Here is a 72,089-nt window from a genome sequence, read left to right on the forward strand (position 1 = left end):
GAGAAAAATGAAATAGCAAATAGAAGAGTAAAAAAGGAACCGATGAAAGAAAGAGTACATTATGTAACTTGGAATTCTTTTTCTTTGTGTTTGCACTCCTTTAGTTCTATTTCTACCCTAGGTTTAACAAAGCAAGCCAAGGATAGACTTCAAACAAGGTGGAAGATGGTGCCAAAACTGTAACAGGAAACCTGGTTTGTTAAGATAAGGGCAATTTGTTTAACATATGGGAGTTTCATCTTGTTCATATATGGTCTGTGAGCTGAACTGGTTACTAACAGATAAGCTATTAATTTCAAAAGGAAATTGAATCCATCTTATGGGATTTGCAGAGTAATGGTTTTTCTTTTATATTCCTTTTCAGATGTTCTTTTTATAATTACAGATGATGTTAATTTTCAAATATTCCAAATATATAATTAAAGTTACAGTTTCACCCCAACTTTAAAGTATTAAATCTTGTATAAACTTGGATAGACTTCTGCCTTGGCAAAATGAGAAATGTGCCTTGAATTCTTCTGATTCCGCCTGCAGCCATCCTGTCTGCCATCTGGACAGGAACCGTTCTTCACATCTCAAAACATACACACCTACTTCTTCCTCCCTGGTGCAAGCATGGCCCTGCTTTCAGAACATAACTTCTCTTATATAATAGTGTCAAGGGCAGAAAGAGTTTGTGCTTCATTTTCCCTTTTGCAATATCAAAAAATATGTATCCCCTTGGACTTGAGCTTATACATTTCTTGTTGTTCATTTCTTTAGTTAAGTCAATATACTTTTTTGTACCATAAGACCCTGCCAAACTGAAGAATCCTGCTTGGGATGGAACCAGTGTTTCAGGGCCATTTTTCCATCACATAGGAAAACATAAAGTTATAAAAATATAACATCTTTATGTCTTAAAATATAACATTATCTTTGGATTGGCTACAACAAATTTACCTAACGAATTTTTGAAGCAAGACATTCTTTAAAATGCTTGGCACATATGTTTTCTATTAACCTGCTACTTCTTATCTCTTGTTCCCTACTTCCAATTTTTGCATTTTCAAAAGATTGTTTACTGCACATTAAAAAAAATAGAAACAGCAGTGGGATTGAAGCTGATGTGGTGGCAGGGAGAAAGATGTTATGGCAGGTTCCTTAGCCTTGAGGAACAGTTTATCACCAGACTCTGTGCAGGTCACTTAATCTTTCTGAACCTCAATAATATATATTTAGATTTACATATTAAGTATAAAAGTATTTATCAGACAGTCTTTTGTTGTGGTCATTTTGTGAAGCACACAACATTACATTCTTAGAGGGTTATAAAGATATGAATTGGGTATTCAGAGATTTGACAGGTTGACTCTGGTCTTGGCTGGCCTTAGCGGGCCTAGGCTGGACTCCTGGGTTTAGATTGGCTCAGTCCTACCACAACTAACGGAGCCACAGCCACCAAAAAAGCCCCTCTCATGACAGAAGGCAGAAGCTTCAAGGAGTGGGTGAAAATTTTCAAATCACAAAAAGTCTAAGCTTCACCTACATTCTATTGAACAAAGCAAGTCACACGGCCAAGGCCAAAGTCAATAATGAGAGAGAGATTTGTTGACAAACAATTCAGTCTAAGACCAGTTACAATATTCTTGATTTTCAGTGAATGCTTAAAAAAATTAAAAACCACTTCCTTTAAAAATGTCACATTTTTAGACCTACAACTTTAAACTGTATACCTAGCTTCTAGCAAGTACATATTAAATTTAATTTTGTTTGTTATACGTTTATTAGAGGTTTAGATTGGTAAGTATTTCTTTTATGTAATAGAGTTTGTATTTTAAAGATCCTAATGTCTGGACCACCAGTGTAAAGAACTCTTCCACTTAAAGACCAAGGTCTATTCAAATCTAAGAACATGTCTTACTCTTAACCTTGGCCTGTCCACAAAGTTTCAGGGTCTATGGAAATTTTAGAGTATAGATAAAATACTTCTATATGAGGACTATCAGGATGAGTTCTTGGAAAATTTAGGATTTGAGACAAAACCTTGAAATGAAGCAGCAGAGAGAGAGATACTGAGATACTGATGTAGCAACTGAGAACCATGCTATAGTCTGGGGAAGAACTAAGGCAAAGGGCACAAAGAGAGGACTATTTAAACGTCAGTGAGATGCCAAGAACAGGTACCTGAGTTAAGGGAACAACATGAAGCAAGACAGAGTAGAAGCAAAGGGCATTTTCTGTGGGCATCACAGTTACACAATGTTCAGGTGATGAATGTTTCAGATCTTTTTGTAAAAGCTGTTTACTTAAACATATTTCTCATTTGTCCATGTGCTCTATGTTTATTATTTATAAAGTCATTATTTACTAAAGCCATTATTTTTTAATTATTTCATTTTTTTCAGACCAAAGTATTTCTAAAACCTCTGTTAATTCCTGGGCTTATTCTCAGGAGAATAGCTAGAGGTAACATCTGGCAAATGAAAAGTTCCACGTTTTCTTCCAAATTTGCAGTGTCTTCCCCTATAACTTATCTAATTAAAAGGAAATGTTCTTACCCTCTCCTGTTAGCGAGGTAAATGATGTGTTTAATATTGAGATATTGCCTGCATATATACATATAAATACTCTTCATATGTATATAATTTTTAATTTTTATACTATATGAAATTGTTTAATTATGAGAGTATGTATTTGTAGGAAAACAGCAGGAATTGTAATTGTTTCACTTTTGTTAAATATAATTCTTTTTTTTTAAAATATTTTATTTACTTATTTTTAGAGAGGGAAGAGAGAGAGAGAGAGAGAGAGAGAGAGAGAGAGAGAGAGATCAATGTGTGGTTGCTGGGGGCCATGGCCTGCAACCCAGGCATGTGCCCTGACTGGGAATCGAACCTGCAACACTTTGGTTTGCAGCCCAGGCTCAATCCACTGAGCTATGCCAGCCAGGGCTAAATATAATTCTTTAGAAGTATCATTGAAGATGGATTGCAGGTGTTTTGCCAACTATTTCTGCATAGGTTAGCTAATGGTAGTTGAGAAGGTTTTCCTCCTCCTTACATTAGGATAAAAAGCATTAATTCTGTAGATGAAAGAATAAATACTTTTCCTTTGATAGTGCTTGCCTTTCAGCAACCCTTCCCAGTAAACCTGAAAGGTGCCCTCTAACCCGGGCACATGGTGCAGCTCTTCTGCACATCCAGAGACAAAGTCACCATTAAAGCCTGAAGCTGCAGGCAGAGTTCTCATGCCACCCTGGATGCACTTCAGAGATGCTTCTTTAATTCTAAAAACTTTAAGCATTGCTTACTGCTGATTTAGGTACATTCTGATTTAAAAAAAATTAAACACAGTGTTTCAACCATGATGAACAGTATGTATCAAGGAATGCCCCTTTTCAATTTTACAGCTATAGTTCCTGCTATGACAGACAATTCTGCTGAGCTAACACCACACACCTGCCAGACATTCATCTGTTCTATAAACAAATTTTGGAAATATAAGCCACCAGGAGAATGTATATAGCAGGATATCACTCACGTAGAGCATCATTCTGAAATACAGTTTTTGATAAATATTTGACTTCTCGCTTTTACTTTAGAAAGAACCATTTTCCCTGACTAGTGTGGCTCAGTGGATTGGGCATTGTCTTGTGGACAGAAAGGTCACTAGTTCAACTCCTAATCAGGACACGTGCCTGGGTTGCGGGCCAGGTACCTGGTTGGGGGTGTAGGAGAGTCAACAGATCAATGTTTCTCTAGGACATTGATGTTTCTTTCCCTCTCTTTCTTCATCCTTTTCCTTCTCTCTAAAAATAAATAAATAAAATCTTTATAAAAATCCACTATTTTCCTATGTCTGTTTAGAAATAATATACTGAAAAGTATAGGAGTCATTAAGGAGTAAAGGAGTCATTAAGGACTAAATGGCATTCTTCTCTTTAAAAAGAATCTACACATATAAATTTTTGCAATAAATGGCATAGGGTAGTGCTACTCAAACTTTTCCAGTGAAGAACCATTACTGGTAGTGGGTGTGGAGAGAGTGTAGAGAACAGTTATTCCATGCCTGATTTTCATTTAAAATTAATGTGAATTGCTAGTGTGCTTTGTAGATCACTTATGACATAAGGGTTTGTTTCAATATAAGATACTGCCCCTCCCTGCCAAGAAAAAAAAAACACTCTCCAGGTGTTTGTCACCTATAGCAGGACATGCTTTAATTTGTGAATTGTAGTGCTCCTAACCCTGGGCTTATACATTCAGAGACATGCATGTACCTTTCTGAGAAGTATAGAATATTGCAAAAACCTAAATTCAGTGTATTAATTTAACATACACTGTGAATAATACAAAGGTCACATAAACATGATTTCTTTTCTCAAAGAGCTTTTAGCATTGTTGGAGAGATAAGACAGGTCACGAATAGCTATAATGCATATAATAAAAAACTAATGAGACTTAGAAAATGAAATAGAGATAATAGCTGGCTGGATCGGTGAAAATCTTTGTGGAGAAAAAGGGTTAGAGTGTGGGTACCCAGAAAGAAATTAGTGGAAGAGACCTCAAGCAGCGAAAACAGTACCAAGAAAGGGAGAAGAGCTTGTACAGAAATTGTTGCATTCTTTTTTTCAAATGCAGAGAAGGCAACATTGGTAGTAGAAGATAACTTTAAGGTAAAGCCTTGCATTTACTGACTGCAGATTATTCATACTTTTACAACAAAATAGGTCCTCTGCAAATTAAAAAATAAGCTTAAAATAATCATTTCTTTGTGCATCAGGGAACAGATTAAGGAGTTTGCAGGTTATGGCACCAACACAGATCCTATTTTTTTTCATGTATTTTAAATTTTATTTTTCAATATATTTATTGATTATGGTATTACAGTTGTCCCATTTCCCCCTTCACTCCCCTCCATCCTGCACACCCTCTCACACCTACATTCCCCCCCTTTAGTTTATGTCCATGTGTCACACTTGTAAGTTCTTTAGCTTCTACATTTCCCATACTATTCTTACGCTCCACTATTTTCTACCTACCATCTATGCTACTTATTTTCTGTACCTCTACCCCTATCTCCTCCTCCCACTCCCTATTGCTAACCCTCCATGTGATCTCCATTTCTGTGGTTCTGTTCCTGTTTTAGTTGTTTGCTTAGTTTGTTTTTGTTTTAGGTGTGGTTGTTAATAATTGTGAGTTTGCTGTCATTTTACTGCACATGTTTTTTATCTTCTTTTGCTTAGATAAGTCCCTTTAACTTTTCATATAATAGGAACTTGGTGATAATGAACTCCTTTAACTTGACCTTATCTGAGAAGTATTTTATCTGCCCTTCCATTCTAAATGAAAGCTTTTCTGGATACAGTAATCTTGGATGTAGGTCCTTGCCTTTCATGACTTGAAATACTTCTTTCTAGCCCCTTCTTGCCTGCAAGATTTCTTTTAAGAAATAAGCTGACAGTCTTATGGGCACTCCTTTGTAGGTAACTCTCTCCTTATCTCTTGCTGCTTCTGGGATTCTCTCCTTAACTTTAATCTTGGCTAATGTAATTATGATGTGCCTTTGTGTGTTTCTTCTTGGGTCCAACTTCTTTGGGACTCTCTGAGCTTCCTGGACTTCCTGGAAGTCTATTTCCTTTGCCCCTGAAATTGGGGAACTTCTCCTGTACTATTTATTCAAATAACTTTCCCACTTGTTGCTCTTCTTCTTCCCCTTCTGGCATGCTTATAATTCGGATGTTGGAACATTTAAAGTTGTCTTGGAGGTTCCTAAGCCTCTCCTCATTTTTTAAAATTCTTGTTTCTTCATTCTTTTATGTTTGGTTGTTTCTTTCTTCCCTCTGGTCCACTCCATTGATTTGAGCCCCAGTTTCCTTCTGATCACTATCAGTTCCCTGTACATTTTCCTTTATTTCACTTAGCATAGCCTTCATTTTTTTCATCTAATTTGCAACCAAATTCAACCAGTTTTGTGAGCATCCTGATCACCAGTGCTTTAAACTGTACATCTAGTAAGTTGGCTATCTCTTCATCACTTAGTTGTAATTTTTCTGGAGCTTTGATCTGTTCTTTCATTTGAGCCATTTTTTTTTGTCTTGATGCACCTGTTACATAGTGAGGGGTGGAGCTTAGGTGTTCACCAGGGTGGGGCCACTCAGGTGCTGCATTGTGACACTGTATGTGGGGCAAGGGTCCAAGAGGGAACAATGGAGCTTGCTCCACTCTCTGCCAGATTTTAGTCACTTCTGCCGCTTCCCCCAAACAAACTGGGTCCTTCTGGTGCTGATTCCCAGGTGGGTGGGTTTGTGTATGTTCTAGGACCCTGTGGGTCTCTCCAATGAACTCTCCTGTGAGGTTGTGAGTCTATCCCAGCACCTCAACACCCATAGGTGTTTTCAATTGGTGTTTTGAGTCTTTATTTCCCTGTGCTGGGACCCTGAGTTGTGTGGTCTGTCTTGCTCCCCAGTTTTGTCTGGTTTATCTGCACGCAAATGTGGGACCACCTGATCCACCAGCCACCCTGCGCGCCAAGCCCCTCCATAATCTTGCCGCCTCACTGGGTCCACCCACTGCCACTTTGCTTACCTGCCAGGGTCCAACAGCCACCATCTCCATGCCCAGGGTCCACCAGTTGCAGCTTTGCCCACCTGGGGTCCACCAGCCACCATTTTTTTTTGCCAGGACCCCTCTCTACCCAGTCACCAGGCTCCACCCCTCCTACCAATCTGGATGAAAGTTTTTTCTTTAACTCTTTGGTTGTCAGACTTCCATACAGTTCAATTTTCTGTCAGTACTGGTTGTTATTTTGTTTCTAAATTTTTGTTGTCCTTATTTTGGTTGTGTGAAGAAGCACAGTGTGTCTACCTATGCTCCATCTTGGTTGGAAGTCACAGTGTTCCTATTTTTTAAGTAGCCTGACTACAGCACCATAATAACTCCAGGTTAAAGAACAAAGGCGTGTCTCCATCTTTCAGTTCTGAAATTTATACTTTCTCCAAAAACACATTTATAGAGCTTTATAGTGATGACTACTAGAACTGCAGGCTCTGAATATAATCACTGCAATCTTTCTTTAAAAATTCATTCACTCCCTTGTCATAACATAACACAAAAATCCCTTCCAGATGAATGAAAAACCTGACTGTAGAATTTTAAAAAAAATAAGGCTAGAAGAGAACATGGAAGATTTTTCTTCATGACTATGGGATAGACAAATATTTCCCCCACAGGTCACACACCATTAACCATAAAGGAAAAGGCTATAAAGTTGGACTTCATTAAAATTAGGACAGTCTGCTAATCAAAAAACATGATTAAGAAAGTGAAAAGGCAAAGAAAGAAGAGAAATAAGGTATTTATAATGTACTTTATATCTAAAAAAAACTTGGTGCCAACCCTTAAAAAACATTCCTACAAATCAATAAATATGCCCATATATGTTAGGTCCCAGAGTGCTACTCCCAGATAAAAGTCAGCTTTAAAAAAGTATAAATATATTTATCTTTCACCATTTGGCTTATTTCACTTGGCATAACGCTCTCCAGATCCACCCATGCTATTGCAAAGGGTAGGAGTTACTACTTTTGTTTCTGCTGCATAGTATTCCATTATGTAAATGTACCATAGTTTCTTGATCCATTCATTTACTAATGGGTACTTAGGTTGCTTCCAGCACTTGGGTATTGTAAATTGTGCTTCTATCAACATTGGGGTGCATAGGTTCTTTTGAATTAGTGTTTCAGGATTCTTAGGGTATAATCCCAGCAGTGGAATTGCCAGGTCAAAAGGCAGTTTCATTTTTATTTTTCCAAGGAAATTCCATATTGATCTCACCTATAGGTGCAACCAAATCAACAAAGCAAGCAAGCAAGCAAAATATAACCAGAAGCATTGAAATTAAGAACAAACTGACAGTAACCAGATAGGACATGGGAGGGGATAATGGAGGGAAAAGGGGGAAGGGTTTTCAGGAACATGTATAAAGAACACATGAACAAAACCAAAGGAGGATTGGATCAGGGGAGGGAAGTGGGGATGGCTGGGGGGAATGGTGGAGGAAAAGTGGAGACAACTGTACTTGGACAACAATATAAAATATTCAAAAGAAAACAGTAGTCAAAAACATTATATAAATGAATGAGCATTGTTGTATTTCAATAAAATTTTATTTATAAAAAAAGTGTAAATATAGAGTATGGCAAAAGTAGGTTTTCAGTTGTTCCTGTGAAAAAGAATAATTAATCAATAATAATACAAGAATAAACTCTGGTTTACATACAGCTGTAAATTGACTTTTTGCCCTACCCTCTATATGCACACAAAGACACATTACATGAATGTTCTTAGCAGCATTACTTTACAGTCCTAAATGGGGAACAACTCTAACACTGAACAACAGAATGGGTAAATAAGTTGTGGTATGTTCATCAAAGAAATAGAACTAATCACTGTTATATACAACATTGATGGATATTGAATAAAAGAAACAAGGCACAAAGGAAGCCAAACAATACAGTTGTCCACTGTATGATTCCATTTTTGTAAAGATTAAAAACAGGCAAAACTAATTTTAGATAAGAAGTTGAAATATTACTTCCATTTGGAGAGCATGCAGCATGCAGGAGACACAAAGGAGGCTTCTCGGAGATAGTTCTCTCTCTGCATGCAAGTGGTTTTTACACAGATGTGTTAATTGTAAAATTTCATTGAGTTGTACACTCAAGAGAGACTATAGGTTCCCACTTGTACATTCCCACTTGCAAGTTAAAAACCGTATTTTCAAATTTTGAACCACAAATCACCAACCATGGAGTCTGACCTGAGTATTAAAAATACTGATTTCAAACCTCGGTTGGCTGAATTGGCAGGTGCACAGGGCAGTCTGTAGCTAAGTTCTGAGAGTCAAAAGTTACATGTGTATTTTTGACTATGTGGAGGTAGGCATTCCCAACCCCGCATTGCTCAAGGCTTAACTGTATTTTCAGGTCTTGAGGCAGAGACAAATGGCTGCTTTAGATAAAAATGGAAACTGTCCTATGGTAAGAAGAATTGGAAACTCTATCAGTTGTGAAAGGAAAAAATACTCTACATTGCCAGAATATTATAGATCATTTTCTATCATGTCTGTAGCCAGTTACTGCTATCTTGTGTTCAAACACTAAACTTTTAAACTGAATAGTACTTTGATTAAAGCCCACTAAAGTTATAAAATAGCAATTATAAAGCCTCTACTTGAGTGTTTATAATAATTATATTTAACTCATTGAGTACCTCTACTTAAGTATTTTTATGTATTAACTCACCTTAACTCACAAAGTCAAAGTGGCAAAGTCATATAGAAACCATTATCATTTCACTTAAAAGAGGAAGGGTTTAGGACTCATAGAGGCCAAATAGCACAATCAAGGTCCCATGACTAGCGATATATCATAAAATGAATTTAGGCATCTTAACTTAAAATTACATGCTTTAAAACATTTCACTACACTGATTCTCCCTCCCAAAACAACATAAATTCAATTTTTGTGTTCTCCAATGGAGGATGTACTCACTAGCAAAGTGGTCATAGAACAGTCATAGAACAGGCTTGAAGCTGAGATTTGGGGTCATGTGAATATACAGTGGATGAAATGCCTAAACATGAATACATACTCACTTTTGCAAGTACAGATAGAAAACATGTGAATATATTTAAAGATAACTGATAAGTGTGCACATGTGCAGAAAATGATAGCAGCAGTAGCATGGAAAAAATATATCTCCAGAGAAAAGTGGAGAAATATAAAAAATATACTTTGTAAAAATATACCAGACATTTTTGAGTTGCAGGTAACTGAATACCCAAGTCTTTGTGGCTTAAACAATAAATTTACTATCTCTGAAGACCAGAAAAATGGAGGCTGCTGTTCAATGATTTGTCAATGGCAGGAAGACTCAGACACTATCTCTCTTCCTGCTCAGCCAAGATGATAAGGTTTTTTACACAGTAAAATCTACATTTTTAAATTTCACAGACTTATACAACAGCACCTGAAGGGACATTTTCTCATTCTGAATCTCTTTTTATCACAAAAGAAAATGCTTGCCAACTTTCCTCCTCACCCTCAAGTTCATTGCTTCCTTTCAGTAGCCAGGGTTGCATGGCTTGTCCATGCTAAGTCAATCACTGGCAGAGGGTTGTGATGACTGCCTTTGACTAACCAACACTCACCTTCTACAGATGCCAGATTGAAGGCCTGTGCAAGGATGCACACCCCCAGTAAATTGGGGACTATGGGCTTAGAAGAAAACTGTGGAAGGCTGGTTTTGGTTAGGTAACCAACCAGTATGTGCCACAAGAAAGTAGTAATGCTAAAAACAACCATGACTTTACAACTAGCAGCCTCAGCCACAAACCAAAGTGCCATTTCACATTTCTGTGTGGAGGTGTTTTCTTCTGTCTACATACATATTTCTCAACAACACCTAAAAATCTGAACAGTGTCATCTTTGAGTATTTGAGAATATTGTCTGATTACTCTTTAAAATGACATTTCCTGAATACATATTAAATCAGATATACCAATGATTAATATGGTGAATGTTCAAATCATTTTTTTACTTAAAAGTATGAACTGCAGTACCATATTGGAAGCAAACAGGAACACTAAGGAATATAAGCTCTTTCTTTATTCTTGCCTAGGAAAAGGTTTAGGATTAACCAACACTTATTTTTGTTGACATACACCTGTATGTGTCTGATGTATAATGTGTATAAAATATATACTAAGTTGATAATGGAAACATTCAAGAGTCAATGCACTTAATTTCATTTATTAGTTGCTTTCTTCCTAAATTATATCCTCTTTGAAAATGTTTCAAGTAGTGTTACTACTTTTAATGGTTTTGATATTCAGTATACTTTAAAATAACCTCATTAAAACTGCAGTATAGAAGCATATTCTTCATCTTCTATGATAAATGATAGTTCTTATATCATTAACTTTGGGGTCTTCCATCACTTTTCAAGAGGGAAAGCCAGCTTCCTGAACCCTGTGCAGAAGGGCTTTTAATAATTATTTTTGAAGTACAAACAAAACAGTGTTCTTGTGCTTATGCTGCTATGAAATTTCAAAATTACACTTCCTATGAAAGTACTATGTCACCAAAACCTGTGCCCTTCTGTTAGGTGACATTACCCTTTTCTTGATTTTGAGAAGCAAGTTCTCATAGTCAGCAGATGCTTAGATCTGAATTTTTAGGTTTGATAAAAGTATAGTTGGATGGTGGAGACAAGCAGCAGTTTGGAATGGCTTTGGAGTTACTCTCACGGTGTATATTTGATCACACTCCAGCATTTAGAGATAAAGAAAATTCAGATCATGGCTCACTACAGAAGGGAAGCAAAGGCAAATTAATTAAATGTTTCTTAATTTTAAAAAATGTGCCTGTAGAAGCCATACCATACTCAGTAGGGTGAGTATTTGTAAATTTAAAATTAGTAATTATGCTACTTCAGATTATAGCATGAAAAAGAAGGAACTCACTTGCTCATTTTGCCATCAATTCTGGGTTTGGGTTTTGAATTCCGGTCCACATAGCTCTGAAAAATAAATTGAGGATACACTTTATTTCGACTCCATGAATGCCTACCATCGGAAAGAGAAAAAGTGCAGTGGTCACCTTGGGAAGCGAATGCCATGTATTTTATGGATGAAGTGGGGCCTTCAACTGCTAGACAATCCTGGGTCACAGATAAGCCCTCATTCTATGAAAACCCTTCCCCATCTGGTCACCATCAAGGTCTAAAGGAGCCAAAAACAACAACTTCTGAATTCTTCATAATAGCTCTTGGAAACAAAAGCGATCCCTTGGGGAAAATAAAAGGAAAAGTCATTCTCTCCCTACTCCCCTCTCCCTTTCACCATTCGCCTCTCTCACCCCTAAGCTCCCTTTCTGCCACTGCAAATGTGAAAGTGCTGGAACCATCCCTCTCCCTCAGCGGGAGCAGCTCCTTTCTGTAGCAGTTGTTAAAACCATTTTAGCATCTCATCTGGAAATAACTAGAAGGGGGTGAGTCGCGAGGGGCGGGAGAAGTTAGAGTTCTTCTTGCACACACCTCCCACAGGGTCCCCACAGAGGCCACGCATCCTGGCTTCCAGGGGCCCGGGCGAGGCTGGTGGCTGCTCCTCGCTCCCACAGAGCGTGCGAGTCCAGGAAAGGGAGAGGTGGGGGTGGGTTAGGAGGGCGTCCCAGTCACGTGCGCGCGAAGGGACCTTAATAAAGAGCCAGGGCAGGAGTAGCCGCGGAAGCTCTGGTCGCCAGGCTCTGCGCACAAGACACCGAACAGCCCGGGAGCTCCAGGTCGCCGCCTGCCTTCCCCGCCGGGTTTGATGCTGTCTCCGCCCCCAGCTCCAGCAGAAAGTGCTCAGAGAGGCTTTTCCGCTCACTGTCCAGCTAAGTAGGCGGCCTCCTCTGCTCTCCATCTTCAGGCTCCAACTTTGAAGCGCTTTGCCTGCCACTCCGTGCAGGTCCTAGGGAAGCGCAGAGGCCCAGGCTCGAATCTCGCTGCAGTCGGAGCCCTGGTCGCCCCGGACGCCGCGTTGTGGCGGATCCATCCAGAAAGGGGCTGCCTGTGTGCGGTGGCTTGTGGAGCCGGGACAGGAGGCCGGCAGGCTTAGCTCGTTGGGCTCCGCTCTCGAAGGGGAACTTCACACTGGAGAGGTAGACATTTCTAAAACTCATCGCGGAGTCGTCACGCATCCTCCTTTTCCTAGCTACCTTCTTTTTCTTAACCCCTGCTTTTAAATAAAACCAATTTGCAGAGCAGGGTCAGACGCGAAGGTGGGTGAGCTGCTTGGAAAGCAGCGGTGATGGAGACTACGGGGAGCTGGTTCTTGTAAGTGACTGAGTTTCACGCCCTTCTTTTGAACGCGCTTCTTTTTGGGTAAAGTGAACAGTGTGTGCGTTTGTGGCGTGTGGCCGGAAAAACTATGAAGTTGCGGGTGAATTGTCCATTCTGTCAGGTGCGGGCCACAAATTAGGCACACTTCACAGGAAAAATTATTGAGTTCTTTTTGGCTTGTGTCTGGGAAAGAGGAGACTTCCTCCAGTGACTGAACCATTCATTCGCATTCGTTCACTGGGCCCTCTGGTCTTACCAATGGGTGTACTTACGAATAACATTTTGTACTTTAAAATAGTCACCTGAATTTCAGAATGGTGCGGACATTCTGAATGTCTGTGACCTAGAGATAGGACGCTGGGATAAATATAATGCTTTAGAACACAGAGTAACATGGACCTCTGATTGATATAAAACGTTCTAGGTAGGTAATGCCCTTTGCAGGCTGTATGTAATTATAGCCATTTAAAGTCTTATAATTGAGGAATTATTTTCAAGCGTTGACACTTTTGGGCTACTTTTGCCATTTCTTTTTGATCTCATGCATATTATCTTAGAAACTATATTGTCCGTTTTGTGGGAACAGCACATTGTGTTCAGTCCTCTGGAGGAAAAGGGGATTAATTGTTTCAAAAATACATGTTTATTCGCTGGCATTATATATAGACAAATCAAACTAGCATATTCCCTTTGTACCTGTTTAACTTTTACTACCAGAAAATTAATATCTGCCTAGATTTTCACGTTAATTACACTGCATGTCATTATACCCAAAAGGAGTGGAAGAACCTGTCTTGGAGATTTTCCCAGGGAGATCCTGAGGTCATTCATTATGAAGCATACCACACGGGAGTGGCTCAGAGCGACCACAGTGCTGCTATTCATGGCTACAGCCGTTCCAGCCATGGTAGTTCCTAATGCCACTTTATTGGAAAAACTTTTGGAAAAGTACATGGACGAGGATGGCGAGTGGTGGACCGCCAAGCAAAGAGGGAAAAGGGCCATCACAGACAATGACATGCAGAGTATCTTGGACCTTCATAATAAATTACGAAGTCAGGTGTACCCAACAGCATCAAATATGGAGTACATGGTAAGGAAATCTTTCTAATGATAAGTAGAAAGAAATATTTTTTAATGCTTTCAGCCTACTTAGTTAAATTCCCTCATGCTATTATTTAATGTTTTGCCATTTGTCCTGTGTGAAATTAAAATAAAAGATTTTCTTTGATAGTATCTTCCTATTCATATTCTTTTATTAGTGTTCACTTTATTCTAAGCACTTTTTGAACTTAGGAGTAGAATTAAATACCTTTAGATGTTAATGCTCATACTAAGTGCTCTAAATTCTACCATTACCAAGAACATTCCAATTTTGAAAATGTGAACAGCTGGTGTATTTCCTTTTAAATGACTTAGTAGAACAATTGCTTTCTAATGCTTAACTAATGGAAACTTCTTATGAATAATGGATCTGAAAATTCAGGGGCCAGTAATTTGAAGAAGATTTCACAATGGCTGGTTATATAAAGTGGGGAAAAAGTAGGTTTATGGTTGTTCGTATGGAAAATAACACAATAATTAATAAATAATAATACAAGAATAAACTGCATTTTGCATACTCACAACTGTAAATGTACTTCTGCTCTACCCTATATGTATGTATGCATGTGTGCGTGTGTGGGCATATACATGTAATTTTTTCAAATGGGCCTTTGCTACAAAGGCCCATTTTTGTAAATGACATATTGTAAATTTGTAATGACATATTGTAAAGGGTGCATTTTTCTGGTGGATTTATGTTGAGTGCTTGGCAATGGCTTTTTTTCCTTCTGGATTTATTTGTGAACTTCAAAATGTGAAAATCAACCTAAGCAAAGGATTAAATAAAAATATGTGACATGTTCTTAATAACCTATTTACTTTTACAGTAAAATAGCAAGTTTGGGAAATAAATTATTTTTTAAGGTTACTAGCATATGACTCATTAATATACTACTTCATACCCTAAATATTTAGATAATTTTTTAAAAATCTGTTAACACTACTTGTATGAATTAGGAAAGTATTACCAAAGACTGATAAATAGTCATTGGTGATGGCAAACTTATTTAGTGAATATTGGGAATAACATTTCTTCTTGGATACATTGCAAGGTGCAGTTAATTTCAGTGCATCCTAGTGTTTCTTTTTTTCTGCATTTACATTCGTTCAGATGGGTTCTCTGTTTAGGTGACTTTCATTGAACATGGGAGTTTAAAGTTCGCATTACCCATTACAAAATATGGCATTATATTATATTAACTTTCACTGGAAAAATATTTTACCCTAAAGAAAGCAGGTAGCAATCAGGCTGGCTGGATTTAAATTCTGGCACTGATACCCATTAACTATGTGACTGTGGACAGTTTACTAGTTTTTCTCTCCTTTTGTTTCCTCATGTCAATCTAAAATAACGTGTATTCATCTCTAGGGTTTTGAGGGTTGAATGAGATAACTTGTGTAAAGTTTACCTCATTATCAGGCATATTGTAGAGTCTCATGGAATGTTAATAAGACATATAACTAATTTTATGTCTCCACATACAGTTTAAATAGAATATCTGAGGAAATCATTAGCTCTTTTCAAAATTCTGTGCAGGAAATGACATTGGTAATATCTCATATTTCTGCTTTTGGTGTATTTTAAAGTGTTTACCTAAGGTAAGAAAAATATTCTGTGACTTCATCCGTGAGCTTTCAAACAGAAAGAGCTAATTATGGACCCTTTCCAAGTCAGTCACTGTACACTCATTCCACATGGATAGGTATTCAGTTGCTGTTTACTTAAAGTAAGGAAGAACTTAGGAGTTCAAACCCACAAGAAAGAATCTCAGAATATTTATGTGTGTTGTAGTAATATGGAAATAATGGAAGAACAGTTCTGTGACTCGTTTTCATGTCTGACTTCCAAAGAAAATAACTGTCTATTGTCTGATGTCTGGTCTGGGCTGTTTATCTAACTTTCTTTTTAGTTTCACTAGTTTCCTTCTATCCTTGAAATGTAGGTTCAGAAAGCAGCCAGGGAACTGTGATTTGGCAATGGACTGGGCTGCAGAGCAGTTCAGTGCCCAGCTGTAACACTGGCACACGTTTTCTAGAATGCATATTTAAGGGAAAGTTAAAAGAACAATAATATTTTATTTAAAATACTGTTGTTATGTGAATTACATGGTAACATAAATGCAGATGTTTAACAACCTTGTAAAAACATAATTTATTCAAATAGTTATTTAAAGTGAATTTATTCTGAGAAAAATCAAAAACTGGCTGAAGAGCTGTTTCCTGTAAAATATGTTGGCCACTTTTACTCTATATGTCATATTACATTAAAAGTTTCAGTAGCCAGTAACCTTATTTACATTTGGTGCTTATTTTGGTCTATTCTTTGTCCTTGAACCTACTGTGTAGGCCAAGGCCTCAAACCTACTGTGAACCAAGCCACAATCACAGTTTTTAACATCACACATACCTCTACTCTTATATACTCTGGAAAGCCACATCCTCCTTTGAAGAGCTTACAGGTTGATTGAGAAGAAAGAATAGACACATTTGAAAATTTTCAAGTAAGCAAAGAAAACCAAATTATTTGTATCTGTATGAATAATGGCAAGAGAGCACAGAACAATGGAATATTTCTAATGGTCAGAATTAATCAGTGGGGAAATTACACACACACACACGCATTTGGTATATGTGCATGTGTATGTATATGTATATGTAGTTCCTGGAAGATGGTCAGGAACTCAAACTGTGGCAGAGGGTGGAGGGCATATCTCAGGTAGATGATGAGGAACAGACAGATTTGGGGTGACAGGCTGGTTGTCAAGAATTAGAAGCAGTTAGATTGTGATAGAATCAGAAAGGGACAAATGAGTTATTGATTACAGAAAGCAGTGATCCTAAGGGGAGGGATTACTTGCATTTCATTTAGGGTAAATTAGAAATTGAAGTTTTTAGGTCATCAAATGGAGTATTGCTGAAGAATCAATGGATTTAGAGGAAAAATACTATCTTAGGATAGCAGTCGGTTCATCTTTCTTCTGTGCCCCTTAATGGCATGTGAACTCTGACAGTCAGCGACCATTCTGGGCTCTGCTTTACTCATAGGTAAAATTGGTGTGAAGATATAAGCCCCACATGCTAACTGCTGACCATATTCTCTTTCTCCAAACCTTTCCTTTCCATGGGATTTAAGACCCCATCACTTGGTTCTTTTAGTTTTCTGGTTAATTTGTCAGCATATCCTTGTTTCTTGCTTATTTCTTAAAACTTTGTTCTCTAGGTCTTCTCTCTTGGCTTCTCCCTTCCTTTGGGACCTTATCTACTCCTTTGACTATAAATACCATTCATATATTAATGGCTATAGAGTCTGTATCTCCATTTAACAATCCTCTATGAGATTCATTTTCATGAGTTCTACTGCAGGGTCATCTCTGTGTAATACTACCCAATAGTTACTGTAAGCTTAAGATGTCTAAGAAGAAAATGAATTACTGTCCTACCCTTTTCCTCTGCCCCTGCTTGTCTTAATACTTCCCTTCATGGATTATCTCTCATCCACACCTACTCAGTCAGTCCCCTCTAAGCAAACAACAACAACAATTATAACAACTACAGCAACCCGGAAAATCAGGCACATCCTCAACTCATGCCTTCTCTCAACCCACTTTCACATAACATACACACACAAGCGTAAATACACAATTACTTGCCAATTCTTGTGGGGAAGCTTCCCCTGCAGGGCCCCCCCTGCCAGCTGCCACAAATGAGAATAAGTCTACCAAGACATGATCTGCTTGGGGAGGAAAGGTGGCTGATCTCTCAAAGGAGAAGGGCCAAGAGTCTTTTCCTCAATGGGCTTTTATTGGGTTCAGTTTGTACAGGCATACAGGTAAAGCTTGTCGATCATTGTCAGGCAGTAAGAATCAAACAATAGATGACATATGAAGAACTACAAGTGCTTATTCTGAGTCAGGGTCAGTTAGCGAAAGGGCTATAAAACTTTGGAGAACAAACTCATTTCCTGCTCAGACCATTATCAGAAAATTGAGAGCATTCTTAGCAAAGCAGGTTTCACAGGATTTTATGTATTCTTTCTTAGGCCTGATCACCCCAAGGAACTCACCCTTTCCAGCACAGGGCTGCACTGCCCTCTGCCATTGTTTCAGGCTTAAGTCAGGCAGGGGAAGTAAGGCCGCCAAGAGATTAGGAGACTTCTACTTCTTGCAGACAGAATGAGGATTCAAGCAATGTCAAAGACGAGGGGTGAGGGTCCATCACCTCCTTTTTCTATCGTTCCCCAAGTCCTTCCCTGAGGGCTCCCAGTGACTGTGCCAGTCTTAGGTCATCCCTCCCTTGAAGAATCTTACCCATCATTGGCTAACCAGTCATGCATTGGGGGCCAGGCAAGGTGAAGTAAAGGGGGTAGAGACAGTGCCCTTGCCAGGGAGATAAGCTTTGTCTCCTTAGTGGCTTATGGTCCCAAAGTCATTCTCTCAACCTTAGCCATGGGGGGAAGCTTCTGAAACCAGGCACAGTGGTTTCCAACAAATTCTGTAGATTCTGTCTCACAAATATCTTTTGAATCCATTTATTCTGTTTCATCCTAACTTTTGTTCACCCTGAGATTTGTGCCATGGCTCCCATCTGGCAGACCATACCCATCTATTCCTATTTTGTATTTACTTTAGTCCACTTTCCTCACTATTACTAAATCTTTGTTTTCCCTCAAACAAATCTGTGATGGTTACACAGATGCACAAAACTTGTGTTAGCTCCTTGCTGCTCACAAAGAAAGCCTATGCTGATTGGCTTAGAAAAAGAAGCGTGGCCAGTCCACTATGCCCTTATATCAGTGCCCTTGCATATATGTGAAACTGTGTTCACCCTGAACTACTCACTGTTCTTAGAGGTGGTGGTGCTCTTTATGCTCTGTGCCTCCTTGCTCAGTGTCCTCTGTGCCCAGAGTGCCTGTGCTTTGTGTCTCCTTCCAAACACTTCCTCAACACTAAGAACAAACATCTTTATGTAAGACTTTCTCTGATGCACCCATTCCCTTGCCCCACTCCTTCTGTGCTCCTAACGTATTATTCAAGCCTATTTAGTATTAAAATTTTGTTGCACTTAAATATTTACATGTCTGCTTTCCTTTCCAAGTGTTGTCTCTGAATTCCTAGAAAGGTAAGGATTGTGCCTTATTTATTCTTATAAACATATGCCTGATGCATAGAAGTGTGGCCAGCAGTATCCATCTCGGCTGCGGATGTTCGTCAGAACATGCTAAAAACATACACAGAGACAACCAGGTCCTGTAGGGGTATAGGAACAGCAGGGCCACTCCTCATGTGGAGAGCGCCTTGGCCACCCTCTCTCCTGGAGGGCACCGTGGCCACTCCTCCCGTGGGGGGCACCCCGTGTCCATACCCAAGCAGATTTTTATTGAGAAAACAGACTTAGTTTGTGGATTCACAGTCTGGCAGAAAAGATCAAAAGATGTAAACAACTTACAAAGGTGGGGCCAGGACTCCTGCTGAGATTCTGGGCAAGGTTTGTGGTCTTTAACATATGAAAGAGATGCAGGTTTCAAAAGTTTCCTGCCTGTGCTTTTAAATTCAAGTTAATAACATCCTCCAGCAAACAGATCTCACAGGATCTTGCATATTCTGTGTCCCAGGCCTGACTACCCTGAGGGTCTGCCGTTTCTGGTCTGGGCTGTTTTGCCCCTGCAGGCCTGAGTTAACAGAGAAGACAAAGGCAGCCAGGAGACTTGGATTTCTCACATCCAAGAGCAAAGACTCAGGCTTTGACAAAGCCAAAGGGGGCAGTGGTTGATATCAATCACCCCTTCATTTGCACAGCCCCGTGACTCTTGTCCCTGTCATTCCTTCGTGAACGCGTCTGTCTTAGATTCATTCTCTATCCAAGAGAATTGTTACCTGTCATTGACTGCTGTTCAAGCATGAAAAGGAATGAGGCATATGAACAGGTAGCGTTCATGCCAGGAAAATAAATTTTGTCTCCTTCAGTGGCTCCTGGTGTGGAGGTCTTTCACTCAGCCTAAGTCATGGGGGGTTACAGCTTCCTGAGACCAGGCAGGGCAGCCCCCAACATAGAAGAAGTACTCATTAAATATTTGTTGATTACATATTGTTAAATGCTCAATAAATGTGTTGAATGAAGTGGTGGATGAAACAATAGGTGAGGTTATATAAGAGATAAATATGGGGGACAGGTAAGAAAGAAGAATATAATAAAAGGTCTAAAAGGTAGGATATTACCAACACTAGAGATACAAAGAATTTGGAAACACTAGTGATGAAGGAATGAATGCTACATATAATTTAGAGTTTTTTCTTACTTTTTAAAATATTCATGGTATACTATGAATGCTATAGTACTGTAGAGCCACTGAGATAATAGTAAAAATATTCAAATGTCCTGGAATTTAAATAATAAAATGAATTAATGGGTATTTACCTCTTGCTACAGATTTTTAACATAGATGACTAGAATCCAAGATAGTTCACTGTGATATACAATGTACCTACGTCTAGAATGTGCTTTAGCAACCGGGACACCTAACTTAAAAATGACACATGGGCCAATTATATGAGCCATTTTCCACTGTTATAACTATTTCTATGTATTTCAGAGAACTGTTGATAGACTGTGAGGGAGGGTGGATGCCTGTGCTTGCTTGCTCTCCCCTCACATATGGGTGAGACTAGGGGAAACCTTGGCGTACATTTGTTCTACATTTCCAAATGCAGAACAAAATACAGCTGGGTACTTCTCCTTTTGCTTGGCAACTGGAGGCTCTGAGCCAACCAGAGGCCCTGAGCCAATCGACCAGTGGTCCTCTTGGCCCATGGTGCTTGTTGATGGCTTGGTTCCAGTTTGTCACATTCCTTCTAAGGCCATGCTTAACACTGGAAATCAAGTTTCTTCTTCTGGGCTTCAGCACAGCAGATAATTCCAGAAACTGAACATGGGACAACCTTGTTTGCTGAACAGGGTGATGCTAATCTGGGTTTTGTCTTATTTCCAACTCTCTCTAGCCTGAATCCAAGCCAAAAAAAAGTGTTCCTTTATCATACGAATTTCTCTGTTTACTCTTGTAAATCCATACCTTCTGATGATATTTGTCACTAATAACATATGTTCAGAATAAATGCAGATAATGAAATGATGATCTCATAACTCATTTAAAGTTCAGTGTTTACACATTTCTTATCTTGCTAAAAGTGACAGGAATTCACTGCAACTAAGGTTTTATTGCAATTTGATTTCTAAAATGATAGTTTTTTCTCTGTATACTGTCACATGCCTGGTAATTTTTAAAAAATTCAAAAATGTCGAAAATATCTGCATCTATCCATTGCTATCTAATATAATTTACCTGCACTGAAAGATATGTGAAATATCTTTCTGAGTCTAAAGAATATTATCATTATTTAAAATTATTAAGGCTTTTTAAATTCTCTGTTTAAAATAGCTTATCTCATTTTCCTAATGTAATTTCATTCTAATAATATTGTTTAAATAAAATAAAGTTATGTTTTAAGTATCTTGGTCTTCAGATTTAAAAGTTTACAATACCTTAATTGGAAGAGATAGTTATTTTTACAAGACACTAACACTTCAAATGAATGTATTTTTCCCTTTGAATGTTGCACTGTAGATGACAGTACCTATAAAAGAAGTGACATTATAGTCCAGTTCTATGGAATTTAGTAATTACCCTGGAGTTATGGGAGATTAAAAATTGCTCCCAAATGTAAACAGCAAACCTAGGATCTTAGAAAGGCAAGGAAAAAAAAGTAGTTTTAACAGGAGAATGGAACACTCAGAGCCAGAAAAATACTACAGAATTTTGAAATTGTTACTGTTACTTATTCCTTCCAGGCATTAGGAGTTTACCATACTCCAGATGCCAACTAGGGCCTAGTAGTATACAACAAAATACTATTTGTTGCCTGGAATAGTGTAAAAGACTTTGAATCCCCAAACTCAACAAAGGGGCCATGTGGCTGACAAGGAGTGAGAGTTTGAAGTAATGTAAGAAACACTGGCAGGGATTTAAGTGAGGAGGACAGACGTAGATCTCTGTAAAGGTTCACTGAGTGGTAAAATGACGTTTAAGCTATTTAAACAGACGAATAGCATGATCTTATTCAAAATCTCTCTGGATTTGTTTAGAACAGACTTTAAGTGATGGAAAATGGGGCAAAGATGTGAGTAGGGGGACAGGCTATTTCAATAATTCATTTAACACCTGATGGTGGCTAGGATTGGGGCAGTGGCTGTAGGAGTGATGAGAAGTGGCAAGAGGGCAAATACACACCTACCCCTCTTTATAATCGCAACATCAACCTTGGAAAATTCAAGGAGGCCTTGTTGCAGTACTCATGAAATTGAATCAGCCAGCCAGCAGCCCACAGCCTGGGAGTTTCTGGTCTGGTACAAGTCTAAATCCACCTGAACCCCCGCTGCATTTTTTGAAAACTGGCAGAAGTTTCCAGTCTGGTTTAAATATCAATGGGGGAGATTCTAGATCTTTCAATGTAGATTCCAGATAGTTAGATAGCTTCCAGAAATCACCCACTTGATAACCCTTTTGCCAACCCGGTTTCAAGGGATCAGAGGAGTTGAAACCAACCTCTGCCTCCCCACTTCCCAGGATAAGGATGCCTGCTGTTTACTCCTGTGACCTTCCCTTCCTTTCCCTCCTAAAAGCTGGTCTGCCTTTACTGCCTCATAAGCAGCAGAAGATGAGAATGTTAGCCTGAGAAACAGAACAGGACAGTGGCTGAATTCCTGTTCAGTAATTCACAAATTCCACTCAAGGTAGGCAAGGCTCAGCTATGATGCTCAGTAGGTTACTTGTATTAAATACATTTTTGATAACAGCATTTTCAACTTACAATGGGTTTATTGGGATGTAAGTAACCTCATCCTAAATTGAGGAGCATCTGTACTCAAAGGAGATGGGTAGGATTGAAAACGGGGGAGTACACACTTAAACTCCCCTCCCACTCTCTGACTTCCTATCAGTGTCTTCCATTGGCCAAATGCAACTAGAATCCAGGGCTCAGAGCTCAGTACATAGAGTGAAGCCTTTTGGGACAGAGAGAATAGGGGCTGGGAAATGCTATGTTCGAACAAAGAATATTTAACACAATATTCTTTCTCAGATTTTCAAATAAGGACTTTTGAAAATTATATTTTTTAAAACTATCACCTTAGTCATTGTTTAATTGTTGAAGAACACAAAGCTAAGGGATGCCTAAAAATCTAATTGAGAATGCCATGATTATTAAACCAGCTTTGAGCTTCCTAGCAGCAGGGGAAAACAGGAAACCATATGGCTTACAGTGTCCATGACTGTTTGGAAGCATAACAATTTGTCATTCTTGAAATAGGAATTATTAGTGAAAACTTAACACAGATTTCTCAATATAGAAACAAGTGAGAAGGTCAATATAGCAGTTTTATTAAAAGTATATGAACATATGCATTTTAATGTTTTTTTGTATATTAGTCCTTGATTTAAATTAAGGTTACTGTGTTAAATTGTAGGTTTTGGTTTCTGTGTGTCCTTAGACTTTTTCTTGTACTAATTTGTCCAAGAAGTTATGTATTTGCTAATCCATCCCTTTTTCTTTTAGAAAATTAGACAAGCATTCCTAAGCATAATAAATAAAAGCAATTAATGCTTCATCTACTCTCAACACCCAAGTTATTATTTTGATATTCAAATGTAAAATATAAACTAATACATAATTAGATACTGTAGGGTTATTTATTTTAAGAGTTTATCTTTCCTTTCATATGTTTTTCTGTGCTTGACTATCATCTCAATCTTGAATCTATCTACAACTAATGGGCTATCAATAAACTAAAGTACAGGTGTTCATTCTAATAAATTTTTAAGCCAATGAGTAAAGAACCAATAGATGGTACTTACTCAATTTCCAAAAAAAATCCTTAAATACTGTGGTCTTCTCAAGCATTCAGAACATAGTCTTGAAGACTGTTGAATACTCCTATCTTAAATGACAAGAAAAATAATGAGGACATCATGGCCCTGAATTTATGACAAAGTCAACACAAAATACGGCATTTACAAAAATAATCCAAGTTCAGCTTTTCAAGGGGTTCTTTACTTTGGGAATTAAGACCCAGTGTGTTAGATACAAATCTGTCTTGTAATTGGTAAGTTATGTGATTAAGAAGGCTAAGGGAGGGGTTAGATAAATGGGGTGTCATCATTGGAATGACTTCTAAGAGGAGAGAAAATGTCAATAGGGCTCTGGTGAAAGGATATAGTTTAAGTAACTAATGAGCTGAGGAAAGAAAGAAAGTTCCTTTAGGCCCTAGGGGAATATCTCTGATGGATTTAGTGGCCAAGAAATATGAATGGACAGGTGCTAGAACCTCATTTCTCAGCGCATGGGCATGCAGTGTACAGTTCCAGCACCTGGTCTTAGAAATGTCATAGCTTGAATTTTGCTGACCTACCAAATCAGAATCTGCATTTTAAAAAGATCTCCTGGTAATTTGCCAGCTCTTTAAAGGTCTAGAGGGGCAGCTTGGGGGAGGAGGGTGTGTTGAAGAAGGGTGAGATATAAGGGTCTTAGGTAAGTTATGGCCAGACTCTGCAGGGCCTTGGTGATGAGGTGAGATGGGATGAATTAGCAGACATTCATAGAAATGTAAGGATTGTGTCCAGTAAAGATTGTGACTCTGTTGCCTCACTAGGACAACCTATACTATACCCTGCATTCAGTCTATCTGTATAACATTGAAACAGTGGGCTTAACTGAAATCATCTTGTGAGTGTACATATTAAATTTCCATTTAAAGAATTATTTTAATTTTAATACAATGAAGAGGCAGTTTCTTAAACTTTTAGATTGCTACATTTTTACGATTTTTAGGCCTTGTTTTAAAGTGGATTTTAAGTGCAATACTGCCACATCTGCCTCACACCTCTAACTTCCAGGAGACCCTAATAAGTGCATAGCCCTAGGTAATACTACTTTCTCAGTACCTGGCAAGTCCTGCCTGCCCAGTAACACAGGTGTCCCCTGTGAAATCTGAGTCTTGTGCATTTTCCCTGTAACAACAAAGACTGTTAAAAACAGGTGAGGCAGAGTAGTTAAACACCTTAGGTCATTTCTGAGTTGTCAGGAATGTATTGCTGCTGTTTTCCATAGTGCTTTTCATATCAGATGACTTGGTGCACAAAATCATCAAGCACCCTGTCAGCATGGGTGGACTTATTTCATTGATGTCAGTTTCTTTACAGTTCTGTAATACCACAACAGAGAGAAAAGAAGTTGGCTTTAAAGATTTTTTAATGAGGTGTTGTATTTAAAATTTAAATCCAAAATCTCATGAACTGTCAAATGTGTTGCTGCCATAAAATAACAAATTGATTCATGAAGGTCACGTTATTGCTGTTGAGAGGATCACATTGACAGTTTGATTTTTGAATTGAACTTTCTAATTTAAATAGTGATTTAAATCACAGCAGTGGTTTGGGAGAGTTTTCATTTTGACATAGAGTGGATAATTTGCAAACCTATTTTTCCAGAAGTGGTGGCCCAGCAAGAATGATCTTTTAAAGATCGTATTTAGAAAGAGATAACTTTATATGTCTGATTTTGTCCAACTACTTCATGACTTGGCTGAAAACGTCCACTGTTCTATTTAGCTGTGGGGGAAAATTACTTTCCCCCACACGTAGAAAACTGCTTTATTTCAAAGATTTTTCCATTGGGTCTTTAGAACTAAACTGAAGAGAGGCTTGGTGTTATTTTTTTTACTGAGAATATTTTCTTGTCTTATTCAGTCACATTCCACTATATTTATCAGTTTGGGATAACACTAAAACCTTCTCAGATAGAGGTGGTTCAGAAACAATTGAGCTCTGCTCTAAACATGTAACTGGAAGATGTGAAATGTTCTTGGTTTTATAGCCCTGAAAACCACAGAACAGTTTTTGCTTCTTAGTTAATAAGTGCCCTAATTATCAAAAGAAAGACTATTTTACAGTTTGTATTGTTTCATAAGCAATGTGGGGCATTTAATAAGAGAGTCTAAGTACAAATAATAGAATTTTAAAACTAAAAGAAGTCGAAGAGATTTTTTTTTCCTGCTTCCTAATGTTACAGATTAGGAAACAAACCAAACTTGACATAATCAATGAGATAAATTTGAAAATATACAATTGTGATAGTAATGAAAAAGGTCTTCCAGGGTGTACCATGTATATATTCATAATTTGAACAACTGCAAGCATACTTTTATTTCTGTCTATATAAGAAAAGGAGAGGAAATTTTATCACTAATGACCTCACTTACAAATGTCAAGAGAACATATAGCCCCAGGCAGGGGACCTTCAACACCATGGAAACAGTTCTGAGCTGCTGTTACTTCCAATAGCTCAGAACTGAAGTAGGCTTGGAGATGTAGGGGGTATTCTGAGTAAAGTGTGCAGATATATATACATTGCAAAAGAAGGATGTTTGTGGAATTCATCTTCTAAAATTTAGTTCAAATAGTTTTTAGAGTAGTTTCTATGATGCTACTTGCAGTTTTCAGTGGTAAGAAGGTAAGACCAAAGCTTTCAGTCTAGATTTGGACTTTCAGAGAAATTGCCTTTTTAACACCACTGTTATTTCATGTTATTACTTTGCCAGAGAGCAGGGCACATTTTAAAAGTCCACATTAAATAGCAAATTATATCATGGGCTAGTGTTGCCATTAATTAGGCTTCCTAATGATATGACAGTCAAAGACCAATTATTTTTTTCAGATTTATCTTAGAAATCCATTAAAATTATATCAATTTTGCAAAAAGGTATAACAAATTAAAACTTTATTTCTATATTATTTAGATATTCTTTCAAATTGTTAGATACTTATTATATTAATTGTTATTTTCCATTTTTTAAAAAAGTATATCTTAATTATTTAAAGACATTTTTCTCAGCATGTCTTTGAAAAGACCTATAGCAGTTTCATCCACTTAGGTGGGTTTCCTAGAATGGTAAAAGTCTTGTAATTCTATATTTCCTTACTTATAATGACATCTAAATTATGGAATTATATGAGAGTTTCCATTCAGTACATTATTTCTGTGCACATTTAAACATGTCAGAGCATGCCAGGCAATTTTATATTAAAATTTCTTTATTCATTTATATATTTTTTTCATTGGTGAATCTAACTATAAAATAAGCTATTTAACAACCTCATCGTCATAGTCTTTTTGTTAGACTACTTACATGGTATCTTCACTATAAAGTGCTTCCCAGTAACTTTTTGGAATAATTGATGCTTGTTATCTTTTCCCATACCATCCCACTGGGATGGTTTATGTATGAAGTCTTAATTACATGAATGTGCATCAAACACATAATCTCACAAAACTGTACTCCATGTGGTTTAATACAGTCTAAAATGATAATGATTAAAAAGCACTTTTATCATTAGCTGTTGTGTGCATTAATGTTGCTTTTTATTTGAAAATGGTCCACCTTTTACTTTAGTTTTCACTAATATTTTTGAAGCATAAATTATAAGAAAATGTTCATCTTTAGATAAATTTTTAGTGACTAATTAACATTGGCTTTCAACTCTTATTTAATGCATTATAATAATTTTGAAGCTATAAAGATTAAACAATTCCCAGGACATGAATTTTCAAATGATATAAATTTGGAAATGTGTAAATTTACTGTAGTCAAGAAGATGTATTTGAAAATACTTAATCATTTTTAAGAGAGAAAACTATTGCCATGTCAAAGAGAAAGAAAAGTTAACATTACTAATGACTGTTTTTGCCTAGTGCACAGTACTGTTTTTTATTGGGTTTATTGGGGTACAGATTTCAAGTATACAGCTCAATAAAACATCACTTCCACACTGCATCGTGCATGCATTGCCCCAAGCACAGTACTGGTTTTGCCTAATGTATTGATAAACCAGCAATATGGGGGAGGGGCAAAACAATGGGACTGTTTTTTGGAGGGTGGGCCCCTTGTAGTACAGGCTTCCCATAATAGGTAAGTGTTCTAGGAATCCATCTGTATCAGTGTACCAGCTGGTGCTTTGTGAGAGGCTGCATTCAGCTTCAGTGAATTTTTTGGGAAGATTCTTTTAATGCATTTGCCCATTTCATGATGGATGATTTAAGAGTGCATCTGCCCACACTACGCTTAATGTTCAACAGTTTTTGACCAAACATGGCATATCCCCAATACCCCATACTGATATCACCTGATATCACCCTCAGAGAGACTTATTTTTGTTTCCCTGAATGAAAAAAAAAAGTCCTTAAAGGGAAAAGTTTGCCAGTGTGGAAGAGGTGAAACAAAAAATGGCAGGAGCACTAAAGGCATCAAATTCTATGAGTTTAAAAACTGTTTTTGAGCAGTGGAAAAAACATCTGGATAGGTGTATTGCATCAGATGGAGAGGAAGTTTAAAAGTGTAAGAATATGGGTTAATACACACTTTTTATTAAGTAAATTCTATTTTTACTTCAGTCCCTCTTCATATTAACTCTCTTTCAAACTACATTGTTGAGTGATTTCCAGCCTTCACTGATTGTCTGTTATTAAATAAAATAATACAGCACGTATTCTGGTAGGAATCAGAATTGTATATACTCATTGATACTTTCCAAAGTATAGCAGTCAGTGGAATTGTCTATACATTTCTAGATAACTACACAATTTACAATTTCAATGTGTCATATTTTAGTACTAAAATTACTATATAGTTCTAGGTTTACTTTTGAAAGTTCTTTGGTAACATTTAAGTATTCTTATACACACACACACACACACACACACACACACAAAATGATAGAGCCTCCATGTGGAACTGGCTTAAAAATATCATTGGAGACAGAATGTCAATCTCTTTCTAACTGTTTATTTCAGTAATAAAACTTCATTGAATGCTTTACTGTGCTCTAAGAAGGAACATCTTAGGACATAGGTGGAAAATAGAGTATTTTTTCTTTCTATACACCTTAAGTATCCTTCTTAAGAAGAAATAGTAATTTTAACTGTGGTTTGGCTTTAAATTACTGCAGGGTGAATAGTTCAGAGTGGATAAAAAGAAGCCCTTCAGGCCATCTTGATTTAATTTACGAACCTGAATTTAAATAGAAATGTATAGAGACTAACCTACATTTAAATGGGATTGGTATGAATTACTAGTGGTCTTAAAACCTGAAATATAATGTTGTAGCATAAAATACACATTCCATGCAGTTACATTATGGTGATATTTTTTCTAGGACAGTTATACTTTTAGTACATTTTTTGAAAGAAACTTCTTGATTTCTAGTCTTAAAATTGACCTAAACACCAATACTTAGACTTTAAGTAGATAGTTACTTTTAAAATTGTCACTAATGTATATTTATTAAATATTGATAGTAAATTCTAGTTGTAGTCTTCTCTGCCTCAGTGCTTCCATTAATGTATGTCCCTGTTTTAGCCTTATTATAGTTCATTTGATGTATTTCCTTCCTCATTTCTAGTGGATTAGATACAAAACTTGTCATGCCATAAAAACAACTTATGCACAGTATATAATTATTGAATTTCAGTCTTCAAAGAGGCCTGAGTTATCTGCTATTGCAATTGATACATTTTATAAGTAAGAAAACTTAGCCTAAAGGATTTCAATAATGTTTTAGCTTTTATTTTAATTTCTATACAGCAGATATGTAAATGCATTTTTGAAATATAACATGTTTTGTGAATTTGGGGCTGGCTGAATGTATATCCTCTCCAAAATGGATCCATCTTTAACTTCATAGGAAAAACTGACATCTTAATTTGTAGCATCATGTGCAGAAAAGAGTAAAGTGACTTTGAGTTTGGGTCTTAAGTTCTCTTCCCAGGGCTCAGCTGGGTGGTTCTTACTGGTTCTTTCATGTATTTGCAGTGAGCTGGACCTGCACACTACAGGTCTCATGCCTGGGCTGGGAAAACCCAAACAAGGAACTCCTCCTGCATCTCTCTGTGTCTCTATGTGGTCTCTCCACATGATCTTTCCAGAAACTTCCACAGGGCAGCCAGGCTCCTAATTTTTTGGCTTAGTTTTGCCAAGATGTGTGTCTTAAAAGAGGAAGAACCAGATAAATGGAGGCTGTATTTCCTAATCCAGCCTGAGAAGCCTCTCAGTGTCACTCTATTCATTACAAGGGAGTCACTGTTCACCTCAAGTTGAAAGGAAGGGGAGGTGATTTAACTCCTTTTGTGCTTTAAGATCATCACAGTGCTTTCAAGGCATTTTTAACAAGATTTTATTTATTTTTTTTAGAGAAAGGAAGGGAGGGAGAAAAACATCAATGTGTGGTTGTCTTTATCATGCCCCCTGCTGTGGACCTGGCCCATCACCCAGGCATGTGCCCTGACTAGGAATCAAACCAGCAACCCTTTGGTTCACAGGCCTGCACTCAATCCACTGAGCCACATCAGCCAGGACTCAAGGCATTTTTTAAGCCATCTAGGAACTGTTTTTCTTCTTGTTCTTGGCTACTCTTTGAATATGGAGCTGCTAGATTAGAAACCTATGGATAAGTGTAGTTTCACTGTAACCTATAACCGAAGTACTATGCAAGAACCTGATTTCCAAGATTGAATACAAGAATTTGTTTGTCTCTTAATGACAGACTACTTTTCAGAAAAATTTACCTGGAAACCTGCTTGCTTTTTTTAGGGGTGACTCTCTCTCCAGCTTAGTGGATACAAAAGGAAATCACCATCTTGCTCATTTTCTGGGATTTTATAGCCAAATTCTTGTTTTTCTTACTTAATTTCTTTGGGTAATAATGACAGCAACTTGAATTATATCTTTGTATGACTACATAAAGTATTTAATTATATATAATGAATTTAAGAAATAATATGCCCATGTTTGGAAAATAAAGGACTGTTTATATCACAAAGCCTTCATCTTGAATATTTGATATTAATTCAAAGTAAAATTAAAGCTTTTATGACTATCCACATTTTGCTGCTCTTAATTTTTTAATTACATGTAAATATATATTTTTGTATTTTGCTAGATAATAAGGATGTACCATAATAAGAATATACTTATTCTAATTTTTGGCTTTAAAAACATAAATTTATATATTTCAGATTCACAATTGAATGAGTAGGAATGTTCATTTATAAAAATGTATATGAAGGAATGAAGAAACTTCCCTTCCACACACATTCTTTGGTTTTCTCCAAAGGTCTTTTCCTTTCAGCTTAGTCATCATTAGGCTTCTGCCATCCTCTAAAAGTGAAAGTCAGGAAACACATTCTCCCTAAACCCTGGCATCTTATCTATTCAAGCTTCTGTCCCCTCTCCTTTCTTTGTCTCTAAAATATTATTAACAAAGACACCACACTTGCTGTACCCATTTTCTCCTTCTTGACACCTTAACCCTTTGTGTTCCTGTTTCCTTATTTAGTATAAAGGGGAAATTGCTCTTAATCATGGATAGTACTTTTCGGACCTCATCTTTCTTGACCCCTCTCTGGCATTGACCTTGCAGCTCACTCTTCCTGGAATCTCTTGTTTCTTCACTTCTATAATTTAATCCTTTTTCAGTTTTCCCTAAACTTCTCTGATCCCATTTTTCCTACTTCATTTTACTAACTCATTGTTTTTACTCCCCTTCAGTTTTGATAGTCCAGAATTTTATTTTTTTTCTCATTCTCTATCATCCTACTGAAGAAACTTATCTCTGAATGACTAACTTCAAAATTCATATGTTCTGAGCATATTTTATCTCTCAGAACCCAATCAAATGTTTCTACTCTCTATTTGACATGTATAGTGCATGTAGCACAGACATGTCACCCTTCACCCTTGAAATATGTATAGAAATACACAAACATTTCCACTACCACAACCTATTTCTCTTAATGTATTTTCTTTTTTTCCATTTGGTAACCTCTTAAGTCTACACTTCATTCCTCCTCACCATCTACCAAGTTCTGTTATTCATCAAGTTCTAGGACTCTAAATTCCTAAACATTAGTTTAGTCTGTCCTTCCATTTCCTTGCCGTCACCTTAGGTTGTGTTCTCACATGCTCGTTCCAGGACTCTTTTCCTTCCCTCTTTACATACCCAACATCTGGTATTGTGCAGAGACAGAACCCTGTTCTACCTGTGTTTTTGCCACCACACTCAGTGCACTGTCTCTTTATCAAATTAATAAATTAAATATTAAACCCAAGGCAGGCAAAACCATTTCAGTAATGATTTATAATTTTAAATATTCCTTTACAAATTATTTTTAAAGTGTGGCTTAATCACCCTCATTGAGTTTTGTGTAGAAAATGCATATATATTTTTATAAAATTCAGACTCATTAATCATTCATGTATTCAACAAACATTTATTAACCAACTTGTCCATATGACACAGAAAATAGGCCAAAGACACCAGCATGACTTAAGTAACTTCCTGAAGCAACTCACAGTCTCAAGAAAGAGATAAACATAGGCACAAATACTAACATTTTAGTGTAATAGCTACTAAACAAAAGAGTATAACAAAGCTTCAGGAGCCCCAGAAAGAGAATAGTTAGCATTTGAGAGAATTGAAAAGGTGTCAAGAATGGTTTACATAAAGCTGGATTATGAAGGAAGAGCAGAGTTCTGTCTGACGAATAATGGGAGAAGGGTGTTTTAGGCAAAGGAAACAATGCCAGTGAGAACAAGGAATAACAGGGCTTGTGATAGGGAACAGTGGGTTCACGGATCTTGGAATTCACATGTACAGGGATTTGTTGCATGTATTCAGACAGAGGAGTCACTTAAGTGTGTTTGTGTTCACTCAGACAATTCCAAACATGCGTTGGAGCAGATTGGAAGGGATGAGAGATGAAGCAAGGAGATTAAGTAGGAGGCTAAGTCTAAAAATCCTAGTAAGAGATGGCAAGAACCCAGACTAAAATGTTCACTTTATAAATAGGTAAGAAGGGAGAAAAACATAAGAACTGAGAAGCACCATATTTTGAAGAAATGTCCAACCTATACACATACATTAAATGTTTGTATCTATATCTTGTTTTTGTTTTGAACTATAGACATGGGATATTGAGCTGGAAAGATCGGCAGAGTCCTGGGCTGAAACTTGTTTGTGGGAACATGGGCCTGCAAGCTTGCTTCCATCAATTGGACAGAATTTGGGAGCACACTGGGGAAGGTAGCTTAAAATGTAACATTTTGTTTCTGAAAACATGTTTGAAATGAAATGCTTATTTATTTATGTTGCTCAGTTTCAAAGGCTTAGTACCTGAAAGGAAAACAAGCAATCACCCAACATGAATAATAAAAAATAAATATACAAGAATGATAAGCAGCATTAGAGACTTATTTTTGTTTTACATTATTGATATAATAGTAATGTAATGTGCATAACTATTTAAAATTAATAACTTAGACAAAAATATCTCTAGCCTTCTCTATCAATCCATTTGCAATACTTGGTTTAAAATTTTCTCCAACTTTACTTGCTCTTTGTGATTATTTTATTTCAAATAGGTATAGGCCCCCAACATTTCATGTACAAGCATGGTATGATGAAGTGAGAGACTTTAGCTACCCATATGAACATGAATGCAACCCATATTGCCCATTCAGATGTTCTGGTCCTGTATGCACTCATTATACACAGGTATGTTTTGGGTTTATTATATTTTATTTCCCTAAGTTGAGTTTGTATAACTAAGGGAGAACTTGGGCTACTGAACTTGTATCCTTTTTATATCTTTTGCTATGGTTACTAAATATTTAATTATTGATCTATGTAGAATAAACATAGAAATTTCCATAAGCAAAGTAATGATCAGAAACAATGTCCAAACATATACTTAAAAAGACATGATTGCAATGATTTTACCTATGAAACACTTTAATATGGCCCCAATAAATGCATATAGGGAGAAATGCACTATCTTCAAAATCAGGTATCACTATTTTTTATTTTCAAAAACTAAAAATATAGTTTTATTTACCCATGATATTTGGTATTTACATATGTGCAAAACAAGCACTTCTCATCATTTTTAAATATATTTTATTGATTATGCTATTACAGTTGTCCCATTCCCCCCCTTTTATTTCCCACCCTGCCCTGCACATCCCTTCCCACTCACATTCCCCCACTTTAGTTCATGTCCATGGGTCATACATATACGTTCTCTGGCTTCTACATTTCCTATACTATTATTAACACCCATCCCATCTATTTTCTACCTACCATTTATGCTACTATTCTCTCTACCTTCCCCCTCCCTCTCCCCCACTGATAACACACCATGTGATCTCCATTTCTGCAATTCTGCTCCCATTCTAGTTATTTGCTTAGTTTGCTTTTGTTTGTTTTTTTCTTAGGTTCAGTTGTTAATAGCTGTGAGTTGTCATTTTACTGTTCATACTTTTGGTCTTCTTTTTCTTAGATAAGTCCCTTTAACATTTCATATAATAAAGGCTAGGTGATGATTATTTTTAAATTTAATGTTTACATTTGGTACTAGCTATGTTTTAACTTCGAAATCACACAGCTGAAGGCAAATTGAATTAGATACAGCTCACCACAGATCTCAGTTTCCAGAACATCTGTGGCAATTATTAAAGAATACAAAGCAGAAAGATTCTTCTATATGCTTTTGTGTGTGACAAGATTAAGATCACTATTGAACTCCTTAATGACCAGTGGCACAATGAAAATATCATGTTGTGTAAGAAATTTGAACACCTACATTTTTGCTCCAGTACTTTCTGATTAAAATGAGAAATTCCATTCTTTTGTTAGGCACATTCTTCATGGAAATAGTAACACAGAATTTAGGTTTGTGAAGAGATAACTTTGAATTATTGAATAAATTTATAGTTTGAAGATGCATACATTTATAGCCAGATTGAGTTATTAAGCTGTAGAGCTATTATTTTAATTGAATTAGGCACTTCTCAAAGTCTCAGGAAAAGTATCCTCTTTGACATTGCTTCATTTCATTTTGAATGACTAATGTTTATTTCTTAAGTTGTTTGATACATTTTTCTCTTTGATATGTTATGTCTTGCTTCATCTCAACTTCTGTTTTCTGAGCCTTTCTTTTCTCTAATGTAGGTTGTGTGGGCAACAAGTAGCAGAATAGGCTGTGCCATTAATTTGTGTCATAACATGAACATCTGGGGGCAGATATGGCCCAAGGCTGTCTACTTGGTGTGTAATTATTCCCCGAAGTAAGTGGACAAAACACTACTTTCATATGTAAATTTTTCTTAATATAAAAATCACATTTTTATTTTTTTGTAATTTTCTGTCTGCATTTTTGAATGAAGTATGTTGTTTTTACCTATCTTTCTTAATATGACAATAATTATGATTGCCTGATGCATAAAATCAGTACTTAAAAGGAATCAAAAATTGAAAATATGATCTATGTAAAGACAGGGATAATATTTATGCATTCAGTTTTGCTCAATGAACTATTATATTATGTAAATATCCAATAATTTTGATTTACTAGATACACACAACTACAGATTAACTGAGAAATGCATTTACCTATGTAAAGTCCATTCAAATATTACATTGAAAATATTATGCAATCATATGTAGGGTCAAAGCTAAGTCTAAAATCCATTCTTATTAAAACAAATGAAATGTGAATGAATATCCCAAAGCAGAGTTTGGTGTTGTGCAAAAGTTTGGTCTGGTAATTTTTAGCAATATGCATAATAAATTATTTAGTATATTTCAAAAGAAGGAGGCAACATTTTATATTTAAACCTAGTAAACAAAAGATAAAAGATATAAATGTCTTAAATCACCTCAAAATCATCACTTAAGAGATTCTTATACAGAAATATTTTGCAATGTCTTATAAATAATGCTATTAGATTACCTCTTAAAAGAGTGCTGGTTTTTCCTTAAGGGGGAACTGGTGGGGCCACGCTCCCTACAAACACGGAAGACCCTGTTCTGCTTGTCCACCTAGCTTTGGAGGAGGCTGTAGAGAAAATCTGTGCTACAAAGGTATGTGCTCTTGTGCCATGCTATTTAGTTTGATTGATATTTTAATCTAATTCACACATTAAGTTCTGTTTTTAAAAATAAATGTGTGTTTAATTACCTGAAAAGTTTCTAGAGCTCTATTTCAAATATTCTGAAGAAACCATTTAGAATATTTCAAAATATATTTATAATATTAATGCTTTTTAGACCAATATGTATTTAAAGGAAAGTTTCATTATTATCCCAGATAACTTTTAACTGTAGTCAGAATGTATCGCAGAGTGTCAGTTATATTTACTTTCCTAAAAGCCATATTCACATATTGTTGACTGGAGTTATTTCTAAAACTAATAAGCTCCTTAAACTTTTTTAAGGAGTTAATAATTTAACACAATTTATTTTTAGCACTTTAGAAGTTTTTCCCAAAATACCATAATTCTTACTTGAACCATGATGAATGGATTGTACTGATTATCTGCTTTTCACTGTAGGGTACACAATATTTCATGCTAAAATAATAAAAAGTACAATAGTGTTGTAAAACTATTGTAAAAATAGTGCTCTCAAACACATTTGATGTCTTAAAGGTAAATACAAATATGGTGTCCTATTTATAGCACACAAAGATAAAATGTATGTGACAGAGCTTTGTGAAAGTCATTAAGCTTTATTGGGTATCCATCCATATGAACATTTTTTACTTTCTTGTACTTTTTTGTTAATGATGTCTAAATGAAGATTAATGGAGACTAATGTGTTAGAAAATCTATGAATAAATGCATTCCTTTTTCAGGACTCATAAGGGAATGGGTCTTTGTATCTCCCCTAGTGACTCAGTGCTCATTAAGTCAAGAAGTGACCATATATTTCACTCTCTTACATGAGCCACGTATAATTCCTGGAAGCATTTTTCATTGTGTGTCAGTCTATCTGTTTCTGTCCTCTTTACCCCCAAATCTCCAACCTACTTGCCCCTTCACCACTGGCCCCTATGTTTTACTTAAACCTGACTGTATTTGATTTCCTTTTTCTAGGTTCTGCATCCTTAGACACACATGAAAATAGCACAACCCTCCAAAATATGCCAGTGTCAAGTCCTTGATATAATCCAACTTGAAAAAAATATTAAATTCAAAGTTTGACATTATTTTTCATTGTCAAGTTTAAATTTCTGAGCACTGAATCCCCTTCTGAAAGGGAAGACCATTTTCAGGAAAACTGATATTGTAATAAATAACAAGGGCATATCAACCTTCTTTAGGCTGAATTTCCTTACAGGAGAATTTAAAATATGATTCCTCCCAAAATATTAAGGATACAATTTAATTTGGGAAAACAAATTCAAATTCACTTAAGTCCTGACTTGATTAGATCACTGTGTAGACATCATGTTGTCATTATGAAAACCAATCACTGATTACGTGTTAAAATATAAGCAAAGTTTAGAAATGGCTCCATTTGACATTGGCCAAAGGGTAGCATCAATAAATCAAGGACTCAAGAGTTATGTGTGTTTCACTTACTCCAGTGTAGTGCATTAAGAGCACCCCCTTAAGTTAAAACTGGTGCCAAAAACAATTTTGATTTTTCTATTTTTAAGTGCTAAACAGGTATGTAAAGATTTAGCATTATTTGATACTTTGTGCACATTTTAATAGGATTTATATTTCTTAACTTCATTCTCTCTAACAGAAGGATCAGACAGGTACTATACTCCTCGAGAAGAAGAAACCAATGAAATTGAACGAGAACAGTCACAAGTCCACGACACCCATGTTCAGACAAGAACAGATGATATTAATACAAATGAAGTCATAAGCACACAACAAATGTGTAAGACTTCTGCATTATTTACAAAAATGTTAAGGCTTACATAGGTGGCATATCTGTCGATATTTTATTAGCTTTAATAGTTTTAGATAGGTAAAAGCTTGGCATTAGACTGAATATGAAGGATTATAGCAGCTTTTACATTTTCTAAGTTAATTTGTTTTCTTTTAGCCCAAATTGTTTCTTGTGAAGTAAGATTAAGAGATCAGTGCAAAGGAACAACTTGCAATCGGTAATATCTATTATTATTCTCAAAATTAACTGATAAATGTAAGAAATATTTTCAGTGTATACTGACTGACATTCAGAGAATGTCCCCATTTTTTTTCCCCTAGATATGAATGCCCTGCTGGCTGTTTGGATAGTAAAGCTAAAGTTATTGGCAGTGTATATTATGAAATGGTAAGTATTATAAATATAATTATGTAGGGGTAGAATTATTTCATATAATACTTGATTTTTTTAATTTGAAAAATAATTTAAGTGTAGATATTTTGCTCAGAAAAGTTTGTCTAATTTGAAGTCATATAAATAGAAAGTAGCTGTATTTTATGCAGAACTCTAATATTTTAATATCCCCCCCTCTTTTTTACTAAGCAATCCAGTATTTGTAGAGCTGCAATTCATTATGGTATAGTGGACAATGATGGTGGTTGGGTAGATATCACCAGACAAGGAAGAAAACATTATTTCATCAAATCCAATAGAAATGGTGTTCAAACAATTGGGTAAGTACCCAAATACTCTTTGGGACCAGGTGATTTCAAATTGTAACAATGAGGTAATGCTTTTGGAGCAAAGCATAGAATTTATGAAGAAAGAAGGTGGTAATTTTTGAGGTTCATTTTGACTACAAGATTTCCATAGACAAAAAGAAGAAAAAGCATTTAAATGAAAGCTGAACCCTTTTGCTTTTAAAGAGCTTGCCAAAACCCCAATTTTTGTAGTTTCCTCAAGAATGTACAAATTTACAGTAATTTCCAATGTGAGCCAATTAACTTTTCTACTGCAACAGAAAATACTGCAAAGAAGACTGATTTGCATATTCCTGCCCTATTAAGGGAGAATAGGTTATTTCATGCAATAGTAACTTTGTTAATAAACTTAGAGTGTAAGGAGCATTTTGAAGAGTTGGTAAGTATGTAATACATCACATCTCTTTTGTTCATTTAAATATAATTTAATCCAACATAAAAGCATTGATTGCCTTTAAAATGTTTCTCGTGTTAAAAATACTAAATATTTTATAGAGTATATGTTTTTATATATACTCTATAAAAAGTAGAAAAATGAGGGTTTTGGAAATATTTTGTAGTGTCTCTTCTGTGAAAAATAAACATTAATGAACCTCGTAGGGAATGCCTCTTCTTAGAACATAGTTTCTTTCTTTAGTAAATATACAATTACATGAAAATTCATAGTAAAGCTGGAACTGATAATTAAAAACTCTTGCAAATTTGTGGAATGATCTCCCTTACATACAATTTTGATGAAAGGCTGGATGTATAGTTTTGAGTTATTAGCCATCACTCTCAAAAGCTTCATAGAAATATTTATTAACTAATTTATTCAGCAAATATTTATTAACTTCCTTGAATAAATAATAAATATTAATTATCAGTTTCAGTAAGCCAAATACTGGATTTTAGATTAAAAACCATTTATCCTATTTTTTTACTTAATTTACTTTTTGATTATGTTCATTATGGGAATTCTCTTGGAATTAGAAGGGTGTGTAATATTAAAGTACCACCACAAATGAGCCTTACCTTGTGCAGTAGATGACTTCTGAAAATCTGGATATAGATAAACCAATGAAATTTTTGATATTTAATGATATACCTATTCTTACTTTCCTGTTTTATACTAATGCATATAACGAAGAGTTCACTTATTTATTGTAGACATTTTACTGCCTACTAGGGGAATTAAATAATGCACACTGCTATAAGGTACTTATTATTTAGTATTTTTACAGTATTACCTTGTATTTACTACTGTGAAAGAATAAATCATCTGGTTCTGTGGTGTTATGGAGAAGTTATATAGATGATGATACTTATAAAAAAGTGATTGACATTTTTTATTTTCATCTTCAGCAAATATCATTCTGCTAATTCCTTCACAGTCTCTAAAGTAACAGGTTAGCACTTTTTTTCATCTTACTTTCTTACTACTGTGTTGCATGTTACTGTTTCCAAATGATTTGCCCCTTGTATTGTGCTTGCATTCTGTAGTTCAGGCTGTCACTTGTGAGACAACGGTGGAGCAACTCTGCCCATTCCATAAACCTGCTTCACACTGCCCAAGGTATTGTTTTCTGAGTGTTTGCATTGTCTTTTACCAGTGAACATGTACAGTGCTCTTATCTTCTGGTAAATGGTTCTAACTGAAATTCTGGTGTCTCTAGAGTTCAAAGGGGTGTGATCTCAAACTGCTAAGCAGCAGGGATCCATGGGCCATCACAAGTTCCATATAGTCCAGTTATTCTTAGTGTTCTTGCTCCACATGCCAAGTACCTTCTACTGCTCCAAGGTAGCTGGACTCATGCTTATGATCTATGTTATATGGGCTGTGAGAGTTCTGTCTTCCTCTGCTTGGGCTGCTATAAGCATAGACCAAATATATTTGTTATAAAAGTATAATCTCTTTCCAGAGCTTCACTCACTATGCTCTTACTAGGTTTACAGATTTAATTAAAATCGTGGTGTGTTTTATAATCTTAGAAAATTCTGTGGAAGATTTTTCAGGTATCTCAAATCCCTATATTTACAGACTGTATTTTTATAGAGAAAGGAAACATTGATAGGTGAACCTGGGAAATTTCAGCATTGTGATACAATGAGAAAAAGCAAAAATTTTAGAATTTTTCACTTATATGTTCATTAAATATGTACTACATACCAGTATTGTACTAGACCCTATCTCAACCATGTAACAAGGTTTATGAGGACTAAATAGTAAGAATTATCCTGGAACTTATCTGTGCAACAATAGAAATTGTGTTTCAAAAGGAACAGATCGTTCAAGTAAAATATTAATAAATAAGTTTTCTATTTCTTTGCTTATTTCAGGAAGGGAAATAAGAGGACCTACTCCTCACAAGGGAAATGATATAATTTTTAAAAATTTAACTTTCACTGTCACCAGTTTAACAAATCAGCAGAAATAATGATTTATCCATAATTTTGACCTTAGCTAGACTGGAAAGCTCCCTGCTCCCAGTGAAACAAAAGTTTTCTTCCCCCCATTAAATTTTTAATAGTTTCACAAATTAGTTCATAATGGTATTATTTATATGACATTTTATGACTTTTAAGGAACCATATTGATGGTGCATTTGTTTTAGAATTTTATATCACTTAATGAATTGAGGAATAAATCTATTCAGGGGGGAAATGCCAAGAAAAGATAAATTAAAGGGTATTAACTAAAACTGAGCACAAAGAAACAAGATTTACCTACACAACGTGTCCTTGAGAGGTTCTATAGCTGGCAGATCATCCCAAAATAAACTTTCTCTCATATTTAGTACCATGACCTTGGAGAAAATGTGTGTGCTTGTGTGTGCGTCATTGGCAATCTTATCCTTTTTACATATGTGTGTGTGTGTGTGTATAGAAACAATTATATATAATATATAGTTATATATTATACACAATATAGTATATATTATATATAATTATATAGTATATATAATTATATAGTTATATATTATATATACACAATTATATATAATATATATTATATATATTGTGTGTATATATACAATTATATATATAAACAATTAGATTTTTAAAACCTGTTGCATGTTCACAGTGTAAAAGCAGTTATTAAAATCCATCAACATGTTCATTAAAAACTTACAAGTAATTTGTAGATAAAAGAACATTTTTAGCCCTGGCTGGCGTAGCTCAGTGGATTGAGCGCAGGCTGGGAACCAAAGTGTCCCAGGTTCGATTCCCAGCCAGGGTACATTCCTGGGTTGCAGGCCATAACCCCCAGCAACCGCACATTGATGTTTCTCTCGCTTGATGTTTCTCTCTCTCTCTCTCTCTCTCTCTCTCCCTCCCTCCCGTCCCTCCCTAAAAAAAAAAATAAATAAAATCTTAAAAAAATTTTCAAAAAAAAAAAGAACATTTTTACTAGATCACTATCTACATTCTAAGTAGCAACAAAGTGTTAAAACTACAGAGATTAGAACCCAAACAAGCAAAAACTTTCTCCCCTCTTTCTTTGACTAGAAATCACAAAAGTAAAAACTAATCCAGTTTGGAGCTACTGACCTTAGCCATCCATAAACCAAGAACTGAATAAGGTCAAGGTGGAGCCCACACAGCATGATCCTAAGGGAAGAGCAGATAGTTTTACTACCATAGGGTGGTCTCTGAATACTCAACAGTTCTCAAATACAAAGAGGAAATTTTAGTCAATGAGGACGCCCTTCCTCCTACAGGGACACCCAACAACGTTCTTACAAAAATCAAACCTTTAGTTCAAAGTTATAAAAACTCAGATTCATTTATTACTTATATGTAAATGGTTCTGGTTTAAGTTTGTAGGAAGTATATGCACTCTGGATTGTACAGTGTTATACACATTTTAGAAATAAGAATTTTAAATAAGAAATGCAATTATTTTTAAAATGCTTCAGTTGGAAAAGGTAGCTTCCACTGGAGTTTTTAGAATACTTTTCACAAAATCATCAATGTCTTCATCAAAGAATGGTTTTAGTCATTTTGTTGATATGTAAAGTGAATCATGGTTTTTCCAGTTTTTTGTATGAGAGATAGACAGACAGACAGAGTGAAAGAGAGAAAGAAGGGAAGGGAAGTGAAAGTAAACTCAGAAGACCCAATCAACCAAAAAAAGGGAGTGCCACTTGACAGTTTCTTAAACTTTGGGAGTGAATTTTTTTAATATCATGTAATTGACTAAACACTGAAAATTGGACCTTATATTTAAATAAAAAGGCTCTTGGGCCTTTTTAAAAGTGACTAAGCCAATCAGATATCAGTAAAGCAGGCTGTAGGATATCTGGAGAAACAACATTCCATGCAGAGAGAAGAGTAAGTGTAAAGGCCCTGAGGCATAACCATTAGACCAATGTGACTGTACCTGGGTGAGAAGGTGGAGAAGTAGGATATAAGGTCAGAGAGGAAATAGGAGGAGAAAATATGCTGGACTTATTGACCACTGCATGAATTTTATTATTCTGAATTAGATGGAAAGCCCCTGGAGTATTTGGCACAGAGGAATGGTATGATTAGACTTTTGTGCTTCAATATAAGTCTGTGGAAAAAGTAAATTGGAGGAGGCAAGTAGGAAATAGGCAGGTCATAGGAGAGCCTTTTGAAGTAAGGGAGCTATCAGATGGTAGAGTCCAGAGTTACAGTGAGGAGGTACCTAACAATGACCTGATTTAGGATATATTTTAATTTATAGTCAGCAGAAATTGCTGGTGGGTTGAATGTAAGGTGTAAGGATGGATATAAGAGGAAGGATTTCAGATAGAATAAAAGATTTTGGCCTGAGCATCTGGAATGATGGAGTTGCCATTTATTTCAGGAAGTCTACAGAAAGAACATATTTGGGGGATGGGAGGCAGAGATTAGGAATTTGGGTTCAAACATGCTACATTTAAGAAGTTTATTAGATCTAAGTGAAGATATGGAATAAACAATAGGAAATACAAATTTTATTATTAAATAATAACATTTAATAATTATGGTCTCAACTATAGGTATAAATTTGGAAATCAACAGTGTATAGATGATAATGGAAACCATGAAATTGGATGAGATCCAAGGTGTGAACACAGAGAAAAGAAACTATGAGATGTATGAGTCAAACAGGGATTCAAGTTTTCCAAATGACCTATTCAGTAAATTCTTCACACACATTGGGTACCAAACATCCAGATACTCAGAGTACTTTCTGCTGCCTTTTTCTGTTTTGAATCTCTACATTAGAAAGCTTTCTTGTTAAAAGGAAACACATTTGTGCTAGACGTGGATAGTATAAGCAGAAGAAATTGTATCTAGTGTGTGGCTTTTACAACTGACCTAGTTGAGAAAAAAAAAGTTAGTAAGGTTTAGAATGCTGAGTTTTTACTTTTGTGTTCACATGTCTGCAGTCTTACTAAGAAGAAAGATTGAAATAACCAGCCACTCAGTATTTATAAATATATATTTATTTTTCAGAGTATACTGCCCTCGAAACTGTATGCAGGCAAATCCACATCATGCTCGTGTAATTGGAACTCGAATTTATTCTGATGTAAGTATTCTAATTTATGCAGTTCTCAGCATTTGTGCATGAACATGCATATGTGTATGTATAGATTTCATAGGTTCTATACACACATTTAAATGTATATGTATATTTACATGCAGTAGCCCCCCCCCCCAATAATCCAGGGTTTTACTTTCTATGGTTTTAGTTACCTGTAGCCAACCATGATCTGAAAATATTAAATGAAAAATTCCAGAAATAAAAAATTCATAAGTTTCAAATTGAATGCGATTCTGAGTAGAATGATGAAATCTTGTAATGTGTGGCTCTGTCCCATCCTGAACACAATTCATCCCTTTGTCCAGTGTCTCCATGCTATAGATGCTGCCCTCACATTATTAGTCACTGTTATCATATCAACTGTCATGGTGTGGTGGTGCTTCTGTTCAAATCGCCCTCACTTTACTTCATGATCCCCCCTAGGGAAGAGTAGTGAGGTTGGCGGTTCAGACATCCCAAAGAGAAGACATAAACAGCTTCCTTTAACTGAAAGATGAATATAGTACAGTAAGATACTCTGAAGGGGTGGGGAGAAGAGGGAGAGAGAGACCAAATTTACATAACTTTTGTTATAGTATATTGTTATAATTGTTCTACTGTATTATTGCTATGAATCTCTTACTGTGCCTCATTTATAAAGTTAACTTTATCATAGTGCATATATAGGAAATATATAGATTATACAAGGTTTGGTATTGTCTGCTCTTTCAGGAATCTACTGAGGGTCTTGGAACAGTAGCCCATGTGGATATGGGGGGACTATTGTACAGAATAAAGAAACAGATTCTGTGCTAATACATGAATTCTCTGAAGAGTTAACCATTAATAATAACAAAAAAGAATATCCATATGTAAATATGGGCACAATAATTTAGTTAGATTACATTTTTCTTTACATCCTACCCATATATTTTATATTTATATCAGATACTTAATAGTCTGGAAGCATTTTGGGTACTAAAATACATTTTGCTTTTCTTTACTCTTCCTTTTGGTTCTTTAACATTTGAAGTATAAACTGGATAATAAGAATTTGTCAGATGTATGAACAGTATCTTCACTGCCAAAGGGGCATTTTTAAAGTAGCATAGAATCACAAACAAAAAAAGAAAAAAGGGAGAGAAAGGACTCATGGACCCTGACTGCCACAGGGAGCAGGTGCGGAGGAGAGTAAAGGGGGAGTAAATGCTGATAGAAGGAGACTTGACTTGGGGTGGTGAATACACAATGCAATGCACAGATGATGTGTTGTGGAATTGGGCAGCTGAAACCTGTATACTTTTGTTAACCAGTATCACACCAATAAATTCAACAAAAAAGGAAACAATAGAACCACAAAATCACAAACAAATAATACACTAGAATACATACAAAAGGAAATTAGTTGGGAGGATGTTGTAATGGATGACATTCCTGGGACTGGACAAGGAACATTACCTGTGATAGCTTCAGTATGGATAAGTGCTTCTTGAGCCAGGTGTCAACCCTGGGCTTCTAAAGAGGATTAAGGGTCACATTCTAGTGGGGGAGGGGCAACGCTGAGGGGGCTGGTGAATGGCATATATGGAGACTGCAGGGGAGATCACCTGAGCTGCAAGGGAGCATTGCCTTTAGGTTTGCTTGTCTCTGAGCTGGTGAGAATGCAAACTGAAAATGGCTGCAGCCAGCTTAGTGGACTGGGAGAAAGATTCAGCTCTTGAAACATCTAAATGGAAACTCTGAGTGCATGCTGATGAGTTTATATTTTATGTGGCAGACCTTTAGAAACTGTTACAGATTTCTAAACCAGTGAGTTAGAAAATCAAACTTAGATAATAATACTCTGGGTGCATATATTCAGTCAGATATTGTGGAAATAACAATTGTGGAGAGTGTCCTGAAATATGTATGCTACCACCTTTTTTCTCTTGATAAATTCATTTAGGTCCAGGTGTTTCTTTCAGTTCAGCCTTGCCATTGAAATTATTCTCCAAATCTAAGTCTCTCCCAAGGTCCAGCTTTGCAATCTTCTTATCTACAGCTTAATCTTGCTGGTATCTTAAATAGCTATTTCTCATATTTGTTCATATTTTGATGTTTCTGTTTAAAAATGCCTTTTTTTCTACTTTTCTATCTCTCAAAAACATGGTCACTCTTCACATCACTTTCTCTGTGAAGTATATTGCTAGATCTCTTAATCCAAGGATGATGTCACCTTTCATTCAACCTTGTTACTTTGTTTTCTCCTGTTAGCACTTGGCTAATTCGGTTAAGTATTGTGATGGTTTCCCCATCTCTTTCATTAATTTTTAAGTCTGTTGAGGGCAGCAGCTGGGCAATTCATGTGTCACTTTTTCATCAACAATTTGATGGGTAGCAGGCTGGGAACAAGACAGGCTGGCTTCCTGACTTAACATAATTTAGAGCACGAGTAACATCAGAAACTAAGCAAATACTTTACACGTAAATATTTGTAGAAAAAACAAATTAATAAGTGTGTATGAGCGTATCTAGATCACCATAAAATCCCAAAGAAATCATTCTTTCCAGATTGTCCCTTTAAGCAGCAAAACTTAATTTTAGTTATGTTTGATGAAAATCTTTCACCATATCCTATATACTTCTGTACTAATAAGCCATCTCTTTGTCAGAGTGAACGATTTGTTAGAGCTTGATACTGAGATCATTTTGTCTTCCTACTTCAGTGAAATGGTAGGGTAGATAATTATGTATTATTATGTAGACCTTTTCAAGATAAGTTGGAAATATAGAGTTGACTATAACTGACAAATGTAGAGAAAGAGATTCATCTATTACCTGCCAATCTCATTACCTTTTTACAAAGAAGATGTGGACAGATGAGAACCAATCCATTAACTTCCTCCCTTCTCTCTCCCTCCCCTCTCCCCAACCTTACTCTTTTCCTTTCTCTCTCTCTTTTTACTTGTAGAGTTACAACTTATACATTTTATTGCTTTAACTTTTATTTCCCATTTGTGACAGATGAAGTTAATTTCTGCATTCTTTAAAAATGCTCTATTGGTTTCACAGATAAATTCTTTTATTTCATGATATATTAATACTTACAAAGTGTAGGCATGAACAGAAAATCTCTTCTGACCTTTAAACTTGAATAGGAATGCCTGCTGATAGCATAATTATGGACAAAACAATAGTTTCAAAACATATTAAGTGCTTAAATTTAGTGAAAACTATATCTAAGCACTGTCATTTCCATGGGGAAGATGCTGATAATGCCTTTATAATGGAGCAAGATAAATACTGAAATGTATATAAGATTTTTTTATTTGCATTTGTTATGAACCATAATGGATGCAAACATTAATTCAGAAAGAGCTTTTAATGGGTAAATAAAATGCCTCCTAACAGTAAGGATATGAGGTTTTAGATATATGGCATTTTGTAATAGGGAAAGACATGAAAAGGGTAAACCAGCTTGGCATTCGGGCTCTCTGATCTAATAAATACTGACTGATGTCACAAGGTTCAGAGCACAGTAATAAAGCAAGGTCATGTAAGATGTATATGCTTATATGATTTTTCAAAAGCTCATTAAGCCACTCACATGTGCATGGAGATAAGAAAAGAGCATACCAGTGGAGTCAGAAAAGACCCATGGGGAAATGAGTGGGTGGGTCACTTGGTACTGAAACAGTTCATGTTTCATTTTATGGAATTTCCTGGGGCTGTACTCAGCTATTGATAAATTTTGGCAGAGCATTTAGATTAAATCAAATGTTAAAATCCAGAGAAGACTTTTATGGGCCAAGAAGAAAGAGTTGACTTCTAAAAGTCAGTGCTTTTAAAAATTTGGAAGTGTTGGACCTGAAACAATAATTTTCTCCTCCATAGAAATCCCATTCAATTCAGATTATATAACTGGCACAATGTAATAATTATGGAAATTTGCCAGGACCTCATGCGAGACCATTCAAACCAGGGTGATGATAGACATCGAAAATCCAGGCTGAAGCTATGATTGTTCTTCATATTTTCAGGGGGATGGAATTATTCTTTTGGGCAAATTTTCTCTGAGGAGATCATATTTATTTAATAGGGAGAAAACTCCCAATTTAACATATACCTGTATTCTGGAAAAGGGACCATAAAGATATACAGAACTATGTCTGAGCTGTCTAGGAGTCAGAACTGAACATTAGGTCAGAATGACTCCAGTAGGGACTAACAAAGGCTGAAACTAAATAATAAAAAGAACCAATTTGCATTTTGTTGCTTTCACAACAGAAAAAGCCTGCTATTTGTCTTGGCATGTGTTTGCTACATTAGATGGTAAGGGGAATTTTAGCACTGCAGTGACTCTTAAGCTTTGCCTTCATACTTGCTCAGAAGTGGCTTTAACTTTTCGATTTTTGAAACATTCCTTTATTCACAAAACATCATCCTGTAGCTGCTCACTGAGAATTCACATAGAGACCTGTCAGTGACTTCAGCGCAGCAGGAAAGTAAGCTGGATGAGTTCAGCGGGAATTTCCTAAGGGCAGGTTTTCCCTTGTCCCCTCAGCTGTCCAGTATCTGCAGAGCAGCAGTGCACGCTGGGGTGGTTCGAAATCATGGTGGTTATGTTGACGTTATGCCTGTGGACAAAAGAAAGGCATACACCGCTTCTTTTCAGAATGGAGTCTCCTCAGAAAGGTAAATTTAAAATCATATCTATATTTTATCTTTTTATGCTTGCTTTACAACAAACTCACTTCCATGTGGGTTTGAGGTTCTGTGGCTGAGGCAGTAGGTATTTCCCTTGCTGATTGTAATAGTAGGTTTTCCAGGGATGGTAGAGGCTGTAGTACCAGAGGTACCTGTCTCCTGCAGGCTTATAAAAATCAAAATGAAAATCGGATTACAAGTCAGAACCACTCTTTTGTTAATTGATCTTATAATAAGGAAATATGTTTTATCCTCTTTTGAATTTCCAGATTAAGTTTTTACATGTAATTCTCTCTAGGTGAGCAAGGCACTGACTAATTCTCTAATCCAGTTATCTGACAAAGTATTTGACAAAAACAATGAGTGATTTTCCCCAGAGCCAAATTTTCTTTTTGATTGGATGTTGGGCAGCTAATATGACATAAATGAACTCTTTCAGGTCATCTCATAGTATCTGTCTCATGAGTATTATATATTTTGGTGTATATTTTGAGAAAATACATGCGGTTTACTTTATGAAGTGTTAATAAAAGTTAAAAGAAAAGAACCCATAGTGACTTTTCAACTCACTGGTACTCGTGGAAATCATATTACGTCCCATATATTTTTTTTAGATGCAGAGAACTCCCTAGCTTTTAGATATTTAGTGAGTCCTTCAAATTGTAATGGAAGTTTTACATTATATTAAGACTTCTTTAAAGGACACCAAAGGGTATACCCTGCAGGGTATCTAGCTCACCTTCCAGGAAACTATCTGGGTGCTGTCTTCATAAAAAATAGAGATTTATATTTAGCATCTCTTTTCAGAGGAGACTACATTAAGGTGACTTCTCTACAACCTGGCTTATCTCCTTAAGCAAATATGCTATATAAAGTAGACTCTTGAGTTATAAGATTTTGATATACAGTTTTCTAAGCTAAACTGAGTGATATACTTTTACTTACCTGTTCTAGTTCTTAAATTTATTTTTTTAAATATTTTATTTATTTATTTTTAGAGAGAGGGGAAGGAAATGAGAGAGGGAGAGAAACATCAATGTGTGGTTGACTCCCGCATGCCCTCTACTGGGAACCTAGCCTTCAACCCAGGCATGTGTCCTGACTGGGATTCAAACCAGTGACCTTTTAATTTGCAGGCCCACACTCAATCCACAGAGCTACACCAGCCAGTGCTAAATTTATTTTAAAAACAATAAGATGATAGGTGATAGCCTCAGAAAACCGAGAATAATTATTTTGAGAATCTGCTCTGAATTTTCCAGATGCTCTGGGCACTTTAAGTATATTAGCTCAGATCCACAAACAATCCTACAAAGTCAATTCTATAAGCCCTAACCTATAGACATGTTAATTGAGACCCAAAGAGGTTAAGTGATGTGCCCCAGGCCATTTAACTGGTCAGTCTCAGAGCTCAGGTTCAGAAATCTTCATTTTCCCAGGATTATCACTGTGTACAAAGAAAACACATTTCTAGAACTTAGTCTGTGTCCTAAAAATAAAACACATTTCTAGAATTTAGTCAATCTGTGTTCTGCAAATAAAATGGCTTTTGAGTGGCTATTTGTATATAAAACCTGGCATGTATGTTTGCTGTGTGTGTATATTTGTATATACTTTTTTAACTTTAAAATTCTGCCCTTGTACATGAATCAATATAGAAAAGGAATTGTATTCTGTCTCCCCTTAGAATTCATTGTGTTAGTCCCTAACACCTTTTTTATTATTAAGAAAATAAAACTTCATGCAAAATGTATAAAGACTTCAAAAGTATAATTTTTATAAAATAAATAATGACTAATGGTATTATTAATATGTTTTAAATTTTAGGCATTTAAACAAAACATACCTTGACTGATATTGCCAAATAAAATAAAAATAATTTAAGGAGTAAAATGTACAATTCTGTATTGTTTTTAATTTCTTTTAAAATACCTCCAAAATGAGATTGAGTGCTATATGTGTGTTTTCATTTTAATGGAAAAATTATTGAGATCTTTCAGATTTGATCATTAAATTTTCTAAGACTTTTTGTGAAGCTATAGATATTAAAACATTAATAAGTATGATAGCAAAAAATGTAAACTTTGCCAGGCTTAGGAAATGATAATGTTAGTGGTCTAAAATATTGCTTAAATATTACCATCTCTTTAACTTGCAGTTAATTTTTAACCATGTTAGTTAGGAAGTAAACCTAGATCTCAGTACTGAATAGCAGCATCTCCATATTCCCCAAGTGAAACTGAATCACAGCTGCTAACTATGCTCTATTAGAATCAAAGGTGGTAATATATGAAACATTATCTGGGATCAGTGAAGTTTTATATAAAATATGATTTTACCACTGTGTGCCTTAGTTTCTTTAGTGAACTTGCAGCTCAGCACAAAACCAAGATTTAAAGAATTAATTATGTTATCCTCACTCAAGCTTTCCAATAACTATACATTACAGTAGCCTTAAAAAGTTGGCCAGCTGGATTCATAGAGCTGCTTTCTTGAATGTCATAAGAATGATTTATTGAGGTATTATACATGGAGATGACATCAATATACTTTTTGTATTTTTGCAGTTTACAGAATCCTCCAGGAGGAAAGGCATTCAGAGTATTTGCTGTTGTGTGAAATAGAATACTTGGAAGAGGATCATAAAAACTATTCTAAATGCCATATTTCTGAAGTTTGTATAAAACTGTAAAATTACTGTACAGAACATAGCAACTATTTTAAGTCCCCCCCTGCACCTAAAGTGCCAACTACATATAAATCTTGATAGACAAAGTCTGTAAAATAAAGCATGGGACATTATTAGCTTTGGAAAAATTAATGAATATGTAATGGTTTTAGAAATCCTGTGTTGAATATTGCTATATTTTCGTAGCAGTTATTTCTACAGTTAATTACATAGTCATGACTGTTCTACCTTTTATATGTTATATCACATGGTGCTTTGTATATGCCACTAATACAATGAATCTAAACATTGAATGTGAATGGCCCTCAGACAATCATTTGGCATATTTAAAAAACAATAATGATAAAAATAATAACTGTAAAAATGAAAGAAACCATGTTATTACATTTTCCCCAGTTTAATAGTATGCCATTACCTACACCAAATAATCTCAAATTGTTTTTCATTTTTTACGTGTATAGTTTTTCTCTTCTGTTAAATTTAAACATATAGGATATTAAGTCCTGATGCTATACTTCTTATTTTGTATAAAGTAATTCCTTAATATCCAAATGAGTCTATTATAATGTTTGATTCTCTAGGAATGGCTTTAATAGTAAATGCAATGAAGTTAGAGTGGTGGCAGGGTGACATTCCTAGTGATTATTCAATAAACAGTGAGGTATGCGTGGGCAGCCAAAGCTTTCTGCATATTGTTCACACTGACGTCAAGTCCTCTTTTGTATCCTGGCAAATACTCCTGCAGGCCAGGAAGTATTATAGCAAACCTTTTAACAAAGATGAATTATAACATATTGCATCACCATTGCCACTGATTTTCCTAATGGTAAATGGCTGTGTGTATAAATGTTGCCATATTATGGTACCTATAATGGTGATATACCAGTACTTGTTTCTGTGAAAAATGTATTGTGCTTTGAGACTAATACCTGAAAAATGTTAATTTTGGTTTTGTTTTTTTCCTGCTGAATTTACTCTTCCCATAAACATATTAAAATAATCATGTTTCAAAGTATTATTTTCAGTCTCCTTTGAATTCTTATTTTGATTTAGAATTCATTTTAAATCTACAAAATTATTGTCTTCTAATTTGGGTTATTGACATGAACATAAATAACATCCTTAGTACCAAAAGCATGCACAGTTGACCTGACTATTTAGGTATTTGTATGTGAAAGGGAAAGCAATCACAACTTTAGAAGCATTATATTAAGGGAAAAGTTGAATACAATGAGAGAAATTAATTTCTAAACTAGAAGGAAGTAATCTGAAAATTATAAAGTAATTATAAAAGAATCAGCAAGACAATAGATACTTAAATATTTTTAGAAAGTAAATTATTGGGTCTTTAGGAGGAGAATAGAGATGAGGGAAAGTAAGACAGGTGGATAATACAAAGAAAAAAAGACAAAATAAAAAAAGAAAAGAAAAGAGAAGAGAAGAAGCGCTCATGAAAACAGCTGCTGGAGAGCAAACTGAAAAATGAACATCATGATAAGTTATCAAGTGTTGGCCGGGGATTAAATGGTTTAAATGTACATAATCAAAACTTTAGCACTTAATACATTAAAAAATTTAAAACTTAAAGCAAATTTGTGGGAACATTTTTTTCCCAAAAGATGCATTACACCTGCTTAAATAGTGTGATAGAAATTTAAACTTTAGCCAGATTCATCTTCTGTTTCTTACCTCTTCCCTCAATAGGGAAGCCTCATCAATTTACTCAGGACTCTAGTATTATTCCTAGTTTAGATATTTGTCATCAAGTTTCCATACTATTTCAACCTCTCCAACTAGAGCCCCCTATTTTTATTCACCTGCATTCCTTTTCAATGCATCCTTAATTTGTTTCACTGGAATCACTCTCTTCTATAAGTTGCCATTACAGTATTTGAGAAAACCAAACTGACAACTCAGTGGTCACAGACATTCCTCCCATCTGGAGCCCTGTTTTGCCACCAGACCTCTGAGAATTCTGGAGGAATTTGCTTTATTTTATCCCTCATGATTAAGTATGGCCAGAAAGTATCTGTAAAAGTTAACGTAAAGTTTAATGCCTTAATAAGAATGTTTTGATATTATCAAGCTGCACAATTAAACCCCTCCCACTTCATTAAAAAAAAAGAAAGAAAACCAAACCATCTTATAAAAGCATTTAAGGGGCCACTGTAGTCTTCTTTTGTATTGCTTTTCTATGCTCTTCTACACAGGTTTGGTCTTGGGTGAGTTAGTCAAGTTTCAACGCTTCAATTACCCTGCCTGAGAAATGGAATAAATAATACCTGATAGGATTGCTGTAGGAATTAATTGAGATATTACATATAATGTATTTAAAAGAACATCAAATGCATAATATGTGGTCAATATATATGTTAGTTTTTATTGATATTATAATTGTTATTTAATTTGCGGAAATTATGCATCTATTATACTCGTCTACTTATTCTTCACTAAATGTGAAATCCTCCAGGAATTTTCCTGCAATTATCTTGGCAATAATTAAATAGTGCTCTTTAATAAGCCCTTTTAATTTGACCATATTAATTTTTTAAATTTTGTCTTGTATGATGTTTAGTTCCTTAAACTTAAGGATAAGCTCCATGAGAATAGTAATTTTCTTTATCGAACTCTGTACTGCAGAGACACAGTGAATTTTTTTACCATCTATGTGTTCAGTCAATATTACCAAGTGTGTATTCAATAACCACTAATTTTATTCTTAATGAAATAAGTGAATATTTTTGCATGTTATAAGAGCAAAAGATACATTATTATAGCTAAGGAAAGTTGATTGATAAACATTCTAAATGGGTATTTTAAGAAGGGGTCAATACTTATAAGATCATATTAACATCTTTAATTTATTTTTTCAAAGTTTACCAGACTACATTGTAATTATTTCTTTAACGTTTTATATCTAATAAAAAGTAATCTGTGAATTACAACCAAAGCAGAATTGTCCCAAAATTTTTTCTCTCCTAATCTGTTAGATAATTGGTGTACTATAGTGTATGCTTTTTTATTCAATATTGTATTTTGAAAACTTGAATGTTTCTAGCATTTCTAATATTTTTTTTATGTGAGCTCTTTTGAAGAGTGGGCTAAGCAAAGAAACAGAGCTATCCTTTGCAAACATAACAAACTGCACATTTGGAATTTAAGCTAATTTATTGAACAAAGAATTACATTGTTTAGGTTAATTTAAAATACTTATCTGAAGTGACATTTCAGCTCTGGCACCATAATATTCAGTAGCTGAAGAAATAGTCTAGCCAAATAATCTGATCCTCTTTCACTAATTTGTTAGAATTAAAGGCTAAATCATATCAGTCTGAGATTTTTAAAAGGCAGGCCAACTTTTTTGAGCTCTATTATTATGCTTAGCAATTAGATACTCTTTTCCTCTTATCATCCAATTCCTATGTCATGTTCCACATAATAAGAGTGTAGAACAATGCCAATAAGCAAACATCTTTGCATTAGACCACTAAGTTATGAAAACAAAATTTCCAATAATTACTAAAACTTTTTTTCTAATTAAAAACAATTTTCAATTACATTTATAACTATGCTGATGAAGGTGAGAAGCAGAGACCCTATACAAGGCTATATTTGACAAGCTCAGTTTTAAGAAGCAACATGTATTAAAAAATGAAGTGTAAGTCAAGGATAAATACTAAAAAGTGTTAGAAATGATTAAAATAACATTAGAAATATAAAAATCACAACCTAATTGAACTCTTTACTCACCCTAAAAGAAAGATTTTTTTAAATCCATGTGAGAAAAACTTGATTAGAAATACTATAATGAAAAACAAATAAACAAACATAGAGTCCCTCCTGAAACTTTCTGCTTTTATTCATCCCCAAAATGCTGAGTTCCTACAATTTGCTTATGGACTAGCTGTTCACTGTAGATATGCTTATAGCAAAAATGCCCTCTATCTATGTGTCTGTCTTTATTTTGCTTGTTCATCTTGTTCATTTGACTCATAGATAGAGAGCAGGATGACAACTGTAGAGGGGGACTGGGTGGGTGGAGGGATCAAACAAGAAAGATAAAAAAGAGAACTCATGAGCAAGGACAACAGTGTGGCGATTGCGGTGAGTCGGGGGTGAGTGGAGGTGGAAGAGGGTGTGGGGGGGTAAATGGTGATGGAAATGGTGAGACAAGATTATTTTTCTAAACTTATGTATTAGAACACACATTTTAATTAACACTGTCTAGGGTCTTGAGTTTCTCTATGGTCTCCATTCACCTAATTCCAAAGCCCATGCTTTTCCTGCTAGATCACCCCTGCTAGACATTTATAATCTATAGATTTTGAACCAGTGGGCTACTTTTTCACAACAGTAGATTAAATATTTCCCCTCCTCCAATTCATTCAAAAGATAAAGAGGAAGAAATATACTCATAAAAGCATGAATATCCTGAAAATGGATAACAATTGGAATCCTAGTGATGACTAAGTCAGAGCACATGCATCTGCAGTTCAGAGCCTGCCTAAGAGAAGGCTGTAGCTGACATCAGGGCCTTTCCTAATGGTAGAGCCATAAACAGAAGTAATGCAAGTAAGCTTTCTTGGTTCCATTAAATTGGCTTCCCTGAATTTATTCTTTACTCTCCAACCTTGACCTGCCCACATATCCTTCCTTAAATGACTCCAACTTATCAACATTTCACCATACACAAACAATGTTAAGTAAGACCCTTCTCATTCAGCAAACAGGTTGATAAGAAGACATACTTATGTTAATCCAACAAGTTCTTCAAATTTATATACAAACAGACCACAGGATAATCAGACATATGTCTGATATACGCAGATACACAAATATCACATCAATTGACACCAGATGAAACAGACATTTCAGAGAAGTGTATCTCTAAAAATATTATCATTAATATCCTTAAGAGGAGTTTAGAAGATATACTCATAAAACAAGAACAGGCTAGTGAGACGGATACCAGCCCAGTGGTATCTATCGCTGCTGCAGATGCTCGTCGAAACACGAGAAAAACAGACACACAGACAACCGAGTTCTGTGGAGAAATAGGTACGAAATGGCCACTCTCTCTAGTGGAGAGCGCCTCATTCTCCTACCCAAGCAGGCTTTCATTAAAAATACAGATACAGTTTGTGGATTACAGTCAGGCAGGGAAGATCAAAAGGAATAGGTAGCTTTCAAAGGCACTGGCAGATCTCCCACTGGGATTCTGGGCAGAGTTTGGGGTTTTATCACTTAAAAAGACTACAGGACCTTAAAGGCTAGTTTTGTTTCCTGCCTGTGCCTTCATATTCTAATTCAAGAGCATCCTCCAGCAGGCATATCTCAGGATCTTGCATATTCTATGTCACAGGCCTGATTACACCAGGGGTCCGCTGACTCTGGTCTGGACTGCACCGCCCCTGTTATTTCCTCAGGCCTGAGTCGGGCAGAGGAGACAAAGGCAGCCAGGAGACTTGGATTTCTCATAACTAAGAACAAGGACTCAGTCTTTGGCAAAGCCAAGGGAGCAGGGGTCGATATGGATCACCCCTTCATTTCCACAGCCCCCCAAGTCCTTCCCTGAGACCTCTATGTGATCATGCCTGTCTTAGATGATTCCTCCCTTGGGAAATCTTACCCATCATTGGCTAACTGATCAAGCATTGGGGGCCAGGCACAGAACAAGCAGCGTTCATGCCAGAGAAATATTTTGTCTCCTTAGTGTCTCCTGGTTCGGAGGCCTCTTACTCAGCCTAAGTCTTGGAGGGTTACAGCTTCCTGAGATCAGGCAGGGCAGACCCGAATAGGCTAGCATAGAAAAGAAACAGAACAAGAAAAGTGCCAGGTCTTAGGAGAGATTAGAATACCTAAGAGTTAGTTATTGAACTCCAGGAAGTAAGAAAGAAAACATGCTTAAAAGTTGTTGTGTGGTATAAAAGTAGTAATTTTAAGAGATGTGCAGAAATGGAAAACAAAATAGAAAATTTGTTACAGGTAATTTTAACTATTCAACATGTGTGTAGTGCCATTTCCCTGTGGTTTCAATTTGCATTTACCTGATGCTTAATACTGTTCAGCATCTTTTCACATGTCATTGTATATCTACTCTGTGAAGTATCTATTCAAAATTTCTGCCCATTTTAAAATTAGATTCATTGCTTTTTTATTATTGATTTATAATAGTAAAAGATTTTTAAATATATTTTATATAGACCTTTGTCCTTATATATATATGCATATATATATATTTCAAGATTAATTGTATGATCCATTTGAGTTAATTTTTGTGCATATATGATGTAAGAGTGGAAGTTTATTTTTTTCCACATGGATATCCAATTTTCCAAGCATCATTATGGAAAAAAAACCATCCTTTCCCATTGAATTACCATGATATTTCTGTTACAAGTCAATTGATGTGTGTGTGTGTGTGTGTGTGTGTGTGTGTGTATGTATTTCTGGACACTTTATTCCAGTAATGTCAAATAAAAATTTAATTTATAGGTAATGTACTTATATATTTATATAATTATAATAGATATAATCTATTGTTTTAAATATATTAATTTATATAAATAGTTAAGAATTTATATAATTATTAAATATATTGGGTTGGCCAAAAAGTACATTTAGTTTTTTCCATAAAATAAAAGACAAATTTTTCATTTTCACTAGTAAATTTATCAACTTGGATATTTTGAGTATGTTGGCTCTCTCCTGTGTAGAATAATGTTGATTGTTCTCAGTTAATGTCTATATTTGATTGCTATCCACTTCAACTGGTCTACCTGACTGTGAAGCCTTGTCCAGTGAGAAATCTTCAGCACAAACCTTCACAAATCACTTTTGACACGTTTGATCAGATAACAACACCTTCTCCGTACACTGCACAAACCTTCTTTGCATTTCACTTATGTTTTTACCTTTCTTGAAATAATAAAGCATACTTTCTTCCATCTTCAATATTAAATAGCTACACAAAAATTGACCAGTTTTGATAAGTTTTTCTTAAATGCACACCTGAACAAATGAACTTTGGCCAGCCCAATTCATATAATTCATATATATATATAAATTATATAAATGGTAAAGTTAATATCCAATGTATTTAATTATTTGTTCTCTTTTTAGCATTATTAGGATATTATATTGACAATATAAATTATATGTTTAAGGAGTACAACTTGATGTTTTGATATGTACATATATTTCTAAATGATCACTAAATCAAAGTAGTTAACATGTCTATTATCTCATAGTTACCATTTTATTTTGTGTGTGCATGTGAGAACACTTGAGATCTATCCTGTTAGCAAATTTAAGGTATACAATATAGCATTTTTAACTCTAATCATCATGCTATACATTACATCTCTGGAACCACATATTCCAGATAATTATATAATTGTTTTTTTAAACCAGCTGCATAATTTACATTCCTACCAGTAAGGTATAAGGGCTCCAATTTCTCCATATTCTTGACAACACTTGTCATTATCTACATTTCTAACAATAGCATCTTGGTGGGTATGAAATCATATCTCACTGTGGTATTGACTGGCTATTTTCTTCCTTTGGAGAAATGTCTATTAAAATCATTTACTCATTTTTAAATTGGATTATTTGTCTTTCTATTATTGATTTGTAAGAGTTCCTGATATATTCTGAATATAAGTCCCTTATCAGATAGATATATGATTTGCAAATATTTTCTCGCATTCTATGGATTGAGTTTTCAATTTTTGATGGTGTTCTTTCAAGAATAAAAGTTTTGAATTTTATCAATTTTTCTTTTCTTCCTGGAAATTTTGGTTTTATATCTAAGAAGTTTTTTTCCTAAACTGAAGTCATAAAGATCCACTCTATTGTCTTTTCCAAGGGTTTTATAGTGTTAGCTCTCACATTTAGGTCTATAATCCATTTTAAGTTAATATTTGTATATGGTATAAATAAGAAGTCCAATTTTACTGTTTTGCCTGGGGATATTCAGTGTCTCAGCACTATATGTTGAAAAGACTATTTTTCCCCTAATGAGTTATCTAGAATCATAATTAGTTTTTCACATGTAAATGTTTTTAAAATTTTTTTCTTGTATTTTTCCATTACCACTTAGCCCTCTTATACTTCCTTGCACCTGCAATCACCACACTGCTGTCCATGTCCATGGGAGCTTTTTCCATTTTTCTCCATCCTTCCACCCTATAACCAACAGCCCTCACACACACATCCAGTAGCTGTCATTATGCTCTATATGAGCCTGCCTTTATTTTGTTTTTTAGTTCAGTTTGTTCATTAGATTCCACAAATAAGTAAAATCATGTGGTATTTGTCTTTCTCTGCTTAACTTATTTCACTTAACATAATATTCCCCAGGTCCTTCCATGCTGTCTCAAATGGTACCATTTTCTTTTTTATGGAGTAGTATTCCATTGTGTAAATGTCCCATAGTTGTTTCACCCACTCATCTGTTGATGGACACCTGGGCTGCTTCCATATCTTGGTGATTGTAAATAATGCTGCAATGAACATAGGAGTGCTTCAAAATAGTGTTTTGGGGTTCTCCAGAAGTGGGGTCACTGGGTCAAAAGGCAAATCCATTTTTAAATTTTGAGGTATCTCCATACTGCTTTCCATTGTTGCTGCACCAGCCTACATTCCCACCAACAGTGCACTAGGGTTCCCTTTTCTCCACATTCTTGCCAGCACTTGTTGTTTGTTGCTTTATTGATGATAGACATTCTGACAGGTGTGAGGTTATATCTAATTAAGGTTTTAATGTGCATTTATCTGATGATTAGTGACATTGAGCATCTTTCCATAGGTCTATTGGTCTATTGGTCATCTGCGTGTCTCGTTTGGAGAAATGTCTAGTCAGGTCCTTTCCCTAGTGTGTGTGTGTGTGTGTGTGTGTGTGTGTGTGTATAGAGAGAGAGACTTAATTTAATAGAATTTTTGCCATATTATTGTTGGGCAGTACAGTGAATAATTAGATAATGAAATTAGAGTCTTTACTGTTACATAGCACCTTTTCCTAGTTTTTAATTACACTGCTTGGGTTTTTTTGGTGTTGAGTTTTGTAAATTCTTTAAAATTTTGTATATTAACCCCTTATCAGAAATATTGGTGAATATGTTCTTCCATTACGTGGATTGTCTTTTTATTTTGTGGAGCATCTCCTTTGCTGTGCAAAAATGTTTTAGTTTGATGTAGTCCCATTTGTTTTATTTTTTCCTTTGTTTCCCTTCCATGGGGTGGTATATCAGATAAAATATTGCTTTGAGCAACGTCTGAGATTTTACTGCCTATGGTTTTTTTAAAGATTTTATTTATTTTACTTTTAGAGAGAGGAGAAGAGAAGGAGAGCAGACGAGAAATATCAATGTGTGGTTGCCTCTTGTGCACCCCCTACTGGGAACCTGGCCCTCAACCCAAGCATGTACCCTGACTGCGAATCATACCTATGACCCTTTGCTTCCTTGGCCCGTGCTCAATCCACTGATCTATAGCAACCAGTGCTACTGCCTATGTTTTCATCTAGGATTTTTATGATTTGGGGTCTAATATTTAACTATTTAATCCATTTTGAATTTATTCTTGTGAATGGTGTAAGAAGATGGTCTAGTTTCATTTTTCTGCATGCTATCTGTCCAATTTTCCCAACACCATATATTGAATAAACTATCATTAGCCCACTGTATGTGCTTGCTTCCTCTGTCAAACATTGACTGTAATGCTGTGGGTTTATTTCTGGGCTCTATATTCCATTCCATTGATCTATGTGTCTGTTTATATGCCAGTACCTTGTTGTTTTGATTACTTTAACCTTACAGTATAGTTTAACATTAGGTACATGATTCTTCCAACCTTGTTCTTCTTTATCAAGATCACTGTTGCTGTGTGGGGCCTTTTGTGGTTCCATATAAATTTTTGAAAGAATCTTGATGGGAATTGTGCTGAATCTATAGATTTCTTTGTGCAGTATGGACATTTTAATGATATTAATTAATTCTGTCCATGAACATGGTATATGTTTCCACTTATTTGTATCTTCTTCAATTTTTTTCTTTAGTGGTTTATAATTTGCCAGTACAGGTTTTTTACATTGTTGGTTAGATTTATTCCTAGACATTTTATTCTTTTTGAAGCAATTGTGACTGGTATTGTTTTCTTTTCTGTTAGTTCATTACTGGCATATAAAAATGCCACTTATTGCTGGATATTAATTTTGTGTGCCACTTTACTGAATTCACTTATTAGTCCTAGTAGTTTCTTGGTGGAATCTTTGGGATCCTCTATGTACAGTATTATGTTATCTGCAAATGAAGACAGTTTCACTTATTCTTTTCCAGTTTGGATGCCTTTTATTTCTTCTTCTTATCTGATTGTTGTGGCTAGGACTTCTAGTACTATGTCGAATAAGAGAGGTGAGAGCAAACATCTGTGTCTTGTTCCCTATCATAAGAGGAACAATGGTTAGTAGTTTTTGTCCACTGAGTATGATGCTGGCAGTGGGTTTATCATATTTGGCCTTTATTATGTTTAGGTATGCTTCCCCATTTGCACTTTGCTGACAGATTTTATTAAAAATAGGTGCTAGATTTTATTAAATTTGTTTTCTGTATTTATTGATATGATCATGTGGTTTTTATACCTCACTTTGTTTATGTGGTGAATCACTTTTATTGATTTGCAAGTATTGTACCAACCTGCATTCCTAGAATAAATTGCAGTTGATTACGTTGTATGATTTTCTGATGTATTGCTGTATTTGGTTTGCTATATTTTGATAAGGATTTTAGTATATATTTTCATTAGGGATATTGGCCTATAATTTTCTTTTGTTACAGTGTCTTTATCTGGTTTTGGAACTGCTATAATGCTGGCCTCATAAAATGAGCTTGGGAATTTTTCCTCCTCTTGAATTTTTTGAAATAGTTTGAGAAGGAAAGGTGTTAGCTCTTCCTGGAATATTTGGTAAAATTCATCTGTGAGCCATCTGGTCCAGGGCTTTTGTTGGTTGGGAGATTTTTTTTTTATTACCGCTTCAATTTTACTAGGTGTAATCTGTCTATATAGGTTCTCTAATTTTTCCTGATTTAGCTTTGGAATGTTGTATGTTTCTAGGAATTTATCTACTTCATCCAGGTTGTGCAATTTTTGGTATATAGATGTTCATAATATTTTCCTTCAATCCTCTGGTATTTCTTTGGTGTGAGGTTGTTATTTCTCTTCCTTTATTTTGGATTTTATTTGTTTGGGTCCTTTCTATTTGTTTTTTGATGAGTCTGGTTAAAGCTTTGTCAACCTTGGTTATCTTTTCAAAGAAACAGCTTTTGGATTCATTGGTCTTTTGTTTCATTTTCTAAGACACCATTTCATTTATTTCTGCTCTTAATTATCTCCTTCTACTCACACTGGGCTTTGTTTGTTTGTTATTCCTTTTCAGGTGCCTTAAAGTATAAAGTTAGTTCACTTATTTGAGCTTTTTCTTGTTGTTGTTTTTTTTTTGAGATAAGCCTATAATGCTATGAATTTACCTCTTAGGATCACTTTTCTTGTGTCCCACAGATTTCAGAGTTTTGTGTTCTCATTTTCTTTTGTTTCAAGGTATCTTTAGATTTCTCCCTTGATCTCATTGTTGACCGTTCATATTTGAATAACATTGTATTTAGCTTCCATGTCTTTGTGTATTTTTCAGAGTTCTAGTAATTGATTTCTAGTTTCACAGCATTGTGGTTAGAAAAAATGCTTGATATGATTTCAATCTTCTAAATTTTATTGAGACTTGTTTTTTGTGTCCTAATATGTGGTCTATCATAGAAAACATTCCATGTACTGTTGAAAAGTATGTATATTCCACTGTTTGGAGGTAAAATGCTCTGAACATATTAAGTCCATTTGATCTAGTGTGTCATTTAAGATTGCTGCCTCCTTATTGATTATATGTCTGGATGATCTATCCATTGAAATCAATGGGCTGTTAAAATCCCTAACTATGACTATATTTCTGTCTGTCTCTCCCTTCATGTCCATCAAGATTTGCTTTACATATTTAGGTGCTCCTCAGTTAGGTGCATAAAAGTTTACTAGGGTTATTTCCTCTTGTTGCATTGTTCCCTTTTCCATTATGTAGTGTTATGGTGTGTGCCTTACTATAGCCTTGGGTTTGAAGTCTATTTTGTCAGAAATAAGCATTGGTACCCCAGATGTTATTTTCTTTCCATGTGTATGAAATACAATTTTCCATCCCTTTACTTTTAATCTGTTTGTATCTTTTGATATGAGATGGGTCTCTTGGAGACAGCATATATATGGGTCTTGTTTTACTATTAATTCAGCTGCTCTGTGTCTTTTGGTTGGAGTATTTAAGCTATTTACATTTAATGTGATTATTGATAGACACATATTTATTGCAATTTTATTTTTAAACTGTTTTCCTTTTTCTTCTTCTTCTTAAAGCAAGACCTTTAACATTTTTTGCAGTACTGGTTTGGTATTAACAAAATCTTTTAGCTTTTTCTTGTCTGGGAAACTCCTTATTTCTCCTTTGATTTTAAATGATAACATTGTTGGGTAAAATAGCCTGGGTTAGAGGTACTTTCTTTTCATTTCCTCAAATATTTCACACCACTTCCTTCTGGCCTTAGATGTTTTTTGTTGAGAAATCAGATGACAGTCTAATTGGAACTCTCTTGAAGTTAATTTTCTGTCTTCCTTGCAACTTTTAGGATTCTCTTCTTATCTTTAAGCTCTGCTATGTTAATTATGTGTCTTGGTGTAGGCCTCTTTGGGTCCATCATGTTTGTGACTCTTGTGGTTCCTGGACTTGTGCTCTTTTTCTTTCACTAGACTAGGGAAGGTTTCAGTCACTATTTCTTCAAATAGGTTTTTGATCCCATGTTCACTCTCTTCTCCTTCTGGTATTCCCATCATGCAGATGTTATTATGCTTCATATTCTTCCAAAGGTTTATTAAGTTCTTCTCATTCTTTTAATTCTTTTTTGCTACTTTCCTTGGATATTTATTTTTACCTTGTCTTCCAAACAACTGACTGAATCTTCTGCTTCATCTACATTATTGTTTATTCCATTCCAGTGTATCCTTTATTTCAGATACCAAATTCTTTATTTCTGACTAGTACTTTTTTATTATATCTATGTCTTTAATCATGCTTTGAGTACCCTTAGAATGATTACTCTAAACTCTATATTTATAAATTACTTGCTTCCTTTTTATTTAGTTCATCTTCTGGAGGATTCCCTTGTTTTGTTTTGTTTTTTTTCATTTGGGGCCTGTTTCTTTGTTTTCCCATTTTTGCTGCCTTTTTGTGTTTGTTTCCATGTATTAAGTAAATTCATAAAGACTCTAGTCAGATGTTGACTGTGCCTGGCTCTGGGCAACCTATTTGGAGCTATCTGCAATCCATAGCATGTGGCTGTTTGTGTTGGACCTTGGTGTGTGTGGAAAGACCAGACAATGCAAGATTTTACCAGCACTGGTCCTGGGGGAAAGTCAGCTAAAGCCTCAGAGCTCCCAGATATCTGCTTCAGTTGTTAAACTTAATCACCAAGATAATCTCCAGCTGTACTCCTCAGTAGCCTGATTTAGCTCTACAAGGTGGGGCAGAGTAATTCCTATGGTTGGCGCTATGGCTTCCTCTCAGGCTGATGCCACTTGCAGGATATTGCTCTGCCTGTGAAATATGGCTCCTATGGTATGGGGGTGACTTGGCACAGGAATCCTCCTGGTTGTTTCTTCAGTTCTCTCCCCAGAGCCATCAGCCCTAGAATCTCCTTATGCATCTTAGTCCATCTGCCCCACCTCTTCCCCTAAGAGAATCCAGATAACTGGCTACAAACACAATTTTGTGCATTGGCCCTTTAAGAGACTCTCTGCATCACCAGCCATCTCTCCTTGGTGGACAGGATCCTCTGCTTTTCACAGCTGGATGTTATCTGAATTTCTTTCCCAGCTCTGGTAGATTAGGAGTCTCAACTTGGGGTTTAGACCCTACTTCTCACCAGTAAGCCCTCTGGTACTAAAATATCCCTCTGGCACTTCAGCTGCCACCTGTGGGAGCTCAGCCAGCTCTCTCATGCCTCCTCTGCACTTTCTACCAGTCATGTTGTGGTGAAGTGTTTTTTTCTGTCTGTCCTTGGTTATAAGGCTTCTATCTCTAGCTAGTGTTCAGTTGATTATTCAGGATGATTTCTTTATAATTTAGTTGTAATTACAATTTGGTTCTGGGAGGAGGTTTGTGCTACTTCCACTTACTCCTCTACCATCTTGTATTTAAATATTTTTTCACCCTGTTATTTTTGCTTATGATGTCATATCTGAATACAAGTACTTATTATTTATGCAATCAAAACCATTAATATTCTACCTTCTGATATTTGTTTAAGAAGTTCCTCCAATTGCCAAAGTTGCAAAAATACTTTTCTATAATTTTGTCTATTAGCTCTATAGTTTTACTTTTTACCTTCAGGTTTTTAATCCAAATATAATATGCCTTTATATATTCTGGTATGAATTGTATATCCAACATTATTTTCCCCATGCAGCAAAGCAGTTATGAAAAAATTCATCCTTTTACCAGTAGGCTGTTTAGCCTTTTCTGCTCAAATTTTTAATTAAAAGCTGGGGAAGTGTATTAAGATGTGCCAAGTCAGAATAAGAGAGCACATAGATTTTTGGGACAAGGTAGATAAACAAACTCTTACAATGGTGCAACAATAAGAACATTTTTTTGCAAAGGGTGCTTGGCTGAGAAAAATAGTTTATATTAAAGGTAGTTTGAATATTGGTGTTCCTTTTCTTGAATTACTAAGCAATACTATAACGGTTGAAGTAATAATCCATTCAATATTATTTAAGGCATCTCTCAAAGTCCATAGTTAATAGCCTTTAAAGAATATAGAATAGTCCCAGGTCTTGCTATTGTAGTTTCTTTTGCCATATATTTTCATTTCTTTGCACTAGATAGGCCACACTGATGTTATGCCACTTACCTCACTAGATAATTATAACCCACAAGGGAAACTTAAAAATGCATCCATAAAATGTACCAATTTTATACTTGGTAAAATTATTGTCTATCTTATTAAGTCATTTAAAAGTTTAGATAGCATATTATGGCCTAGTAGATGACTTTTTAGCATTTTAATTTTAATTTTATTTATTTTTTATTGTTGACATTATTACATATTTTCCCATTCCTCCCCCCATGCTTTGTCCACCCCTATCTAGCCCTCACTCCTCCCCCTTCCTCAGGCCATCACCATACTGTTGTCTGTGTCTATAGGTTATGCATATATGTTCTTTGTTAATCCCTTCTTTAATCCAGTATCCTTGCACCTGCCTCCTCTCTGATAGCTGCCAGTCTGTTTCATGTATCCATGCCTCTGTTTCTATTTTGTTCATCAGTTTATTTTGTTCATTAGATTCCACATATAAGTGAGAAAATATTGTATTTGTCTTCCTTTGATAAGAGCCTCCAGTACTTGATAGTACTCAAATTATAGATTTTCAGTCACTTAATTACATTTTTGTTCACTCAAAATTTTTTATTACAGGTGTTCTAAAAAGTCTTTATTGTGCTTTCATTTTCAAGAAGCTTTTTAATTAGATATAGAATTCTCGATGTTGACACTTGTTTGCTTTTTGCATTTTAAAGATATCATTTTGATGACTTCTGATTTATGTTATTTTCTGAAGAAACTTTTATAATCATTCAATTTGTATTCATGTCTACATAGTTTATTCTTTGGCAGCTTTTAATATTTTCTCTTTATCACTATGTAGACATAATTTAGCCTCTTACTAAGGCCTGGTCTATCTGGATTCTCTATTATGTGTTCCCAGTGATATAGGAATCTCCACTCCAGGTTGATTAGAGATTGATTATTTTCTGAGCTCTGGAAATGGTTCAATTTGTTCTCAGACTTATCCTTTTTTAGTGTCTTGGAAGTTTACTTTATGTGGATGGGTTAGTATTAAGCAAACACTGAAAGTGACCCTGTGAAAATTACTGAACCTTGGCAATCTTTGCAACTATTTTTCGTGGGGCCAGTGGTTCCCCGATAGCCCTCCTAGTGTGGCATAGAGAAGGTCCTTTGGACAGACCCCCTGTGGCCTATGCAGGGAAGATACCCTGGGCTCCGTAGGAGTCAGCTCTTCAAGGGGTCTCTAGTTAGCCAACCTCCCTACATGTCCTGGATGGCAGAACAATGATCCCTTAAGGTCTACTTCAGGGGAATGGGCATCTCTCTTATGTATAGGGCTGGACCTTGGCATCCTGGTATGTTCCCCAGAAGTTCCTGCCTGAGGGCCCATTTATCCCTACAAGGCCCAGACCCAGGACAGACTGCAGGGAGCCTGGAGGCTGAGTTTTTCTGAAAGCTGGAGTATAGTAGCTCTGCCACTTACACTCAAGGCATCAAACTGTCTCCCACCAGGAAATCTTGGAGCCAGCTGGCCCTCCCATTCTTCATCAATTCAGAGTCAAGGGTGATTACTGTCATAGTCCATCTGGTGCTGTTGACCTAATGGAAATCTGGGCCTGTCTGACAATTGATTCACTAGTGGCTCCCATGCCACATAGGTCTGGTCAGATCTGGGATGGCTTTCCAGTTCTCCTGAGATCTGGCTCAGAGATCCTGAGAGATCTGATTTCAGCAGAAGCAACTCTGTTCCACAACAGGAGGACTATGAAGCATTCTGGGGTATCCTGGAGACCTCCCAGCCTGCAGCCTGGCTCAGACCCAGGTGCAAACCCAGAAAGCCTGGATATCAGGCTGTCAGGAAGCCAGGAAGTCAGCAGAATACGCATTTGCAATTTAGCAGTTCGCTCCAGCCCAGATGCACCTGCGCTCTGGCATCCAGGAGTGCCAGGAGTGTGGGGCCTTGTGCAAACAGGTGCTGACCCAGCCCTATGAGCCATCTCTTGGGACCAAGCTGTTCTCCCACTGCACTTCTAAAGAAGCGTGGAGGAGGTCATTTGAGCCATTTCCTTTATGGCCTGTGCAGGGAAGATGCCCAGGTTGTCTGTGAGGTTCAGCTCTAGGAAGTGTCTCTCTAACCATCTGACTTTCTGACACTGTCCTGGATAGCAGGACAAAGGGGGTCTTTTGAGATCTGGCTTCAGGGGTATAGGCACCTTTTTATGGGTCACACTGGTCCTTGGCACCAGTGTGGAGTGTGGTCCTGAAGTCATAGCCTGTGGCCCAGACTATCCCTCCAGTGACCAGTCGCTGCTGGGTGGCATGCTAGACCCTGCAGTTAAAAAAATGAGCCAAACCCTGTGTTTGCACTTAGCTGAGAGGTGAGTGTTCATTTTTAGTTGTTAAGTTCAAATTACCTTTGTTTTAACTTAAAGAATTCCATCAGAAGTCTTTAATTGACTTCAATTATACATCAGAGGAAGAATTGGCGACTGTTGTTACTGTGTAACAAGGTATGTGCTCCTACTTGGTTTATTCACCTGGCACTCCTAAGATGTTCAATGGAAGGAAATAATTATAAGAATATTATCTAGAACAGATGTGCTGGGAATGTCCCATAACTTTGATATGGTTTTAATTGACAAACCAAATAAAAATCTAACACTTCTTAGAGAACTATTGTTGGACAACCTCTGCCTATTTGGTGTGTGAGTGTATGTATGTGTATAAATTTACATTTCTTCAAAGATTGATGGTGTGTTAGATAAACATCTTAGTGTTCCTCTAACTACCATTCATTCTGTCAGTTTGCAGATGGAAAAAATGGAATATCACTAACTTGGCCAAAGTCACAAAAAGCTGTAACTAATTTTAAATAAGTTCTCCAGATTTCCAAAAATATTTTCTGTGTTTTTCTGAGGTAAAGCCAGAATAAAAGCACAAACCAAATGTTAGAGTTCTGTTGCCTAAATACTTTGACAACATCCTCACAAATTTAGAAAGTAGCAAAAGCCAATGATTATATTACTAACACTATGTGTAAGCACCATGATAATAGAAGTAAACCCAATTAAGTAGTTTAAAGTAATATGCGAATTTAGAAGCATATTGGTTGAGTTGAAAAATTTAAAAAAAAGTAAAAAACATCTTTATGACATACATACTCTAAAACATTTAAAAGGTACTAGACAACTGGCATTTCTGTGTGAAATACTCAGAAGCCAATTGAATGCTTTCTAAAATAGCACTAATAATAGTCATTGTCATATCATGCTTATTTTGTACCAGGCACTGTCTAAGCCATTTATACATAAACTCACACAATCCACACTATAATTCAGTGAGGAGAGTACTTTTACTATTATGTTCATTTTATAGATGATCAGAGGAGTTCAGTAACTTCCTCAGAATCACCCAGAAAATAAATACAGGAGCCAAGATTTGAATTCTTAAATTATGTCTTCAGTTTCTGTGCTTTTATAATTTCCCTTCCTACAGCCAGCATTATTTCATTTGGTATATAGGGAGTCTAATCTCTGTATGAGAATATATTTTTCACAATTGGTGTAAAGTGTGCAGATATTTTTGTCAGCAGCAAATGCCCAGAGGAAGTCACCTATGCAGAGGAGCTTCCAATAACCAGGCAGATAAGCTCCCTACCAAGCTGCTAAGAGACATCATCTGGAAAGTGTAAGTCCCCTGCAAGATATCCTGCTGTCTTGATTATATTTCCTTGTCTTTCTTTCCCACATCTTAGCTTCTCATTGGTCTTGGTTGTGAGGGGCATCCCTCATGCAAGCCTGCCCAAGCAATGTCCAATGAAGCTAAGTATGCTCCTGCCATCTTGTGTATATATTTTTCCTTGATCTTCTCTGAAACTCCTTGAGGCCCCTGCACTTGGTATATGGTTTTCATTTGCCCATCTGTCTTTTATTCCTTTATCCCTCCTTTTCAAAAATTTTTATTTTAATTGTTGTTCAAGTACAGTTTTCTTTTTTTTTAAGATTTTATTTATTTATTTTTAGAGAGGGAAGGGAGGGAGATAGAGAGAGAGAAACATCAATGTGCGGTTGCTGGGGGTCATGGCCTGCAACCCAGGCATGTACCCTGACTGGGAATTGAACCTGCGACACTTTGGTTTGCAGCCCACGCTCAATCCACTGAGCTATGCCAGCCAGGGCTTGAGTACAGTTTTCTGTCTTTAATTCCCATCCCAGGCCACCCCCCAGGCCTCCCCACTCCCTCCCATTTCCACCCCCTCCCTAATTTTTGTCCTCGTGTCCTTTATGCTTGTTCCTGTAATGCCCTGAAATTCCCTCCCCTCTCCCCTCTGGTGATTGTCAGCCTGTTCTCTATTTCAGTGTCTTTGGTTATATTTTGCTTGTTTGTTTGTTTTGTTGTTTAGGTTCTGTTAAAGGTGAGATCATATGGTATTTGTATTTCACTGCCTGGCTTATTTCACTTAGCCTAATGCTTTCCACTTCCAAACATGCTGTTGCAAAGGGTAGGAGCTCCTTTTTTTCTGCTGCATACAATTCCATTATGTAAATGTACCATAATTTTTCTATTAATATTACTTTAATAATTATTCAAGTATAGTTTTTCTGTCCTTTACTCCCATCCCTCCCCACCTCTCTCCCATTTCCAACCCCCCTAGTTTTTGTCCATCTGTCCTTTATATTTCTTCCTGTAAACCCTTCCCATTCCCCCTGAAATTCCCTTGGAATTCCCTCCCCTCTCTCCTTTGGTCACTGTCAGTCTGTTCTCAATTGCAGTGTCTTTGGTTATAGTTTGCTTGTTTGTTTGTTTTGTTTAGGTTCCTGTTAAAGGTGAGATCACATGGTATTTGTCTTTCACTGCCTGGCTTGTTTCGCTTAGCATAATGCTTTCCAGTTCCAGCCATGCTGTCACAAAGGGTAGGAGCTCCTTCTTTCTTTCTGCTTCATAGAATTCCATTGTGCAAATGTACCATAGTTTTTTGTTCTGTTCATTTACTGACGGGCACCTAGGTTGCTTCCAACACTTGGCTATTGTAAATTGTGCTATTATGAACATTGGGGTGCATAGGTTCTTTTGGATTGGTATTTCAGGGTTCTTAGTATATAATCCCAGCAGTGGAATTGCTGGGCCAAAAGGCAGATCCACTTTTAGTTTTCTGAGGAAATTCCATACTGTTTTCCATAATGCTTGTACCAGTCTGCAATCCCACCAACAGTGCACCAGAGTCCACTTTTCTTCACAACCTCTCCAACACTTGTTGTTTGTTGCTTTGTTTATGATGGCCATTTTGACTGGTGTGAAGTGGTATCTCACTGTAGTTTTAATTTGCACCTCTCTGAGAGCTAGCGATACTGAGCATCTTTTCATGTGTCTCTGGATCCTCTGTATGTCCTCCTTGGAGAAGTACCTGTTCAGGACTTTTGCCTATTTTTTAATTGGGTTGCTTGTCTTCTCAGAGTGGAGTCATGTAAGTTCTTTATATATTTTGGAGATTAAACTCTTGTCTGAGGTATCATTGGCAAATATGTTTTTCCATACAGTTGATTCTCTTTTTATTTTAATACTGTTTTCTTTAGCCATGCATAAGCTTTTTTATTTTGATCCCATTTATTCTTTCCTTTATGTTCCTTGCTCCAGGGGACATATCAGTAAAAACATTGCTGTGTGAAATATATGAGATTTCCTGCCTATCACCTCTAGGTGATCACCT

At 35.9% G+C, this 72,089-nt stretch overlaps 1 protein-coding gene across 2 annotated transcripts; it reads left to right on the plus strand.

Annotated features, from left to right (window-relative positions):
• The first annotated feature begins 12,354 nt into the window (after positions 1 to 12,354).
• Positions 12,355 to 52,422, plus strand: CRISPLD1 (cysteine rich secretory protein LCCL domain containing 1). 2 transcript variants are annotated; one of them, XM_045849452.1, is made up of 15 exons: positions 12,355 to 12,686; positions 13,645 to 13,960; positions 33,033 to 33,151; positions 33,490 to 33,622; positions 35,078 to 35,193; positions 35,889 to 35,989; positions 37,661 to 37,801; positions 37,970 to 38,030; positions 38,134 to 38,200; positions 38,396 to 38,526; positions 39,898 to 39,941; positions 40,036 to 40,108; positions 44,002 to 44,077; positions 48,615 to 48,745; positions 51,325 to 52,422. In XM_045849452.1, exons 2-15 carry the CDS (start codon positions 13,700 to 13,702, stop codon positions 51,374 to 51,376), a joined length of 1,506 nt encoding a protein of 501 aa, XP_045705408.1. In that variant the 5' UTR covers positions 12,355 to 12,686; positions 13,645 to 13,699; the 3' UTR covers positions 51,377 to 52,422. The 2 variants fall into 2 exon arrangements, with proteins under 2 accessions (XP_045705408.1, XP_045705409.1); XM_045849453.1 differs by lacking the exons at positions 12,355 to 12,686; positions 13,645 to 13,960; positions 33,033 to 33,151; positions 35,078 to 35,193 and having other exon boundaries at positions 33,555 to 33,622.
• Positions 52,423 to 72,089: the final 19,667 nt, after the last annotated feature.

Source organism: Phyllostomus hastatus, unplaced genomic scaffold, assembly GCF_019186645.2.
Source record: "Phyllostomus hastatus isolate PE091 unplaced genomic scaffold, TTU_PhHast_1.1 phas_contig_65, whole genome shotgun sequence".
NCBI classification, from domain to species: domain Eukaryota; kingdom Metazoa; phylum Chordata; class Mammalia; order Chiroptera; family Phyllostomidae; genus Phyllostomus; species Phyllostomus hastatus.

Excerpts from the sequence above, each read along its gene's own strand:
- CRISPLD1 (XM_045849452.1), top strand. The coding sequence starts at position 13,700 with ATGAAGCATACCACACGGGAGTGGCTCAGAGCGACCACAGTGCTGCTA. Across the intron at positions 35,194-35,888 it reads GTGTGTAATTATTCCCCGAA|GGGGAACTGGTGGGGCCACG; the intron begins GTAAGTGGACAA and ends TTTTTCCTTAAG. Across the intron at positions 38,527-39,897 it reads AATGGTGTTCAAACAATTGG|CAAATATCATTCTGCTAATT; the intron begins GTAAGTACCCAA and ends TTTCATCTTCAG.